The sequence below is a fragment of the Plecotus auritus genome (genome assembly GCF_963455305.1).
Source record: "Plecotus auritus genome assembly, chromosome: 5".
Classification (NCBI taxonomy): Eukaryota; Metazoa; Chordata; class Mammalia; order Chiroptera; family Vespertilionidae; genus Plecotus; species Plecotus auritus.
Genome location: NC_137776.1, coordinates 49,400,245 through 49,458,000, shown reverse-complemented (window position 1 = coordinate 49,458,000; position 57,756 = coordinate 49,400,245). Strand labels below are relative to the sequence as shown.

Here is a 57,756-nt window from a genome sequence, read left to right as displayed (position 1 = left end):
TCAACTCCTTGAGAGCAGGGATAATAGGAGCTGCTGGGACAGTGTAAGCTCTATGAGAACAGTGTCAGGCACACAGTATGGGATAAACACTCGTTTAATTTCTAATACTTAAACATTTTTAAATTAAGGACGAGCCCTTATCGCTCCCCTCTATAAAGAAGAAAGGGGGGACTGTCCTCGCAACTGGATGGACTCAGCTTTAATTTGTGATACCCACTCTTGTAGATTTCTTTTTCAGCGAGATAATTTTCTTGGCTAAAACGTTAGGGGTGAGTGGTTTGGACACCGGGGTCAGAAGAGGGAGTGGTTGGAAATTTCTCAGTCTGATGCCACAGGTGAAGGTAAACGAATCTTCCTTTAGGAGAATCTCGGGAAATGGGAGAAGGTTGAGGAGACAGAGGGCGAGCGGGCATCTTCCAATGACTGCTGCCCCCAGGGGCGCTGGGATTTGTGGTCTCTTCCCTCCTGTCTCCTGGCCCCGCGTGCGTCGTGCATAATAGCACTGCACCGGGCTCCATGATTGGTACAACCATCTCTTAGAAAGGCTCGAGGAGGGGACATGGGTGGAATTCCCAGCCTCACCCGAGAGTACACTGCGCATTTCAAGCGTGACAGAGGAGCTGCACGGTGCGTGGTTCCCAGAAACGTTTCCTGCGCGGAGTGGGCACGCCCACCGTTCCCAGCCCCAAGCTCTCTGCCCTGGAGCTGTGGTTACCCCAGGCCCGCCGTTCCGTTCGGGATGCTTTTGTGCCTTTAAAAAGTGCCCAAGCTTTTATTGTAAGGTCGAGAGAGAGGGCAACAGTATTTTTTTTTTTAGTATCAAGGGCAACGCGGTTATTTAAAACCTCACAGCGAGGTCTTTCTTACTGATCGGACTATATTTTCTCAGAGCGAATCTTCCATCTCCCTTATGAAATTTACAGTGATTTGTAAGATTTTCTGCATTTCCACTGTGTCGTGGTGAAAAGTGATAAGCCATTAAGAGAGGAGGGGCAGCCTGGGGTGGGGGGAGGTGAGTAGGAGCACCAGCAAGGCCGCAACGGTGTCCATAAATAACCTTTGCCTGCTGCGCAGCAACAGGGAAAAAAAATTACTGTGAAAACGAGTAAAGGTTACCCGGTGTCATCTGGACACACGCGAAGATAACTCTGTTTTGCCCTAAATAAAAAGAAGCTGAAGTGGAGGAAGGAGGAGAGCATTTATTTAGCGACGAGGGTAGCGGAGGGATGGCTCGAAGGCACAGGAGAGCACAGCCAGCCTCTCCAGGTGTGGGCTCTGGCGCATCCGGAAAGACCCGGCTAACACAGAGCCTTTCGGTTTCTGGGCGCCTGGCGCCCTCTGGTGGAAGTTTTTCCGTGAATGCCTTTTTGTGGTAAGGGGCTTGCTGAACGGGGCAATTCATTAAATATGCTTAAATATTGCAAAAGGAGCACCTAAAAAGCAAGGGCTTTTACTTACACACACACACACACACACACACACACACACACACACACACACACACACACCATAACCACTCTGTGCTCGGTTCCCCGAGTGAGTAGAGTGGCGCTTCTACATATTATTAACCTTCAGATGTGATCAATCAGAATTACTTCTTTCCCCATCACCAAGAGGATCAAAGCTAGTGAGGAACAGAATAAAGAAATGAAGTCACTACAGTCAAGCTTCTGAATTACTAAAATGAAGTAGGTTGAGGCATGAGGAAACAATTCTATTCTTATTTCAACTAACCTGGGAATTGCAACTTTTTAATCACCCTGACATCAAGAGGATTACCATCTCGAACCAATCCAAAGAGTAAGAATGTAGGACTGAATTTTCTTAAGGACTTTTACTCTATGAGCCCTCAGCCTACCTTTCTTCTTGGGAACACTCTGGGTATTGCCTACTTGTGTTTCTGGTTTGCACACACTAAGACCCTTGAACCAATCTTTATCACTTATTTCTAGCCAAAGCCTCTGATTCCTTTACATTAGGTGGGAGCCCCAAGCGGGTGGGAAACGGGACCCTTTCTCTGCCGTGGCACTGGGTAGCTGTGCTCGAGTGAGATACTTTGGGGAGACCTTGAGCTGGATAAGAAAACAAACGAAAGGGAGATGTAGATTCCTTCAAGCGTCTGAGTGTTTCCCCCATCTCTGTCTCCTTTGCTTTTACAACGATGCTGGCTGAGTGGAGGGCCGGCGAGGACACTGGTAGGTCTGGGGACTGCTGGAAAAGAAACTGAGGCAAAGCCGCTGCTCTTGTCTTCTCGAACATATGGGGGTGGGGGAGGAAGAAGTGCCCAGCCAAGCAGAATTCTTCACAGGAATTATCTTTTCCCTCGTCTCACCCGACACTATTTTAAAAAATAGCGTGTTGAGTACATACTGGATTACTCATAGGGTCATTTTTTTTTCCGGGCGCAAAACCGTGATCTGGGTTTATAATCGCCGTGTAAAGCTCCAGAGGCAGTCACGCACCTGCAGAGGAGCCCCGCCGCTCTGCCGACGAGCTGCCCCCGCGAGCAGCGGCCGCGTGATTCCCCCGCCTCGCGGGTCCCGCCTCCCTACTCCGCCCCCGCCTCCCCCAAGCTTTGCTGCCACCTCTCCCCATCGCTCTCTTCTCCTCCGGGCGCTAGTGTGCGGGACGGTGCTAGCGGGAGCGAGGCGGCAGCTGGAGGTGACGCCGGGCCGATTAAGCCTGTGGCAGAGCCAGCCGAGCCGAGCGGATCGCTGGGCGCCGCGCGGAGGAGCAGCGGAAGCGCTCGGCTTGCTGTCGCCGAGCCAAGGTGGGTAAGCGCGCGGCCGCCGGACTTCCAGTGCCCAGCCTAGGCTCTTCACCTGCGTTCACCCGCGGTTTCTCGGTCAATACGGGGCGCCCGCCATCTACCCTCAGCAGCCGAGCGCGTGCCCCCCGCCCAGTCCTGGCTCTCCGCTGGTGCGTCGCAGAGACCCCCGCCCTCGCACTCAGCCTATCCCCACCAGCGAGATTCACGCCCCGCGGATGCACAGAGGCTGAGGCTCGCGCAGAAGTGGATGGCGAGTGACTTCCCGCTGCGCGTCCCGGCTGCGAGTGCCCGTCTCACCTGAGGGCTTGGGGCAGCAGCAGCCGAAGGCGCGACTCGAAGCGATAACCTGTTACTTCTCCAGGAGCCGCGGTCTGCCGGTATGCCCGCGTTTTCGTGCGAGTGCGAGCGCGGAGTTCGGTAGGAGGTCCTAGGAAGGGTGAGAAGGTAGTGGCCGGTGGGCTTTACTCTGCGGGCTCTGAGACCTACCCAGATTCACTCTCTCTGTCCCCGAGTCTTCGGACGCCATCGCGCCAGCGCGGGGCGCGGAGCAAGGGTGCCGCGTATCAATCCCTGTCTGCCGCCTCCCGCGCGCTGGGCGCAAATTCGTTTTCCGAGTGACGTTCCCCTTTCTTGCCTCCCTCACCCTTTCTGTGCGGCAAGGAATCCGGGGACCTCAGAGGGTTGGGTAGAGGGGAAACATAGAATCCTGGACCAAGCCTCGTCCTAGGCTTCGAGATGGCTCAGAGCGGGGTGGGACCAGAGGGAGACCAGCGAGGTTGCGACCCGCCGCTCTCTGGCTGTTTGGAGTACAGGGTGACTGTAGTGCTTCCCCGGCCACGTCCGAGGAAGAACCTAAAGGTCCGGACCCTGTTTTCCTCACCGTGTCTCACCAAAGTCATCGGTTTCCCAGAGCAGTTCGCCTCCTTCTTTCCAGGGAATTAGCCAGACACAACAACGGGAATCAGACATTGAACCAGACGTGCCCGCCCCGTGCGCCGCTCCCTCCCACCCCCACTCCCGCCCTCCCGCCCTCCGGCAGATGAGAACCCAATGGGGCTTGTCGCGGCTAGGCTGGGAAATCGCTCCCCGAGCCAGCCTTGCCCTCTAGCCCAGTCCCCGCACCCTGCGTCCTGCCCTGGCCTTGGGCTCCTCTGGTCTCAGCACTGCGCTCCAGGGCGCCCCGCTGCTTTTCCAGACTGGAGAGCCGCCCGGAGCGACGTTGCCGGCCCCGGAGTCGGAGTTCCCGCGCCTGTTCCCCTTCACCCCCTACACACCCGTACCCAGCTGACTAGCAGCCCTTCCCCCCGCTTCTCTCCCCTCAGCGGGGACTGAAGTCCGCGCCCCCCGTCGCTCAGCCGCCTCCTACGCGCCGGACCCCGCAAGCCCTCCCCGCACAGCTATCGCTTCTCTTTACAGCCTATTCCTGCGCCTGACGGGCCGAGGACCCGGGCAGCAGAGGCCCCGGGACGACCGAGGCGATGGCGTCTTCGACCCCTTCTTCATCGGCTACCTCCTCCAACGCTGGAGCGGACCCCAATACTACCAACCTGCGTCCCACAAGTAGGTCCTGCCCCCAGGTTCCTATCAAATCAGTGCAGGGAAGATGAGGTGCTGGGACGTGAGGAGGCTATGCTGGCTGAAAGGAAGGGGGAGAGCGATGAAGGAGGCTGGAAAGAAATGGGGCCCTGATCCGGTCCTGGCCGGCCAGAGGTCACCAACGGACTGGGCTGCTAGGCGATTTGGAGGCGCTGGAGAAGGGGGACCACGCAGTGTCCGAGTGGCAGCGATTGTTGAGGGCTTCGCTGCGAGAGAGGGATGGGCCGCGAGAGTGTTGTTTTTGTTGTGTTGTGTTGTGTTGTGTTGTGTTGTGTGTGGTTTCTTTGCTTGGTGGGACGTCGGGGGTCAGTGTAGGGGGCGGTGTGAGGAGTCGAGAGTCTCGGCTGGAATAGAGATTTCTGTCTCCAGTTTTCGTTAAGCCAAGATCTGACCCCTCCTCCCTTCCCCGTGCGCTGTGCTCAAAGTCTACAATCAGCGGAAACGTCGACGTTAATTGCAGCTTTTAGAAAACTCGGGATCCCTAATTGCTCCAAATTTGCCTCTAGCTATTGACAAGTGAGGGAGAAGTCAAAGGCAAGAAAGGTGCATAAAATGGTTTGAGGTTGAGCCTGAACATTTTAGACAATTAATTACATCTCGGGGGTTGGGGGGGGGCGGGGAAGGATTGGGCAGCATCCTGAGAGCTGTCGAACCAGAAGGCCAGAAGGTTTGCCAGGGCGGGAGGAGAGAGCACCGCTCTCTTTTCTTAGCAATTGGCTGTCCTGAAGAGAGAGGAAGAAAGGGGGAACCAGTTCAAGGGCAGAGGCGCAGGCGGGGGAGGGGGGGCAGGGGGGAGGGGTGGTGGTGGTGGCGGTGGCGGTAATTTATGCTTCCCCACTCCTAGTTCAGTTCTTCAACCCATTCCAGAATGCCTTTAATTCAGATTGATACCCCAGTTTTCTGTAGAGGCACGGGGATGAGAGAACTGTTTTTCTTTTTCCAATTTGGATTGAAATGTGTCATCCCCAAATCCATCAGCTCCAGATAGTAACAGCCCCAACATTTCTATAAAAGAGAGCCTTAGGGATGGCAGGGTCCTTAAGAGGGCTTATTGCTGCGCTTTTATGACACTTTCTGTAAGCTTAAGGAAACGTTGATGGTTTCCACCAATGAAGATGGGGGATGTTGTGGGGTAAAGCCCCCTCTCCATCCCCTTAGTGTTGCCACTGGCTCCAGGGCTGGAGGCCTTGTCTTTTAGGCTGCGTTCTGGTTCCCTTTGCAGCTCCTCTCCCCACCCCCTAGGCGAGCTACCATCACCCACACAACAAAGAGGGCCTCGGGAGGGCCGCCAGCCCTGGTGGCACGTGAGTCTGGCACTGGCCGCGAGGAAAGCGAGGCCATGCGCCTTTGTCTGCTGCTCTGGCCTTGATGGCTTTCTTTTCCAGTCCTCTCCACATTTCCTGCTCCCGCCCCTTTTCTGCTGGGGGGCCCTTGTGTTCTTCCACCCTTGAGTCCTGCACCCCCACCTCCGATGATGAGCTCCTACTTCCCTTCCCGGCTGTAGCCAGCAGTTGAGTTGCCTGTGCCCAGCCCTGGGTCCGAACCCCAGTAGAAGCTCTGGCGCGACTGAAATCCGCCGAGGTAGAGGGAAAATAGAAGATTCCGCCAGGGAAGCGCATGCACCTGTCGGGAGAACACCGTAGAGGGCCCCCAACAATCCAACTGTGGCGTGGGCATCCCAGACTGCACGCCGGGCTCTCTACACACTCTCAACCTCCTTGCAGACACGTCCTCGCCCGCCCAGCTGGCTCGCTGCTCAGCCCCTGCAAGAGCTCCTGAGAGGAGCTTGCTGAATCTGCACCCCAGTACTCGCCTCTCGCTCCAGCCACTTGCTGCATCAAAGAGGCTCTCTCATTTCCTCTATCTTTCCCTTTCTCTTACTGTTATTCCCAATTCCGAAAGACAGAATAATAGGTCTGAACTCCAATGCCCCAGCTGCCTGACCTTGGTAAACGCTTAGCCTCTCTTGAGCCTCAGTGCTTTTACTGGTAAAATGGGGCTTAGATGAACACTCCCCATGTCTCATAGGGTTGCTATGAAAATCAGCGCGGCGGTGTTTAAAGTGAAAGCACTTTGCCGGCTTTTTACCTGCCAGGTGTTATTAGGCTTTGACTTTGGCACCGAGTTCATGTCTGTTGCAGGAACTCCGTCTGTGACAGGCTGTCTCACGGACGTGGGGCTGTTTCTTCCCCTCGCTGGGGCTCCGCTGTGCCTCGGTTTAATGGGTGTCACTGTCCTGATCGCGGTCTACACTCGCGCGGGGCTGCAGGCACGGGCCAGGGCGGGGCGCGGTGGGAGTGGTTGGAGGAGTCTTGCTTTGAAGGATCCGAAGGGAATTCGCGGGGGCTTCGTAGGCACCCCGGTGCTGCGGGCTGGAAGCTGAAACCCGAGAGCAGGAGAGGCCCTGAGGAGCCTGATAATACGGCGCCTCGTGCGTCCGCCGATGTGACCGGAGGACAGGTGCCAGTTCCCTTCGCTATCTCCAGACCCCAGCTGTCGAGGGAAGGGTTAATGAGGGGCAGGTTGGGAAGAACGGGCCGGGGATGAGGACCGGATGCACACTATTGTCTCCCCGACTCCCCGGTCACACAGAAGAGCAGTCAAGCGAGTCCGATCATCTAGTCAAATACTATTTTTCACCCAATTAATTCCTGAACTCTTTCGCGACCCCATTTCATGCCAGTTTATTTTAAGCTGCCACTCGGCTGGAGACCCGCCAAGAAATTATGAGATGTGTTGGTCCCAGATGCTCTGTGTTCCCTTTCCGGGCTGCTGTGGTCGCCTTTCGCGTCTTTGGGGCGGAGACCAAGAGCCGGGGCCAGGCGGGTGGGCGTTGGGCAATTCCAGCTGCAGGGCTGGCCCTTTGCTCTTGGGATCAGCCTGCCCCGCTCCCACCCACCTCCGCGGCTCCCCGCGAGGGTCGCTTGGAGGCCAGGCGGGGCGCTGGTGCACGGCCTCTCAGAGACACAGCTCTGTACCTGAAAGTGGGAGCAGGACACAGCTGTGCCCGTCCGCCCACATCCGGCTCCTTGGTCCTTTCAGGAACGAGCTTTGAATGAGGAGCGCTGGCAAAGCCCTGCCCCACCTTCCCCAGAAAAACCTTTGCTCTCGACCCGGTCTCCCGTGTCCAAGCCTCACTGATCGCCCCTCTCTTGCTTTCTAGCGTATGACACCTGGTGTGGCGTGGCCCATGGATGCACCAAAAAACTGGGGCTCAAGATTTGCGGTAAGTGGAGAGGCCCGCTGGGGCCGGGCAAGGCGGCGCTGCGAGCGGCTTCGCGGGTTTATGAGGGGGGTGCGCCTGGAAGGGGCTCCTGGCTGTTGGGTCTGGTACTTACAGCCCTGAGGCCGCGGGGACGCGCCTCCACAGGCCTTAACTCTCCTCTGCCTTCCCCTGACCTGGCCTGGAGGGACCTTTCCGGACGCCTGTGACCGCGGGCTACCCTCCGCGTGTCTAGGTGCGAGCGCGTGAGCACAGCGCCCCCGCGCGGCAGCCCGGCGCCCAGGCCTTTCCGGCCCTAGCGCTCCGCCCGCGCGTCGAGAAGGTCGTGCAGAAAGGTGAACTGTGCGGGCTTCACCCGGGAGCAGGCCTGTGGCGCGGCATCTGCCTAAGGCGGCGGCAGACACTTCCCCTTCCCCTCTTTCCATCATGCATGGAAAGTGGCCTCTCCGGCTAGAGATTTTTGCCCCGAGATGCCATAACATCTAGATTTCGTTCTTTGGGGCCTCGGAGGGCAGGAGAAAGGATTGCCTGCAGCCCCCGGGGCCCTGCCTGGGGAAGGAGGGGGTGCGGGCGGCGCAGACCTGAGGGTTTGCCCTTGAAGTGGAGGAGGGAAGGGAAAGGAGCAGGCGAGGGCGGGGGGCCTCGAGAGGGGAAGGGGGAGTCGGGCGCAGTTTGCCAGAGAGAAAGGAAAATAGACTGGGAACTGGAGAGGAGAAAGAACAGCTCTCTGGAGACGTGAAGGTCTGAAATGAAAACGCCCAAGGGATGTAATTTTTTTTAAAGGGATTGTTCGAAGGGACACAGCCGAGTGGCTCCGGCTGAACAATGAGGCTTTGCTTTCCTTGCGACAACTCACCGTCTAAAATCGTTAGCCTTATCGGGCCAGAAAATACGGACTTCCCCGGGCAGGGGGCGGAGAGGCGGGGAAGATTAACGAGGGGCTTATTAAAGAACCATCCATCAGCTGCTGCTCGCGGGAGATAGCGGCGGGCCTCGCCGGGCACGCCCGCCGGTGGGCGAGCGGCTGCTGCTGGGCCGGGTCTCCCGAGCTTCGCTGAGCCCCAGGCCCCGGGCGGCGACTGCGGGTTATTTATAACAGCGTCTCCGAACCACCCTCCCTTCCCCGCGGCGCCCTCCCTGCGTTTCCGGGGCTCTGCCCTCTGGACCCCGAGAGCAGCACAACGGTGAGGAAGGGTTGCTCAAGCCCAGACCTAGCCGTTTTCCAGGGGAAGCCCAGCCCCAGGGTTTGGCCCTCTCCCCGGCACGCTAGGCGGTGGGGCGAGGCGGGGGGCAGGTCCCCGGCGGGCAGCTGGCGGCAGCGAGCTTTGTTCTATAAATAGCCCTCCCCTCCCCCCGCCGCCATTCCCGGCTTAATGGCCCGTTCCGCGCCGTGTCCCCTCGGCGAGGCGCTGGGCTCCAGCCGCCGTCATTGTCAGCGGTCGAGCAAGCAGAACTGAGGGCAGCGTGGGAGAGGCTTGGGGAAAGGCCGCTTTCCCCGCGGTCCGGGCCGGCCTGGTGGGCAGCCTTATCCACCCCAGTCCCCGCCTCCTGGCCTCGGCCCCGGTCTGCCGGCCCTTGGAGTCTGCAGGAAAAGGTCTAAACGGCCCTTTGGGGAAAGGAGCTTCTCTGGGTTCAGGAATAGGGGCCCCTGAGTTTGCATCAACTTCCCCTGAGGGAGAGCTCTTGGGCATTTGGGGGGCCACCATCCTTAAAGAGCTCCTCTCTGTTTCTACCCCCACCTCCAACAGTAATTTCAGGAAAGTTGAAACCCACCTGAGGCGGACAGGGCTGGTGGTCGTTAAGGGAAAATTGCCTTCTGCTAAAATGCATGCTTTTGGGGCCACCGGTTAGGAGGCTTCACATGAGGTTTGATTCTGAAAGGAAAGAAAACACCAGGAGGATTTCTTTTCCATACTTTAGGCCAACTCGGGCTTTCCATTTTCATCTAGTGGAGGCATAGTGCAGTCTTTAGTTTTGACCTGAATCCACAGCCCCTTCCCCTCCCCCCACATAGACACCTCCACTCCCTTCATTCCAGATTTTCTTGGCCTGAAGGTTGCCATCTTAACCTGTCATCATTTGGGGTTGGTTTGATCTTTCACCTTAAAATAGCAGAGGGACTAATGGTCCCCTTCTCACCTCCTAATTCATTGCCCTTCCTCCCCCCCCCCAACTTCTTCAGTGCCTTGCCAAGTTTCCACCCCCACCCACTCTCCTACCCCCCTTCCTTGGAACCCCCAGGAATGAGGCTGCAAAGAAGACCTGGGTCTCACCAGAGGTACCCTTAGCGCTGGAGGCAGAATCCCCTGGGGGAGTAATCAGAAGAAATCCAGGTCTTGTCAAGAGGTAGAGATCGGGGTGGCTACAGGCATGGTGACGTGAGGGAAAGAGGAGATGCAGCGAGCCGAAGTTCTGACTCTGGGCTCTGCTGAGCCAGTATCTTTGTGCCTCCATCGCTTATCTTTGCAGAGACCCCGGCCGGGTTGCCTGCAGTTACAGCCTCTGTGCTCTTATTTAGCCTATGCAGTGTGTGTCTCTGTGTGTGTATGTTTAATTTTGTGTAAGTTGCCAACTTTTAAACATACAGAGACTTCAAATATTCTGTATTTTTTTGGCTTCTCTTGAAATGAAATGAAAGGTGTGAGTGGGGGGGAGATCTGGCAGGGTACTTTTAGCCCATAGAAATCAGAACAAGAGGCCCTACCTCTAGTTAAATGCAGTTTCATGCTACAGCTGGGGAGGCGAACAGAGCTGCTGGGCTTCAGGCCCCAGTGGCCAGCGTGGCCCTGTGCTTTTATGCCCTGTGTACTCGCAGCCCCACTTGGAAACAACTGGCTCGTGTCCAGTACCCCCTAGTTCCCACACTTCCCCCACTCACTGGGCCACCTAGACCCTTGAGTTTGGTGTCAGCATGTGGAACCAGCAGCAGGATCTCCCCAGAGCCCAAAGGCGGAGTCGTGACGGGGCTCACCTCGCATCCTCAGCTTGAAGCTAGCCAGGGTGCTGCAACCTGTCCAAAGCCACCTACAGCTTTGTCTTTCACTCTGTTTTGCCACTTTGCCTCTTCATGTTGAGCTGGGTTACTTTACACTAAGTCCTCACAGCCGGGTATAGAGCAAGAGGGAATACAGTCTGCATCGAATACAGTCTGCATCCGTCTCCGGGACTCCTTGCTAGGCAGGGAAGTTGTCAACACACTGACCTCAATGTGACCCACCACCTGGTCATCCTTGCAGAAGCTCACAGCTCCTTCCAGAGCCTCTCAGAGCCCAGCAAGGCTCCCAGTATTTTAGAAAAACAAATGCCTTCCAAGAAATTGTTATTCTAATAACAATATACATTAAATGTTTATATTATCAGATTAATGGTTTTTGCCACAAGTTATAATGCAGTGTAAGTGTGCTAGTCAGAAGACCACTTACAGGACTTATAGAAAATACAGAGTCCCAGGGCACTCCAGGGAGTGTGGTCCAGGAATGGGATGCAGGTTTGAAGTTGTGTCACAGTTGTCACCTCTCAACCCTGTCAGGACACCTTTGAGATTTAGAGATAATATTCAAAGCCCAAGTGGAGGTCTTCGGTCCTGCAGCTGCCCAGAGAAGAGAAAAGGGGTTTCTAAGAGTTTCAGGTACAGAGACTGAAGGCTTTTTCCAGGAGTGGGTCAGAGCCAACCAAAGGTTAAGGACCAAAGAGTAGGATTTCAGCAGGCAGGGCCTCACCTCCATTCTGCCCCAGGGATTTGGTCTTTTCAGCCTGGCAAATTCCACAGCTCCCTGTTCTGGGAGCAGGGCAGCAGTCGCTGAATTCAGGCGACCCTGCATCTCTCTGGCAAATGAGTGCTGGCTCCTGGTTTTGAACTTTGGGGATTTGGAGGAGGAATTCAGAATGTAGGAGAAGAGGTGAGGGAAAGGATAAGACCCCCACCTTTATATCCAAGTATAGAGCTCTGTTATAGAGTACAGTGATTTTCAACCTAATTACTAAAATTCTGTGGCACACCAGAAAATATATTTTTTGCTAATCTGCAAAAAAAAAAAAAAAAAAAAAAGGTATAATTTTGATTCATTCACACTGGGCGGCTATTACTGTGTTGGCTGTTGTCATTTTTTAATTTGACAATCTAAGGATAAATAGGTCAATGCCCCTGACTAAATCACCGGGTATGGCATGTTTTAAAGATCCTGTGGCACACCAGTTGAAAGTCACTGCAGTGGTGTGTTTCTCCTCTTCTGGTGTCCTCTCGGGCTTTCTCGGTAAGTTTACAAGATGCTAGGAACAATGAAGGGCCTGGTGCCTCTGCCTTCCTGTTCTTCCCTCCAAAAATAGGCCCTACTCCTGTGTGTGGGAGGACTCTAATCAGCCAGCCTTCCCCCTGCATCCCTCCTTCCTCCACCCAACACCACTGAATTGCAATCCTGGGGAAGTAAAGTGGAATTCCTCAGATTAACTTGCCTCTTCGTGAACCTCCTGGGACTTTGCTCCAAGCCTCCCTTGTGATGTAAGCGACTCCTCAAGGATCCTGGTATCTACAAAGACAGCTTTGGGGTCACCAAGAAGCTTAGAACTCTCTTCCTCTTTTCAGTATGGTGCATTTCAGGCCAAGGACTAAGCCTGAGGCTAAATTGGAGGAGATGCTGAGGGGAGGAGGGGGCTTGCAGGCCTGAGCCCAGCGGGGATGTGTGGAGAGTCTCCAGCCCTTTTGGCTCAGCTTGCTTCTCTGGGGAGATCCATTCCTGCTGAGGGGCAGAGGTGAGGCGCTTTGAATCCCACCCTGGGCTCAGAGTCTATCTCCGTGGAGTTCTTGGATGCCTTTCTAGCTTTATTACAACATTGGCTACCATCTGCCAAACGGTAAGCTCCTGGAGGGTAGGGGGGTCTGTCTCATTTATCTTCAGAACAATTACACTTACATTCAACCTGTGAGCTGTACTTGGTGGCTGAGGAAAGCATCTTCCCTAATCCCCACTGCTGGTCCTTACCCCCTCCCTCGGCTGCACAGCCCATAGACCCTGGGTTGGCAGTATCCTCTAGGATTGCGTCCTTCCCTTAAAACCCCATCCTGGGGCTGGTTACTGGAGTGGAAGCTGTCCAATTGACTTAATTCTGAGTTCACTGTCTCATTCGGAGATGAGAATGGGCTTTGCTCACTGTTTTTCTCTCTTGCATGACTGGGTCTGTGCCACTGATGACACTTGGCACTGCCCCTTCCCCGCCTGAAGGCAAGCAGTGCCAGAGCCCTTCTATAGAAAATGCAGACAGCTTCTCTGGAGCAGTGAGAACCCTGCTTGCACAGTCAGCCCGGTTCAGCAGCTGACCCTCTGAGGCTGCAGCTCAGTGCACCATCTCTGACCCAGCTTCTTGCGCTACAGGCTTCTTGCAAAGGACCAACAGCCTGGAAGAGAAGAGCCGGCTTGTGAGCGCCTTCAAGGACAGGCAGGCCTCCAAGAACCTGATTTCCTGCGAGAACAGCGACAGGGATGGCCACTTCAGGCGCACGGAGACGGATTTCTCCAACCTGTTTGCTCGAGGTAGGCCCTCCCCACCCCTCCCTTATCCCCATTTCCCCAGCCCTGGAGCTATCCAGTAGGTTCTATTGCATTTCTTAACTTTTTCCTAAACTTTTACTTCTTTTACCAAAAATGTCATTACTTTTTCAACATTTGAATCCCTTTCCTTAGAGCCCAGTCTTTATTGCTTTGGGAGCTGGATGAGGATAGTCAATAAAACAGTCCACTCTAACACTTCCAAGGATTAATATGGATTCCTAGAATATAGAATCCAAAGAACTGTCGCATATAAGGAAATCTGATAATTCCCTTAATAGCATTTATCCTCCAAGGTTGGCAACAACAGTAAGAACCAAATCACCCTGTGGGAAGCTGTGTGTCTGGACCTCATGCCAAAGTGCTGTCCCAAAACTCATTTTCCTTTGGAGACCTTTCATTATTTACTGTTGCACCCACATCACTGGTCTCAGGAGGTGCTTTCCCAGTCTCTCTCTCCCAAACAACTCCAAGGTAAACCCACCACCGCCCCATCCATTAACTCCCCACAAGCAGGAGAGGCCAGACCAGAACAGAAACGAGACTTGATTAAACTTCAGGGATAATCCAGGGAGTAGACACAGAGCATCATACCCCTCACCTTTCTGAGTTCTATCTTCTAGTTCTAGTTTTCTGTCTAAGGACATCACAAAGGACCACACTCTTCAGGGGAGACCTTAGCCTTTACCCACAGAGGCCTGACCCTCCGCCATCAACAGATCAAGCACATCATGACACTAAATCAAAAGCCCAATGTCTGAATCAGATGTATAGGGACACGCCTGTTACCAGGGGGGCAAGACAGAAGCCCCCTCCATCACAAACCTGACAGATGTCTGTTCAGCCTGCAAATGGCAGGCTACTCACAGCTTCTCAAACTGCAGTGGCATGCTGCTCAAAGCTCTCCATTTCACTTATGAGCAGCCTATCAGAAAATCTGTGGACCCCCAGAAAGTGTGTGCAGAACTTCTGAGTATATGCTTATGTGCGATTTTCTGGGAAGATGGTACATCAGATTCTCAACGTGTATACATATCCTGGAGTGAAATTGGGCCAATAAGAGCTATCATGGCTGATGTTAGCAATTTCTGGGCCTAGGAAAGGCAGATATGAGTCAAGTGATAACCACTCGTTGGCTTTCCCCTCCCCTCCCCAGATCTGCTTCCAGCTAAGAACGGAGAGGAGCAAACTGTGCAGTTCCTACTGGAGGTGGTGGACATACTCCTCAACTATGTCCGTAAGACATTTGATCGCTCCACCAAGGTGCTGGACTTCCATCACCCACACCAGCTACTGGAAGGCATGGAGGGCTTCAACTTGGAGCTCTCTGACCAACCTGAGTCCCTGGAGCAGATTCTGGTTGACTGCAGAGACACCCTGAAGTATGGGGTCCGCACAGGTAAGGATGAGAGCCTGGTGGACATGCAGCAGCAAGCTTGCCCTACACCACACCCTCTCTAGTTGTGAGGATGTCAAACTCATGTGGAAGGAGAAACACAAACCTAGCGAGGGAAGGCAGCAAAGTGCTCAGTGACCACACATCCACCTTAGGCAGTGACAGTTAATGGGAGGCCCCAACCCTGGCAAAAGCCCATCATCATTTATTATTGTAAAAGTAGACTTAAAAGATATACAGTACCTGGTACTCTGTCAACTTCAATATAAAGTTTACATTCTTGGTTTTAAGCTATTCACAACCTAAAGAGAGCAGAAGGACCCATTTTCATGGCTATTTCATTCTGATAAATCCTGCTCTTGCCTGTCCCTGATATTGGGGAGAATTGGGCCCATTTCTCTTCCTTTTTATATTAATTTCCTAAGGCTGCCACAACAAATTACCTCAAACTGGGTGAATAAAACAGCAGAAACTTATTCTCTGTCAGTTCTGGAGGCTAGAAGTTTGAAATCAAGGTGTCTGCAGGGCCATGCTCTCTCTGAAGCATCTTGAGAAGGATCCATCCTTGCCTCTTCCAACTTCTGGTGGTTGTGGGTATTCCTTGGCATGTAGATGCATCACTCCAGTCTTTGCTTTACCTTCGCATGGCATTCTCCCTGTGTATGTGTCAAAATTTCTTCTTATAAGGACACCAATCTTTGGTCTAGGGCCCACCGTAATCCATTATGACCTCATCTTAACTTGATTACATTGGCAAATAACCTATTTCCAAATAGTCACTCACCAGGAGTTAACACTTGAACATATCTTTTTAAGGCACACAATTTAACCCACAACCCCTTCTATTGGCTAGACCAAAAAGTCTCTCTCTCTCTCTCTCTCTCTCTCTCTCTCTCTCTCTCTCTCTCACACACACACACACACACACACACACACACACACACACACACTTCAAATTCTCTTCCTACCTCTGGAGTTTAAAACTATTTTTTTTAAAGAATTTCTAGAGATTTATTTATTTAATTATTTAACCCTTACCTGAGGATATTTTTTCATTGATTCTTAGAGTGTAAGCAAGGGGGAGAGACAGAGAGAGAGAGAGAAACATCAATATGAGAGAGACACATCAATTGGTTGCCTCCCACATGAGCCTGCAACCAAGGTCCATGCCCTTGACCAGAATTGAACCTGGACCCTTCAATCCACAGGCCAATGCTCTATCTGCTGAGCCAAATCGGCTAGGGCTACCTCTGGAGTTTAGACACCCTAAATCGCCAACTTCCATCTCAATAGGAAGCCCTGGAGGATCCCCTCTTGCCTCCTTTTCATGTTACATGAGCCCTCAATCCTGGCCAAAGTGGTTACTTTTTGGTTGCCTCAAGTTCAAGGACTTTTTGGATTTCTGCCTGTCTATGCCAAAGCCTGAGAGTTAAGCAGTGATTTCTTCTCTCTGCTATCTTTCCCCACTGCAGCCTGAGGTCTTGGGCAGATAGATCTACAAGAATTGGCAATTCATGGTATGGTTGCCAACATATGGGGAGCTCCTGAGACCACAACTGGTAGCCTCTTGTTTTTTCTTCTTTTTCTCGTCTTCTCTTTCATTATCCCTCTTACTCTTCGTAGTCGTGTGAAAGTATGACTGGAAAGGTTGGTGGAGATAGAGCTGAGTAAGGCTATTAGATGTCAAAAACAAAGTGTTAAAATGAAATAATGAGGCTGGCCAAAGAAGCATTTTTAAATAAAGAATCCCAAACAGCTTTTGAGGTCTGCCAACACCACTGGAATAAGTGTAGCTTCCTTGAATAACTAGGGTGGACACGACTGAATTATATTACTAAGTCTGTGTTTCATTTTTAAAGAAAAGCACACTCATCAATTTAGTTACATCTCACCTTGGTATCTAATGGCTAACCCATTTCTGATGGAAATTAAGTAGTGTTATTTGACTGCATTAAAAGAGTCAGAATTCTCTCTCCGTGTATATTTTAGCTTGACTTGCTTTGAGCCAACATTTTTTATTTTGTCAGCTCATTCTAAATACACTTTCTCAGAGATGAGACCACATACTTTTATCAGTAAAGCTCAATTAGTGTTGTCCCTTAAAGAAAAATACATGGATTTGTCATAATGGCAACCCCTATTGATGATAAAACTAAAGCATCATAGATTCCTTTTTAAAATTTTATTTTTCAATTATAGTTTTTATTTAATATTATTTTGAATTAATTTAAGTATAGCATAAATGGCCAGACAATTATATATTTTGCACCAAGCATGTCAAACTCAAAGGCTAACATGGGCCAAATAAATGAGGCATGTGGCCCTCAGGCCACGAGTTTGACATGCTTGCTTTACACAATAGTCCCCCTGATTTTTCCAGTACCCACCTGGCAATGTGCATAGTTATTACAATGTTATTGACTATATTCCTATGCTGTACTTTATATCCCCGTGACTATTCCGTAATTACCAATATGTACTTCTCAATTCCCCCACCTTTTTCACCCAGCCCTCCCGGCTTATCCTCTGGCAATCATTCTCTGTATGTATGAGTCTGTTTTTATTGTGTTTGTTCATTTACTTTGTTCTTTAGATTTCACTTACCATAATATCCTCTCAGGCGTCCTCAAACTACGGCCCGCGGGCCACATGCGGCCCACCAAGGACATTTATCCGGCCCGCCGGGTGCCATTGCCTGTCCTGCTTAGCAGCCGACTCGTCCTGGGCCTGCAGTGCGCATAGGAATTTGTTCATAGTTTTTTTTTTAAACTATAGTCCGGCCCTCCAATGGTCTGAAGGACAGTGAACTGGCCCCCTGTTTAAAAAGTTTGAGGACCCCTGCTCTAGGTCCATCCATGCTGTAGCAAATGGTAAGATTTCATTGTTTTTTTATGGCCGAGTAATATTCCATTATCTGTACGTACCACACTCCTTTATCCACTTGTCTATTGATGGGCACTTGGGTTGCTTCCATGTCTTGGCTATTGTAAATAATGCTGCAATGAACATAGGGGTGCATATAGTTTTTAGAATTAGTGTTTTAAGTTTCTTTGGATATATACCCAGAAGTGGAATCGCTAGATCATGGGGCAGTTCCATTTTTAATTTTTTCAGGACCCTCCATATTGTTTTCCACAATGGCTGCATCAGTCTGCATTCCCACCAGCAGTGCATGAGGGTTGCCTTTTCTTCACATCCTCACCAACACTTGTTGTTTGTGGATTTATTGATGATAGCCATTCTAGCAGATGTGACATGATACCTAATTGTGGTTTTAATTTGCATTTCTCTGCTGATTAGTGATGTTGAGCATCTTTTCCTATGTCTGTTGGCCATCTGTATATCCTCTTGGAGACTTCTCTATTCAGGTCCTCTGCCCACTGTTTAATTGGATTGTTTGGGGTGTTTTGGTGTTGAGTTGTATGAGTTCTGTATAAATTATGGATATTAACCCCTTATTGAATGTATCTTCTGTAGGTTGTCTTTTCATTTTGTTGATGGTTTTCCTTTGCTGTGCAAAAACTTTTTAGTTCGATGTAGTCCCATTTGTTTCTTTTTCTTTTGTTTCCCTTGCCCAAGGAGATATGTCAGAAAAAATACTGCTAAGAGAAATGTCAGAGGTTTTTCTGCCTATGTTTTCTTCTAGAAGATTTATGGTTTCGAGTCTTATATTTAAGTTTTTAATCCATTTGAAGTTTATCCTTGTATATGATATAAGAAGGTGGCCTAGTTTCATTATTTTGCATGTATCTGCCCAGTTTTCCCAACACCATATATTGAATAGGCTGTCTTTACCCCATTGTATGTTCTTGCCTCCTTTGTCATATATTATTGGACCGTATAGATGTGGGTTTATTTCTGGGCTCTGAAGCATGGACTCTTATTAGTTCAGGGTATGAATTCACTTAGATATCCACCCTGCAGCCATTCATCCCTGTTCTTCAGAGCAGCTTCTGGAAATAGGTATTTGCATCTATAGAGTTTACTATCTTCCAGGCAGTGTGAAGCCTTCTGCTGAATCTCAGGGTATTGACCCTGGCAAAGTGTACTGTGGCTGCCATGTGAAAACAGCTTTGGATGCTGGTCTCTAACACAGAGGTGGATATCAAAGCAACAGAGCAAACCCCACAGGTAGCTACACCCAGTAGAAGATATTTTATTCTTTTAAAAAGGATATTAATGCTCAGCCAAAATAATGAATTGGGGTTCTGGGTGGTTTTTTTTTAATTTTTAATTTATTTTTAGAGAGAGAGAAAGGGAGAGAGAGAAACATTGATGTGAGAGCAAAACATGGATCGCTGCCTCCTGCACGCCCCTCACCAGGAATCGAACTGGCAACCCTTCAGGGCATGGGATAATGCTCAACCCACTGACCCACATCAGCCAGGGTATGAATTCAGTTTTAATAGTGAAAACATGCTGATCTTGGTACACTCTGTGAAGGGTGATGGTGGCATTTGGAGATTTCTCTACAAATTAACAAAAGACTTCTGAAAAAGAGGACCAGTATATGTAGATTGTCCATGAACTGAGACAGATGCTAACCAGCCCTCAGTCACAGTAAATATGTTGACTTCCTTAATTTTTCTTTTTAACGTTTTATTATGGAAAATTTTAAACTTATACAAAAGTAGAATAGTATAATGAGCCCTTTATACCCAACACCCAGCTTCAACTATTATCAGCTCCTGCCAATTTTGTTAATCTGTCCCCCTGCCCATTGTCACCTCTTCTATATTATATGAAAGCACATCCCTGACATATTATTATTTTATCCATAACCTAGGGGCCCAGTGCACAAATTCGTGCAGGGGGGTGTCCCTCAGCCCAGCCTGCAGCCTCTCCAATCTGGGACCCCTCAGGGGATGTTCGACATCCCTCTTGCAATCCAGGACTGCTGGCTCCTAACTGCTCACCTGCCTGCCTGCCTGATCACCCCTAACCACTCTGCCTGCCGGCCTGATTGCCCACAACTACCCTCCCCTGCTGGCCTGATCACCTCCAACTGCCCTCCCCTGTTGGCCTGATCACCCCCAACTGCCCTCCCCTGCCAGCCTGATTGCCCCTAACCGCCTCTGCCTCAGCCTTGCCATCATGGATTTGTCCGGAAGGACATCCGGAAGGTCTCCTGGTCTAATTAACATTTTACCCTTTTATTAGTATAAATAGAGGCCTGGTGCACAGGGGGGGGGTGATGGTCTGCCCTGAAGGGGGTCCTGGATCAGGGTGGGGGTCCCTGCTGGGGAGCATGGCCGGCCTGGGTTAGGGGCTGATGGCCGTTTGCAGGCTGGCCATGCCCCCATCAGGGTGAGGGTCCCCGCTGGGAGGCATGGCCGGCCTGGGTGAGGGGCTGAGGGCCATTTGGGGGTGGTTTGCAGGCCTGCCAAGCCCCCATCTTTGTCCAGAAGGATGTCTGGGAGGTCTCCCAGTCTAATTAGCATATTACTCTTTTATTAGTATAGATATTTTTCACCATCAAGGGCTCTTTAAACAAAAATAATCACATATCATTATTATATCCAAAACCCCACAAAATTTATAGTTCCTTAATATTAAATATTCAGTCAGTGTTCAAATTTTTAGTGTCTCATGAAAGTCAGAAATGTTTTGTTATCATTCATTTGAGTCAGAACCCAAATAAGTGTCTCACATTGCAATTGTTTGATATGTCTCATAATCAAAGTACATTTTCCCTTCCAGCTCTTTTTCTTTCTTCACGTTTATTTGTTCAAAAATAAAACTTGAACTTTAAGAAATTACTTTTTTCTCCCACTCTCTGACTCCAGGCCGTGTGTAGCTCATCACCATTACCTATCATCTGTTATTTTCTTTGACTACAGAGAGTTGAAATTGAAATTTAAACTGGGTCATTTTGTTACTTGATTTAAATTCTCATAAGATTTTGGGGGCATATGGCTGTAGCCATAAGAGAAAAGTAATGTTTTACTTACTTTTGTGTCCTTTATATTTTAATGGAGAATGAGATACTGTTTCACTTTTATTTGAGGTCATTTCTGTCAGTCTGTCTGTTTATCTTTGACCATCTTTTGTCTCTGCCAGGCCATGAGGTTTTGAGACATTGTCAAATAGTGTGATTGAATTTATTTATGATTCAGTCCTATTTAAAATGAAAGGTTTGTTGTTAAAAGTTTTCAAATGGGTATCGCATGTGTATTTATTTATTTATTTATTATTTTTTTAATCCTCACCCAAGGATATGTTTTTCATTTATGAGAGAGAGAGCGGGGGGTGGGGGGGGAGGGGAAGGGGGGGGAGAGAGAGACAGAGAGAAACATTGATGTGAGAGAGTAATCAATCTGTTGCTCCCACCCCCCTATGTGCCCTTACTGGGGATGGAACCCACAACTGGGTATATGCCCTGACTGGGAATCAAACCCGAGACTCTTCTGTGCACTGGAGGACTCTCTAACCAACTGCACCACACTGGCCAGGGCTATCACATGTATTTTTAAATGAATTTCATCAAAACTATGTTGCAGGAGATCTCGTAGATTCTGTTGATACTGAGCAAAGCAGAGTAAAATGGGCTAGTTTAAACTATTTAGGGTAGTCTACACTAATGTCTAGAATCTGGCCCCATACTTACACTAAGCTTAATGTTTATGCTTCTTTTATTTTTTCTAAAGATCAGTATTATTTTCTGAGTACTGTTCAAATGCAGGGATTGGACGATTCTGATAAGAAGTAATAGTTGAATGTTCATGTTAACCAATGTCACGCCAATAAATTTAATAAATATATATTAAATAAAAGAAGTAATAGTCCAGATGTTCTGAATGAGTCCCCATCACATGTGAGAAAGAACAGACATTCTCAGAGAGGGGGCCTTAGAGTAGGAACCGCCAAGCTCTAGCTTTCTGACAGTTATTTCAGAGGCAAAAGCAATTTCCACTGGAAACACAGCAGTCAGCATATCTTTCTAGCACCAGTTCCCTGTCACGCACCTCTAGATAATCTATCGCGTTGACTCCTTTGGGACAGCCAAGCCTAGCCTGCTGATGTGCGGTTGAGTTTTTGCGTGAATGCCAAGTTGCCCAAAACTTGGCAGCAATCCTGAAATTGCTGAGAACAAAGCCTGTGAAAGCATACTCTGGGTTGCAAAGGACTTTAAAGTTTTATAATAATAACAATTATTTTACCAACAACTCAATGAGTGAATGAGGCTGTGTCCACCCCTGTTTCACATAGGAGATGCCAGGTCATCTCAGCAGTAAATTTAGTTTAACATTCACGTGACTATATATAGGCAAACATACCAATGCTTGATGCCATATTTGACTGACACAGAGACCCAGAGAGTGATGGCATGCCCTCGGCATCAGCATCATAGCTGGCACCTGCCTGGACTTGGTTTGGTCCACAGAGTCACAAACTCTCTCTGAGGCTTGCAGCCTCTCCTCCATTAGTAAACCTTGATTGGGGGATTAAATCCTTGAGATGTTAAATTAAAGTTTGAGCCCTGGCCAGTGTTGTTCAGTGGTTAGTGTGTTGGCCCGTGCACCAAAGGGTCGTGGGTTTGATTCCTGGTAAAGGGCACATACCTGGGTTGCAGGTTCCATCCCAGCCCGTTCGGGGTGTGTTCACCAATCAATGGGTCTCTCTTACATCAATGTTTTCTCTCTCTTTCTCTCTCTGCCTTCCTTTCTTCCTCCCTCCTTCCCTCCCTCCCCTCTCCTCCACTCTCTCTAAAAATAAATGGAAAAAATATCCTTGGATGAGGATTAACAACAAAAAAAATTTAAAGGTTGAAACATTTATGTGGAAAATCAGGACCACTACATCCTGATTTGTAATTTAAAAAATAAATACAAGCCTTAGCCGGTTTGGCTCAGTGGATAGAGCATCGGCCTGCAGACTGAAAGGTCCTGGGTTCAATTCCAGTCAAGGACACATGCACAGGTTGTGGGCTCAATCCCCAGTGTGGGACATGCAGGAGGCAGCCGATCAATGATTCTCTCTCATCATTGATGTTTCTATCTCTCTCTCCCTCTCCCTTCCTCTCTGAAATCAATAAAAAATATTTTAAAAAATAAATACAATAAGAATTTCATCTGGAAATTAAGATATTAGAAAGATTATTAGTTTCATGACATTGGATTTTTTAAAAATAAATCTTTATTGTTCAGATTATTACAGATGTTCCTTTTTTTCCTCCCATAGCTCCCCTCCACCTGATTCCCACCCCCCATGCCCTTACCCCCCCCCACTGTCTTCATCCATAGGTATAAGATTTTTTTCCAATCTCTTCCCGCACCCCCCACACCCCCTTCCCCCCGAGAATTGTCAGTCCACTCCCTTTCTATGCCCCTGATTCTATTATATTCACCAGTTTATTCTGTTCATCAGATTTTTTATTCACTTGATTTTTAGATTCACTTGTTGATAGGTATGTATTTGTTGTTCATAATTTTTATCTTTACCTTTTTCTTCTTCTTCCTCTTCTTAAAGAATACCCTTCAGCATTTCATATAATCCTGGTTTGGTGGTGATGAACTCCTTTAGCTTTTTCTTGTCTGTGAAGCTCTTTATCTGACCTTCAATTCTAAATGATAGCTTTGCTGGGTAGAGTAATCTTGGTTGTAGGTTCTTGCTGTTCATCACTTTGAATATTTCTTGCCACTCCCTTCTGGCCTGCATAGTTTCTGTTGAGAAATCAGCTGACAGTCGTATGGGTAATCCCTTGTAGGTAACTAACTGTTTTTCTCTTGCTGCTTTCAAGATTTTCTCTTTGTCTTTTGCCCTTGGCATTTTAATTATGTGTCTTGGTGTGGTCCTCTTTGGATTCCTCTTGTTTGGGGTTCTCTGCACTTCCTGGACTTGTAAGTCTATTTCTTTCACCAGTAGGGAAAGTTTTCTGTCATTATTTCTTCTAATAGGTTTTCAATATTTTGCTCTCTCTCTTCTTCTGGCACCCCCATAATTTGGATGTTGGTATGCTTGAAGTTGTCCCAGAGGTTCCTTACACTATCTTCATATTTTTGGATTCTTTTTTTGTTTTTGTTTTTCTGGTTAGGTGTTTTTTGTTTCCTCATATTTCAAATCTTTGGTTTGATTCTTGGGGTCCTTTGGTCTACTGTTGAATTTCTGTATATTCTTTATTTCAGACAGTGTATGCTTAATTTCTGACTGGTCCTTTTCCATTTTTTTGGCATTCTCATTAAGATCCTTAAAGGTCTCACTAAGTTCCTCAGAGGTTTCTAGAAGATTCTTGAGTAACCTTATAAATGTGGTCTGAATTCTATGTCATCCAGTAGTTTGCTTTCCTCCACTTCTTTCATTCGTGACATGTTTCTTTGTCTCCGCATTTTGTTTGCTTCCCTGTGTTGATGGAGTGGCTTTGTGTGGTAGGTGACATATAGGACCCAGTGGTTCAGCCTCCCTAATCACCTGAGGTGGACACTCTTGGTGCACCCCTTTGTGGGCTGAGTGCACAGTCTTGTTGTAGTTAAGCCTTGATTGCTGATGGTATACTGGGAGGAATTGATCTCCAGGCCAATTGGCTGTGAGGACTCGCTGTGTCTATAATGGAAGAACTGCTGTGCTGGAGACACCCTTATGGGGCAGGACTTGTTTCAGTGGGGCTTTGGTGCTCACTGAGTCTGCCTCTTGAGTGTGTCACTTATGGATGTGAGGACTTGAAATCTGGTGTCGTCTCACACTGACCACTAGGTACACTGGTTCCTGGATCTCCAAGGAGAGGCAGGTCAGCTACTGTCTGAGGCCATCCAGCAGGAGCTACAGTGAGATCTGTAGATTTCTCCTCTTTGCTTGGGTTTTTGGAAGTTTTGGAGCTATCTGACCGGAGCTGCAGTTTGTTAGGTTAAGCTGCGATAGGGCAGGCCATTCATATGCAAAAGCCGCTGCGCATAGTTTGGGTGGGTTTATAAATTGTGCGGGGCGGGGTCTCAGGGAATCACTAGGGCATGGCAAACAGCGATGGCTGCCAGTCAGCCGTCTCTGTGTCTCTGCGTTTCCTCTTCCCCGCGTCCCGCGCCTCAGCACAGTAAACAATGATTCCTGCGTGCACCTCTGCAAGAAAGCCACCCTCACTTTCTGACCCGATGGCAGACAGTCCAGCTTCTCCCCATAGGAGTCTGGGTCCCCAGAGTCTCGCCAGAAACTGGAGTTCAGACCAGTTGGGAGCTTGTGTCTCCCTTTCAATTGAAAAAAAAAACAACACACCCAGTCGCCAGCCACCAGCCCGATTCGCACACCTCCGTACCTCTGCTTTTCCCCACTTGTGCACGTCCTACCCGGTCTCAATGCTCTTTTCTCTTTCCTTCTAGTTGTAGAACTTCTCAGCCAGCTTTCCCGTGGTTCTGGGTGATAGACGTTTTGTCTTTTAGTTGTCGTTTTGGTGTGGTTGTGTGAGGCAGCACGTACAGGTGTATACCTTATGCCGCCATCTTGGTTTCTCTCATGACATTGGATTTTTTAAAATTTAAAAGCATTATACAAATTTGGGGGACATCATTCATGTTAAAAGTTGGTATAGGGTGAGTCAACCTGATCTTCCTTCTCCATATCCTTGGGCAGCCCTATTAGACCATTGGAATGGAGGCCCCATCCAAGAGGCCTGGGAGAGCAGGCTTTGGCTTTGAAGGTAGCTTGAAAAATCTGGGTTTGCTTTGATGCTTGCCTGTTCCTTACCTCTCTAGGTCATCCTCGATTTTTCAATCAGCTCTCCACTGGACTGGATATCATTGGATTAGCTGGTGAATGGCTGACATCAACTGCCAATACTAATATGTAAGTCCTTCTTATTATTTTCATATAAACAACCATGATGTATGATTATGGCTTCTTACTTTAAAATTTCAATTCCAATGACTCTGTAAAAATCGATGACAGTTACCCTCGTCATCTTTTCTCTTTAAATATTTTAGGTTTATCCCCTTTTAAATCTAGTAGGTTTATACTGATTTAATAGTGGATAATAGATTAACTATTTTTTAATTGAATGATTCAATTTAATAAAAGCATAGTTATAAGAAAGAATAACTCTAGCTTTCAAAATTTACTGCGAATTTCATGTTTAAAAACTCCATATATCTTAATGATGTACCTCATTAGAGTATGATCTTAGTCCATTTTCCCATCTTGGTCCTTATATTTCATTTTTTTTTTAAATATATTTTATTGATTTTTTACAGAGAGGAAGGGAGAGGGATAGATAGCTAGAAACATCGATGAGAGAGAAACATTGACCAGCTGCCTCCTGCACACCCCCTACTGGGGATGTGCCTGCAACCAAGGTACATGCCCTTGACCGGAATCGAACCCGGGACCTCTCAGTCCGCAGGCCGACGCTCTATCCACTGAGCCAAACCAGTCAGGGCGGTCCTTATATTTCAGTTGTATTTCCTTTATAGTTAAAGCTGCCATAAATTCACAAACTAATTTGATCAACCTATTGTTAACTAAAAGTTCCAAAACAAAATTCAGTTGGTAGTGATACATTCCTTTCAAAATCATTGTTTGTTTTTCTGAATTTGCTTTTTCACCATACTTGTTTGAATAGGCAAACCCTTTGTTTGTTTCTAAGTTCTTGTAAATTTATATGAAACTGACTCTAAGGACCTGGGTAGGGGGGAGGGTGCATGTGCCTCCTGGGTCAACTTCTGGTAATCACCTCACAGTTTCTCTACATACACATTACCTTGTCAGAGACAAGGACAGGTGATCAGTTGATGTAGTGTCAGCATAGCCTCCTGAGTACTGTCTTTCCTCTCAACACTATGGTTATGCTTTACCACCATCTATACACCCAGACAATGGCACCACATTCTGTTACAGTATCCAGGAGAAATAATGAAACAAATTTTTCACAATAATCCTATATAATAAAAGGCTAATATGCAAATTAACCATCACTCTGCTATGCCAACAGCCAATCAGAGTGAGTATGCAAATTAACCCAACAAAGATGGAGGTTGATTTGCATATGTAGGCGTGGAGCGGCTGGCAGGGGCATGACGCCTGCTATGAGGGGGAGGGGGATGGCGGAGGGAACTACTGGAGCCACGCTCTAGACAGAAGCGAGGACTTGCTGGCTCCCGTGGACTTGCTGGCTACGGGCGGGCCAGGAGCTGGGATGTGCCTGCTCCCAGGTGGGCCGGGAGCGGGGACTTGCCGGCTCCTGGGTGGCTGGGAGTGAAGCCAGGGGAAGGAAGGCCTATTCTTGCACGAATATCATGCAACGGGCCTCTAGTCCTATATAATAAAAGGCTAATATGCAAATTGACCAAACGGCAGAACGACCGGTTGCTATGATGCGCACTGACCACCAGGGGCAGACGCTCAACACAGGAGCTGCCCCCTGGTGGTCAGTGTGTTCCCACAGGGGTAGCACCGCTCAGCCAGAAGCTGGGCTCACAGCTGGCGAGCACAGCGGTGGTGGCAGGAGCCTCTCTCACCTCTGTGGCAGTGCTAAGGATGTCCGACTGCCAGCTTAGGCCCGCTCCCCGGGGAGCAGGCCTAAGCTGGCAGAGTGGGCCTAAACTGGCAGTCAGACATCCCCCGAGGGCTCCCGGACTGCAAGAGGGTGCAGGCTGGGCTGAGGGGACCCCCCCCCGCCAAGTGCACGAATTTTGTGCACTGGGCCTCTAGCTTTAAAATAACTACATAAGAATTATATAGGTTTTAGTAACTATGGAACTATTTAGAAAATAATCATCTACTTTTTAAGTTCATGGTAAAGTAGATTTGAAAAATAAATTGAGGTAAAAGGGTGGTATTATTTAAAATGAGAAATTTCATCAGACATCAAGATAGAATGTAAGTTGTTAAAGTCCAAGGTACTCTATTTTTCTCCCAGCCATGAAACCTGAAAGGACACTTTAAAATTACTTACTGAGTCGTGTGTGTTCCAAAGCTGTTTAATGCTGTTACTCAAAATACTTAACTGCATTCAGAAGTTTCTATTAATTAAAGATTCTTGCTTTGTTGGCTAATTTAAAACAACAATTACAAATTTTTGAAAGCAACTGTGACAGGTGAAGCCTTTCATGCTAAAAGGCTTAAAAGATTAAATTGATTGAAATCAAAAATGGTTTTTACGCTCCCTGCTCGCAAGTCATGGTTAACTTCACAGAGTGTCCATGTTGGATCGCTGAGGCTGCAAAGGGCAGAGAGGAATTTGGGTCAAAGAAACAATTGCTGGTGTCTTGCCTTTGTATTGTGATTTGTGAGGTAAAAATGTATCAGCAAGCACAGATATCGTGATATACTCATTATAACTTGAAAAGATTCTACTGCTTAATTGGAGCATTTCACACTAATGGACAATTTTAATTAGAAAATATAGCTTTAAAAAAACTTTGGTGTGGCTCAGTGGTTTAGCATCAACCTATGAACCAGAAGGTCACGGTTTGATTCTGGTCAGGGCACATTGCTGGATTGCTGTCTCGATCCCCAGTGGGGGGGCGTGCAGGAGGCAGCCGATCAATGATTCTCTCTCATCATTGATGTTTCTATCTCTCCCTCTCCTTTCTTCTCTGAAATCAATAAAAAATAATTTTTAAAACTTTTTGGAAAATAAGTAAGAAAAATAGAGTAAGAGTTACATATCTATTAAGGCCTAAATAACCTTATTAGTATAGGTCCTGTATTCACCCAGCATCTTTAAGTGTGTATTCTATACTCAGCTGCAATTTCCTAATATATATAGCCCAATCTCCAGGTAAATAAAAGGAACTCACCCCTTTGAGCTATTTATGACCAGATAGTCTCCTGAAAGGCTTTTCTTCAACCAGAGAGTTCTCACAAACTCTCCTTGTTGGTATGGCTTCGTAAAAATCAAAGCCCCTTATTCTTCCCTTACCTCAGCTCAGCCATGAAACACTAAAATATGTCCCAGCCATCTGAGGTCAAGGCCAGTCCAACTTCATGGCACATAGTAATTGCAGCTGTACTGAACAAAGGATATTTATAAAATATGATCCGATTCCAACAGATCGATAGAGAAGGTTATTTAAAAGAGTGAAATAGCTTCTGTCAGTTGGAGACAAGGCATTGTCTGAAGAAGGCATAACTATTATCTAGAAATTATTCTAAGCCAGTTACCCTGGAAGATCCTGAAATGTAGCAGCGCTGTCTGGAGCTTATGCAGAAATGTGCTCCCTGGGACAGTTTCTCCTCCAACTGGGAACAGTGTTCAAATCAGTCTGAGAAAGAAGAGCAAAAGGCTCTTTCTTTGGCAGAGTAGGAATTAGTGATACACTCATTTTTTTTTTTTGACCATGCTATCATTAAGTGTGGGTAGCACTGGTAACAGGAAATAGTAACTGTATTCCTCAGCATAGTCTTTTTAAAAGAAATGTCCAATATCCAAATGCAGGTGACAAAGTGTTAGGTATCAGGCTGCTGGAATAAAAAGAACATTTAAGTTCATGCATTTATACTTGCCTGTGCATATATCTTGGAGTTGTATTCTTCCAAGCAAGGACCCAGTGAAGAGCCAAAGAAAACTTCACAAATGTACACATACAACTCCTTCCTTCCAAAACAGAGCCACCGACCACAACAGTGCAGGTTGAGTTGTGCCCAAGTGTAAACAGCAGCTTGCCCACAAGTAACTGAGCACAATACATGATCTTTATGGGAAGATCTGTCCCAGCCCTTGGTTATGAGGTTAGGATTTCAACTATCTAGTACTTTGTTTTCATAGAAATCATGCAGGAGAAATTTTCTAGGGGAGTTATCAGTCACTTTAACTCTGGGCAGAGTGTTAGAGCCTACAGAAAGCAGTTCTCGCTTATCATACAAAAGCAGATGTGATACAAAGGACTTGGAATTCTGACTCTGAAACTAACTGTGAGAGCTTAAAACAAATCACTGAATTTCTCTGAACCTCATTTTCTTCTTCGGGAAAATGGGGGATAATAGTATCCATCCTACAGGGTGGTTCTGAAGACTGAAAATGGCACCGGTCTTAAGTGCCCAGTGTATCCAAGGTGCAGGGCCCAGGCACGCACTGAGGAAAGGAAGTCCACCCTACAGGCGCAGTTGTCATTCAAGACCCTCCCTTCTGCCTTTTGGCTCTTTTGTTTCTGTCTCTCATCCTTTCTGGACACCAGAGGGCTCACTAAGCTCCTCCCAGATGTGTTAGCTTTTAAGGTGAAGATAGGCCACCTGCCACATCTGTAAGGAGGGGAGATCTAAGATGGTCAATGTAGAAAGTTATTTCTTTCTCTCACTAAAGAAGTGTCCAATTTGGCAGTCACCAGGGATCCAGATTCCTTGTGCCTTTTTCATCCCTATTGTAGCACGTGACTCATGTCCTCAGAGTCAGTCACACTATGGCGCAGGCTGGCTGCTGGAGCTCTAGTATCGCACCCCTGCTTCAAACCTCAGGAAGGATGGAGGGGGAGGGAGAGAGGGAGGAAGGGTCAAAGGGGAACACACTCTTTCCTTCCAAGAAACTTCAGAAGTGCCACACATTTCCCACAGCTTCTCTTTAGCCAGAACTTAGCCCCATAGCCATACCTAGGGAGGCTAGGAAGTGTAGTCTCTGATCTGGGTGAATTGCCATCCCAAATGAAATGGAATGAAGCAAGAGAAGATTGATACTGGATAGCAACCAGCAGATTCTGCCACAGAGAAATTTATCTTCTTAATCAATTTGCCTGGGTTCTGAGTGAGTCCCTCTGGAAAGGTGAGTTGAGCCACACACAAAAAAAAGGCTGACTGACTACTCTACTCAGAATATAGAAAGGCCTAGAAGTCTCCTTCAGTGTCGCTCCATGACTGTTTTACATCCTTACTTCCAATCTCATGTTCTTATGCTTCAACTCAGAGCTTTTTGCAGGTTTAGTTTCTTGTTCTCTGATTCTGAAATATGATCTTGTACTCTAACTCTAGCACTGGGGTGGGCAAACTTTTTGACTTGAGGGCCACAATGGGTTCTTAAACTGGACCAGAGGGCTGGAACAAAAGCATGGATGGAGTGTTTGTGTGAACTAATATAAATTCAAAGTAAAGGAGCAGAGGGGAGAGCAAGAGAACCAGATAGAACAGCCGGATCCGGCCCGTGGGCCGTAGTTTGCCCACGGCTGCTAGCATCTAACCAGCTTCTTCTGAATCCATATTTGACCTCTTATCTCTTGACTTTCTCTTCTTTCGTCTGTCATTTAGGGAAGGGGTACCTAACCTGGAGTCCAGTTTGCAAGAGGGGTATCTCCTACAATTGTATATCAAATGATGTGTTTCCTCATTTTCTTCCTGGGAAGAGGGGCTATAGCTTTCCGAGGAGTCCTAAAGGGGTCTATGGCCCCAATTAAGTTAAGAATCACTGCTGTAGGGTGAACTTCAAGGCCTTCTATAAGGTTTTGGATGCAGGCAGACTACCAGTTATAAAGATGGCTCAGATGGGAAGGCAGGGTCACAGAAATGTCAGAAACAGGGAGCACCATGTCAGCCCATTTGACAGGCCTGGCTGAGGATCAACAGCCATGGGCCAACCTATCTACTTCCAAGAGAAGATGTCAGGACTAATAATCAAGATAAGCATGATAGTAGCTATGAAATAACTGGTCCTTAAGGAACTGTCAAAGAGGATGCAGCTAAGGCCAAGAGCCTATGCTGGATTCATCCTCGTAAGCTTCTTCCTCATAGTTGGGAGTGGTGTCTTATAGCATCTTTGTCTCCTCAGTACGGAAGGTGCTACCTTGCAGAGAATAGTCATTAAGTAAGCATTTGTTGAACAGAACTGAAAGAAAGGTTTATGAATTGAGAACCTGGCACAAATAAAGAACCTGAAAAGCATAAGATCATACAGTCTCATGATCAAACTCTCTAAGACTCTTTCTTCCAGTCCTGAGAGTAGTAGTCTTGCTCCTTCCTGGTCCTTGAGTAGGAAGACGAATTCTAAGACTAAACCTGGGGCCTAAATTGATTCAAATCATGAAGTGGACCAAACCCTGGCTTTCAACCCCATCCCTTTTCCCTTCCCCATATGGTTCCTGCCTGACCATCTAACACTGACTTGACTCCAACTCAGCTTCCATCCAATCCTAGGTAAGGTTCTGATACTATTGTATATGATTCCATGTTCCTTGCCTATTGTGACATTCCAGCACACACAATGCCACCAGTACCTACTAGTATTCACCATGTAAACATGTTTGCTATTCCAACATTTCCAAAAGTCAATGGCACTATTAGCATATTTGTTCAAGAATGGTTAGAAGCACATCATGAGTTTGACTCTTGGTACACTCAGCAGCACAGGCTAAACCAGGAATCCTTCTCTTCTTCTTCCTTTATCAGGCCATCAGACATGAGGGAGTGTTGGTTGCTACGGTGATGGGGCTCAGAGAGAACCAAAGCATCCAGAGGTGATGGTAACTGAACACATGATTTCCAAGGGTCTTCCTCCTAAACTTCAAGTTCCTACTAAGGAAAATAGACATACTCTTTTTATTTCGGAAACAAAATTCTTCTACCAACAGATACAGCCTGAGGATCCTCCAGGATCTTTTGTCCTCTTTTACAGCTGTGTGATGAATGTGATGGCTTTTTTTCCCATGATTAAAACTTAGTAGCTTCACCTGTGTCTTATATACAACCATTGTTATCTCATCCTTGCAAATAGCTTTTCTAAATCATTAAGCCAGCAAGAATTTCCATTAGTTTTCAGCATTGACATTCAGCTCAAACACCCTGCCCAATGATTAAGTCTCCCCATATCACTCAGCTGAGTCAATCTAGGCATCTCTCTTCAGTGAGCCTGGTCACAGACTCCAATGCTTGAGAGGGTCAAGCAAAAAGAAGAAAGAGAGCCTCAGAGCTAATAAATGTCTTTTTGTTTTCTGGCTCAATTTTCTGTGGCTGCACCTTCTTTGATGTCTCCTAAGTCCTATACTTGGCACCATGATCTTGTTTCAATGACTTGTCTGCCAGACTGTGCCCTGTTTTGAATTGCTTTGAGAAGAGCATGGCCTGCTGCTTTTAAATCAGTTTGTTAGAAGACAAAGCTAACCTACCAGGATATCTAATGCCCATAGTTAGCTGTTTATGCCAATTGACAATCTTCTTGTTATTTATAATTGGCAATTAGAAAATCATCGCTTATAATTATTCTTGATGGATATTAACTTCAGAGAACTATGGAAACATAGCTGTCCTTGGGAATTCTCAGTAGAAAAACCATGTAGATAATTAAATTGAGATCTTTATTTTTATTTTTTTTTTTTTCAAATTTTTATTAAGGTATTACATGTGTACATATCTTATCATTGCCCCCGACCCCCACCCCACTCCCATATATGCCCTCACCCCCCAATGTTTTGCATCCGTTGGTTACTCTTATATACATGCATATAAGTCTTTCAGTTGATCTCTTATTTCCCCCACCTCTCCCTAACCTTACCACTGTAATTTGACAGTCTGTTTGATGCTTTACTGCCTCTGTAACTATCTTTTTGTTCATCAGTTTATAATGTTTTTCATTATCCCCAAATGAGTGGGATCATGTGGTATTTTTCTTTCATTGACTGGCTTATTTCACTTAGCATAATGTTCTCTAATTCCATCCAAGTGCCTACAAATGGTAGTAATTCCTTCTTTTTTACGGCAGCATAGTATTCCATTGTGTAGATGTACCATAGTTTTCTGATCCAGTCATCTGCTGATGGGCATTTAGGCTGTTTCCAAATCTTAGCTATTGTAAATTGTGCTGCTATGAACATAGGGGTGCATATATCCTTTCTGATTGGTGTTTCTGGTTTCTTAGGATATATTCCTAGGAGTGGGATTACTGGGTCAAATGGGAGTTCCATTTTCAGTTTTTTGAGGAAACTCCATACTGTTCTCCACAGTGGCTGCACCAGTCTGCATTCCCACCAGCAGTGCACGAGGGTTCCTTTTTCTCCACATCCTCGCCAACACTTGTCGTTTGTTGATTTGTTGATGATAGCCATTCTGACAGGTGTGAGATGGTATCGCATTGTTGTTTTGATTTGCATCTCTCGGATAATTAGTGACTTTGAGCATGTTTTCATGTGTCTCTTGGCCTTCCTTCTGTCTTCTTTCGAAAAGCTTCTATTTAGGTCCGTTGCCCATTTTTTTATTGGATCATTTATCTTCCTTTTATTAAGTTGTATAAGCTGCCTGTAGATGTTGGAAATTAAACCTTTATCAGTGATACCATTTGCAAATATGTTCTCCCATACAGTGGGGTTTCTTGTTGTTTTGTTGATGGTTTCTTTTGCTGTGCAAAAGCTTTTTATTTTGATGTAGTCCCATTTGTTTATTTTCTGTTTGGCTTCCATTACCCTAGGGGCAGTATCACTGAAAAAGTTCTTTTGGCATATGTCTGAGATTTTGCTGCCTGTGGATTCCTCTAGTATTTTTATGGTTTCCCGTCTTATATTTAAGTCCTGTACCCATTTTGAGTTTATTTTTGTGTATGGTGTAAGTTGGTGATCTAGTTTCATTTTTTTGCATGTATCTGTCCAATTTTCCCAACACCATTTATTAAAGAGACTGTCTTGACTCCATTGTATGCTCATGCCTCCTTTGTCAAATATTAAATGCGCATATTGGTTTGGGTCGATATCTGGATTCTCTATTCTGTTCCATTGATCTATATGTCTGTTCTTGTGCCAGTACCAGGCTGTTTTGAGGACAGTGGCTTTGTAATACAGCTTGAAATCTGGTATTGAGATCCCTCCTACTTTATTCTTCTTTCTCAGGATTGCTGTGGCTATTCGGGGTCTTTTTTTATTCCAGATGAATTTTTGGAGAGTTCTTTCTAGGTCTGTGAAATACACCGTTGGTATTTTAATGGGGAGTGCATTGAATCTATAGATTGCTTTGGGTAGTATGGACATTTTAATGATGTTGATTCTACCAATCCATGAACATGGTATGTTCTTCCATCTGTTTACATCTTCCTCTATCTCTTTTTTCAGTGTCCTGTAGTTTTCCGCATATAGGTCTTTTACCTCCTTGGTTAGGTTTATTCCTAAGTATCTTAATTTTTTTGGTGCGATGGAAAATGGGATTGCTTTTTTAGTCTCTCTTTCTGTAAGTTCATTGTTGGTGTATAGAAATGCCATAGATTTCTTGGTGTTAATTTTGTATCCTGCTACATTGCCGAATTCATTTATTAAGTCTGTTAGTTTTTTGATGGAGTCTTTCGGGTTTTTTATGTACAATATCATGTCATCTGCAAATAAGGACAGCTTTACTTCTTCTTTTCCAATTTGGATGCCTTTTATTTCTTCTTCTTGTCTAATTGCAGTGGCTAATACTTCCAGTACTATGTCAAACAGGAGTGGTGAGAGTGGGCATCCCTGTCTTGTTCCTGTTCTTAGGGGAAATGGTTTTAGTTTTTGCCCATTGAGTATGATGTTAGCTGTGGGTTTATCATATATAGCTTTTATGATGTTGAGGTATGATCCTTCTATTCCCACCTTGTTGAGAGTTTTTATCAAGAAAGGGTGTTGGATTTTGTCAAATGCTTTTTCTGCATCAATTGATATGACTATGTGATTTTTATCTCTCAATTTGTTTATGTGATGTATCACATTTATTGATTTGCGGATATTGAACCATCCTTGCATTCCTGGGATAAATCCTACTTGGTCATGGTGTATGATCTTTCTGATGTACTGCTGGATCCTATTTGCTAGAATTTTATTGAGGATTTTGGCATCTACATTCATGAGAGATATTGGCCTGTAATTCTCCTTCATTGTGTTGTCTTTATCTGGTTTTTGTATTAGGGTGATGCTGGCTTCATAGAAGGAGCTGGGAAGTGTTCCTTCCTCTTGAATTTTTTGGAATAGTCTGAGGAGGATAGGTTTTAGTTCTTCCTTGAATGTTTGGTAGAACTCTCCTGTGAAGCCGTCTGGCCCCGGGCTTTTGTTTGCCGGAAGCTCTTTGATGACTGCTTCAATTTCTTCCATAGTTACTGGCATGTTGAGCTGTTTAGATTCTTCCTGATTGAGTTTTGGAAGGTTATATTTTTCTAGGAATATGTCCATTTCCTCCAGGTTGTCCAGTTTGTTGGAATAGAGTTGTTCGTAGTAATTTTTAACAATCCTTTGTATTTCGGCGGGATCTGTTGTTATTTCACCTCTTTCATTTCTGATCTTGTTTATTTGGGTCCTCTCCCTTTGCTTCTTGGTGAGCCTGGCTAGAGGTTCATCAATCTTGTTTATCCTTTCAAAGAACCAGCTCTTGGTTTTGTTGATCTTTTGTATTGTTTCTTTGGTCTCTATGTCGTTTATCTGTGCTCTGATCTTTATTATTTCCTTCCTTCTGCTTACACTGGGCTTTTCTTGTTGCTCTTTTTCTAACTCTTTGAGTTGTTGGGTTAGGTAATTTATTACCCCTGTTTCTTGTTTTTTGCAGTAGGCTTGTAGAGCTATGAACTTCCCTCTCAAGACTGCTTTCGCTGTGTCCCATAAATTTTGGATTGTAGTGTTTTCATTGTCATTTGTTGTCATGATGTTTTTTATTTCTTCTTTGATCTCTCTGGTAACCCAGTCATGGTTTAATAGCATGCTGTTTAGTCTCCATGTGTTTGATTTCTTTGGGTTGTTTTTATTGTAGTTGATTTCCAGTTTTATGCCACTGTGGTCTGAGAAGATGCTTGATATGATTTCTATCTTCTTGAATTTGAAGAGACTTTGCCTATGTCCCAACATATGGTCTATCTTTGAAAATGACCCATGTGCACTTGAGAAGAATGTATATTCTGTGGCTTTGGGGTGAAATGTTCTGAAGATGTCAATTAATTCCATCTGGTCTAGTGAGTCATTTAGGATTGATGTTTCTTTGCTGATGTTTTGTTTAGAGGATTTGTCCAATGGTGATAGTGGGGTATTAAAGTCTCCTACTATGATTGTATTGCTGTCAATGTCTCCCTTAATATCCTCCAGGAGTTTTTTTATGTATTTGGGTGCTCCTGTATTGGGTGCATATATGTTTACCAGAGTTATTTCTTCTTGTTGGATTGCTCCCTTTAGTATTATGAAATGGCCTTCCTTATCTCTTGTTATGTCCTTCAGTTTGAGATCTAATTTGTCAGAAATAAGTATTGCTACCCCAGCTTTTTTTTCAGTTCCATTTGCCTGGAAAACCTTTTTCCATCCCTTCACCCTCAGTCTGTGTGCGTCTTTTTTTCTGAGGTGGGTTTCTTGTAGACAGCAGATATATGGGTCGTGTTTTCTTATCCAATCTGTTACCCTATGTCTTTTGATTGGGGCATTTAATCCATTTACATTTAAAGTTATTATTGATAGGTACTTATTTGTCGCCATTCCTATTCTTTACCCCTGTGTTACTTCTTCGCTTCCTGTTTCTTTCTTTCTTTCTTTCTTTTTTACAGTAGACCCTTTAGCATTTCTTGCATTGCTGGTTTGGTGGTAATAAATTCCCTTAGTCCTTTTTTGTCTGTGAAGCTCCTGATTTCACCTTCAATTTTGATTGACAGCCTTGCTGGGTACAGTATTCTTGGATTCAGCCCCTTCCTTTGCATGACTTTGTATATTTCATTCCATTCCCTTCTGGCCTGATGAGTTTCTGTTGAGAAATCAGTTGCTAGTCTGATGGGGGTTCCTTTGTATGTAACTTTCTGTCTCTCTCTTGCTGCTTTTAAGATTCTTACTTTGTCGTTGGTGTTTGCCAATTTAATTATAATGTGCCTTGGCGTCGGTCTTTTGGGGTTCATTTTGCTTGGGACTCTGTGAGCTTCTTGGATTTGTGTGGGTTTTTTCTTCCCTATATCTGGGAAATTTTCTGTCATTATTTCTTCAAAGAGGTTTTCTATTCCTTGCTCAGCTTCCTTTCCTTCTGGAACCCCTATTATGCGGATGTTGTTTTGTTTCGTGTTGTCCCAAAGTTCCCTTAGACTCTCCTCCTGCCTTTTAATTTTTTTTTCTAGAAGTTGCTTTTCTTGGGTATTTTTTTCCATCTTGTCTTCTAGCTCACTGATGCGGTCCTCTGCTTCTTCTAGTCTACTCTTGATGCTTTCTATTGAGTTCTTTACAGCAGCGATGTCATTTTTCATTTCTTCTTGGTTCTTCTTCATTTCCTCTTGGTTCTTGCTCATATTGTCGAATTTGTCTTCCATTCTTTTCAGCCACCTTATGACCATTTCTCTGAATTCTTTTTCTGGAAGGTTGCTTGCCTCCATTTCGTTTACTTCCTTTTCTGGTGATGCCTGCTTTTCTTTCATATGCGGGCTGCTTCTTTGTCTCCCCATGGTCTCTCTTCTCTGGGTGTCTGGTTATGTAGTTCTCTCTCTCCTGGGTTGATTTAAAGGCACAAAATACAGCACTACCAGGTACAACTCACAAGGCACTGAACAGAAATGTATTCACGATATTAATAACCTCCAATAAAGGTGACCACCAGAGAAAGGCAAATTAGGTGATAGGAGAGAAAGAAGAAGAGGAAAAAAGAAAGAAAGAAAGAAAAAAAGAAAAAAGGAGTGTGAAAATGAAATTGGGAAAAGGGAAAGTAAAGAGAAAAAAAAAAGTAAGAGAGACAAGAAAGTGACTAAGAGAGAAAGGGGAACAGACTATATATATTGGGGATAAAACTCCAATAGAACAATCACTAATCCCGGCAAATGCCAGCAACAAGTGCCTGGGGATTAATACAAACTACAACACCAACTAATATGGATTGAGGCAAGGGAAAGCTGAAGCACAAAACAAACAAAAAAATAAACAAAAGAAGAATAAGCAAAACAATCTCACAAAAACAGCATAAAAATTGGATATAATCTACATTCAAGCAAACAACAACAAAAGGACAGAGAGAAGGACAAGTTTATGGATAGCTCAGACAGCGAAGGGAGAGGTGTATGTGGACTTGGAGCAGGGGATTAGAGATTAGATATGTAAGTAGGGTGAAATTTTAACAAGGGGTAAACAGAAAGAATAGGGAAAATCTAAAGCAGTAAAAGGGTAAGACAAACAGGACACTGAAAAGGGGGAGGTTAGGAAGAGAGTGATGGCCTAAAGGTAGAGTTGAGATAGAGTAAAACGATGCTAAAGGAAAGATAAAAAATAGAATGTAGAACCCTAATCCCAAAATAAAATGAAGAGAAAATAAAATGACACTTTAAAAAAAAAAGATAAAATAGCAGTAGTAATAATACGGATTGAAAATAAAAATGTAATCATTAAAAAGGTAAAATCAAGTGATGAAAAAAGAAAAAAAAGTTTCTTGATTAAAGGATGCAAAAAATGAAAATAAAAAAAAATAAAAAAATAAAAGGTAAAAATAAAATGTGAAGTAGTGAAGGTCATTCACTTCCTCTGTTTTTCTGTTTGGCACGCCTGTTTCTCAGTCCAGACAGTATTGCAGTTCCCTGCGATCCACTGCTCTTCGGTGTTGTAAGCCAGTCCTGATTTTAAGCAGGCGGTGTGTCTTAATTTCTCGTATTCCTTTATTTTTGATTACGCAAGAGTCAATTTGTGATTCAGCCCCTGGGTGGCAGTGTTTCTGGATTGACTTCCGGGTCTATCTATGGCCTCTCTAGGCAGTGTTAGAGCCTTTTTTCTCTGTGGCACTGCCACCGGCCTGTGGGCGTGGTCTGCCTCAGAGCTGACTCTCTGATGGTCACTCCCCGCTCCGATCCCCAGGTTCCAGAAAAACAACTTTCCCCTGCAGTCTCCCAGGGTGTCCCCAACTGGGTGATCCTATGTATTGGGCTTAGTAATCAGAAGCAAGGATTTGAAGAGGAAAAAGCCCAAGTGTGCGAACTCCAGGACTGCGAGTAAACCCAGGCACAAAGGGAGCGCACGGGCTGCGCGTAAGTCTGGACAGCCTGAAATTCTTAGGGTGTCCCTGCACTTCAGATCAAAATGGGTTGCTTTTTAGAGTGCCCTTCTCTTAGCAGCTCTGAGGACCCCTTTCCACAATCACAGATCACGCCAGCCCCTACAGCCACGGATTTTTCTAGGCACAGACTTCCCTGGTCCTCCAGCTCCCGCAAAACGCGCGTTCCTCTCTCCCGCCGGGACCAGAGACCTCACCTTATCCCAGGCGAAATCTGACCTTTCCGTGGTGGAGTGTAGAGCTCCTCTGAACCCGTGTGCTTGCGCCAGTTGGGGAGCGTTGTTCTGGGGCTCGCAGCTGTTCCTGGGGTGCCGCAGTTGTGGATTCTCAGGCTTCAGATAAGCTCCACTTCCCGGATCAAGATGGCGCAGACTCCGCGTCCAAGCCCGCAGCTCCGGGAGGGGACCCAGCCGCAGTTGGTGCTGCCAGGTCAGGGGAACCCCGTTCAGCAGTCCCCCACCTCCTTCTGGAATTCAGCTGTCTCCCAACCAGCCAACAAACACTCCTTGTGCGTCCCTCAGCTGTTCTTTCTTTCTGCTCCGGGACAAGGCTCGGAACACGTCTGTCTATTCCGCCGCCATTATTCCCTCTATCTAAATTGAGATCTTTAAAACCTGGGTCAATATTTCCAATTATCTTCACAGTTAGCTTCCAGATGTTTACATTGTTTTTTAAAAGATAGAGTTTGGCTCTGGGTTTTATAGATTCTACAAGTGGGAAATTGGCAGTCAAGGTGTGTGTTTTTTTAATGTTGCAAATCAATTTTATATGAATGTTAGGATACATTTTTTTCCCATTAACATTTGCGTCATACTACAATCTCAGAGGTGAAAGGGACCCAGAAAAGTAATTTTCTTTCATTATTTTTCTCTGGGTGAACTTAAGGCATTCCATTTAAATGAGAATATATTTTGTTGGTGAAAAATCATAGGGCAGGCACTTCAACCACCTCTTTTGGTAACACAGGCTGGTTTCTGACATTTTATGATTGGTGACTTAATGCATTTCCAGGAAATGAATTGTTTTAGTGGTTTTGAACCTTTTTTTTTTCTTAGATCCCAAGTACAAATATTAAACCAGTCATCTGTGTTCTCCAAATAAGTAGTTGGCTTCTTTATTTTCATTCATTTTTTACCACTTTTCCAGGTTTACTTATGAAATTGCTCCAGTGTTTGTCCTCATGGAGCAAATAACGCTTAAGAAGATGAGAGAGATAGTTGGATGGTCAAATAAAGATGGTGATGGAATATTTTCTCCTGGTAAGTTTCTGTTCTGTTTCCCTGACTCCCCTACAGGTTTGTAGTATGGATCCTTAGGACCCTTTTGAGAGTAGTAACCACAGAGTGAGTTCATGGAAGAATAATGACTTTTAAAGATTTTTTGGATACTCTGCCTTCCTATCTTTGTCAGGGTGAAAGCTAGCAACAATGCTACCTTCTGTGTGTACTAACCAACAAAGGCTGTGCCTAAACCTGTCCAAACGGAGAAAGACTGTGTCTAAATTATGCTAAATAATTCCAGTTTGTCAACAATGGTTTGATTAAGCTGAGGATAAGTGAATCAAGGCTGTCAATTGACTAATCAATTTCTGCCAAAATAGTTTATCTACTTTGATCTCTAGTTCAAAGGATACAATAAGAATTTTAAAAACAAGAACAGGAAGGAAAGTAGGAAGGAGTTTGGGATGGTGTCAGAGACAGTGTGATTGTATTCAAGTGGAAATAAATAAGAATTACACTTGTCCAGACAATTCAAGCCAACCACCAATTTGCCTGTTTAATTTGTCAGGTAATTGATGCAAAAGCAATTAGTTTGTGCTGGCCAGATGTACCTAGCTACCTGACTTCTCCTTGTGTCTTTATTTAAGTAAACACAAGTTTGGTTTTATTTTAATCAACTTAGAGCTCTCCCAAATGACTCAGTTGGGCTGTTCTTGGAAGGGTATCCAGGCAATGTCACCATTTCCTTCAGTAGGCTCCATAATTCTCTCTTTCTCTGTCTTTCTGACTCAGAGAACAAATTAATCTTCATTCAGTAAATAGATTGAGCAGAGAGCAGAAGCAGAGAAGTTGTAACTCACCTCTCTCTTTCCAGCCACTGCCACCTCTTATATTTCTATCTAGGCTTCAGGTGGGGCAGGCACTGGAGTACGTGATGCACCTCTAACCAAATTGCCTAGATGGCTTTGGTAAGGAGTGTGACGACTATATTCCCTGGGCAAAGGGTCCAGAGGGAAGTCCTGGCAATAGGGAAGCCATCAAATCCTATCAGAATATTGTCTTCCCCATTTCTGACCTCCCTTGTCTCTTGAGACACCAGCTTAGCCTTTGCTGTTAGAAACAATAACGAAGGAGCTGCAACAACCACCCAATGTGTCTGCTTGCCGACAGGGGGAGCCATATCCAACATGTACAGCATCATGGCAGCGCGATACAAATACTTCCCAGAAGTTAAGACAAAGGGCATGGCAGCCATGCCCAACCTGGTCCTCTTCACCTCAGAACATGTGAGTCGGGTGCTCTTGCTCATGGATTATGTATGGTGTTTTCCACGGGACTGTCGAACATCTAACCTCCAGCCTCTGTTCGTTGCAGAGTCACTACTCCATAAAAAAGGCTGGGGCTGCGCTTGGCTTTGGAACCGACAATGTGATTTTGATAAAGTGCAATGAAAGGTAGGCAGGGGATAGTGACTATTAGGTTCTTGATGTATGCAATGTGTTCATCTGTTAAATTTGTTTTATTGTGCTTAAGGACTGACTCAGTACAGTGTGCCAAGCTGCTAATGGTCTGTTGAAAATATCCGATTAAATTACTTTTTGCTGCTGCTGAAGTTTTTTTCGTGTGCAGTCTCATTGATTTTTCATTTTCATTTCTCTCCTTTTATAATAATTACAGGGGGAAGATAATTCCTGCTGATTTAGAGGCAAAAATTCTTGAAGCCAAGCAAAAGGTATATACTCTATGGTACATCTAAACTCTGGTGAATACAAATTTTTTAAAATACCTTCTCTCTGCTGTAGACAGTAAAAATCTTTGATAGTATAAGAAATTATTTTATTGTGTTTCTAAAATTCTATTCTTAGATATTTATTTATTTCCAACTTGTGAGATGATTTGGCTTTAAAGCTGTGTCTATACCATATCGGGTTTTTTGAAAAATTAAAATTTCAGACATTAAACCTCTTGTCCTATCTTAATTGTGCCAAATGATTAGTTTTATGTACTTCAATAAATCCACTACTCAAGCACCATGAAGATACAACCTATTGTGGTTTTCACTCACTTCTTCTTAGTATAATCTCATTTTAACAAGTATCATTTTAGCTTAGGATTTTGTTTAACAAAGTACTTCCATGCCCTGCCAGGTGGACCATGATACTTGGTGAATCAGCCTCAGTCAAGTCTATTAAACAAAAAAATCTCATAGCACAGATGTATCCACAAGGCAGTGCCAGATAGTTGTCAAACCATTTACCAACTCATAATTTTGGTTACATTCTTGTGCCTCCTTCTCTAATTATAGTTGTTTGCTGGGGTTTCAGTAGGGGGATGAATGGAAATGTCACTAGGACTGAGCAAGGAGTAGAGGTGGAGCTGAGCTTCAATAAAATGTAGGACTCACAGATTTCCCCCAGTCTGTCTGACGCCACTTCCTTGTTTATTTCTTGTTCACATCAACACATTTTACCATGTCCACTATTAGTGAAACAGTGTATAGACTGGTTTTAAATAACCAAGCAATGCTCCAGTGCTATTATTAAATCAGTACACTTAGAATAACACAGCTTCTAAACTGTACAGTGTCCAGATGCTATTCAGAACTACCTGCCTAACACGTTAAACTTGTTATTTCTCTTCCCTGCTTTATTGTTCACTAAAGACCTTGTCACTATCAGACTGTGTATTTTGCTTATTTGATTTTGTTTGCTCTCTGTCACTGTCCACTAGAACGTAAACTCCACGAGGACAGAAGTCTTCATCTCTTTTGCTCACTGCGGTGTTCCCTGCATCTACAACAGGGCTTGGCACAAAAACGTCGCTCAAAAACTATTTGTTGAATAAATGAATGAATGAGTAAATGCACCAACGAAGAACTGCCAGATAGAGTGTCTGATACCACAGCTGATCTTTGAATAAATGCTACTGCAATCCATCTACCTCCTGTGGAAAGGAGAGAGGTTAAAGAGACTAATCAGCCTGTCTCTCTTGCCTTATAGGGATATGTTCCTCTTTATGTCAATGCAACTGCTGGCACGACTGTTTATGGAGCCTTTGATCCGATACAGGAGATTGCAGATATATGTGAGAAATATAACCTTTGGCTGCATGTCGATGTAAGTGCTGTAACTCACAGCGTGGCCCAGCCCATGGGGGTGGACGCGGTTCTGCTTTGTGATTTGCCTCAAGCGTCTCCCACTGCCCAGCTGGCTCTCTCTCCACACCACATTAGTTCCCCTCCTCTCTGGCTCCGAGCCGGTGTTCACCACTGGACGCGCCACAGGCCTGTGCATCCTCTGAGACTCATGCACTCCCTTATGGCCAGTTGCTATCTCCTGGGATTCATTTTAGAATATGGTCTCTTATCACCTTCCCAAGTAGCTTTTGTCTGGACACATAGCTGCAGAGGGAACTATAACTGATTTCAGAGGGAAGGAATATAAGATACAATGAAGAAAGTGGCCATGAATCTGGACGCTCGGCTAGCTGCCTTCAGTAAGCCATCTATGACACACTTTTATTGAAAAATATATATATATCTGGTACCTGTAGGGAAAAATAAGACAGTATATGGAAGGTGTTATCAGCTAAGAGATGTAGTCCCAAACTTTCCCAGGAACACAAAAGGTACATTTTTCACATGCATGACTGAGTGCATTTTTTTTTCTTTTTTCCTCGCTCTGTTCTCTTATGGATATAACTTCTCACAACCGGACAATTGGATAATCTGTGGTACTATTGAACAAATGACTGACAAAGGCTGTGTCCCAAGCTGTTCAGTAAACTTACGCACCAGGGTACCCACAAAATGTCTTGATGCTGCAGGAGCTGTGGCGGGACGTCCCAGCCTGGCAGGGCTGTTGCTTTCTGAGTTTACAGAAGCCCTTAGACTCCTACCATGGGGAGAATCTGATAGCAGGCACCAGTCTGTGTCCCTCCCAGAGCCACCCTGGGGCTCACTGAGTGTCTCTGACCTCCCGGCGTGCTCTAGGCCTTTGAGTCCTGGCACCACAGACCAGATTTACCTGTGTCCCTCATAGCTACTCTGACTTTAACCTGGAGGAACTTTTGAAGACCTGACAAGTGATGAATTACAAATGCCACTGGTTGAACAATCAGTGTGGGTTTCTTTTGTCAGAGAAGCTTATGTTTTTCACCATTTACTTTCTCATGTTTTAGTAGAGGTGTGGAGTGACTGGTTTGGATTCTTAAATGTCACGACTCCCCCTCCCTCTCCTTTCTCTGTCCTCACAGGCTGCCTGGGGCGGTGGGCTGCTCATGTCCAGGAAGCACCGTCATAAACTCAGTGGCATAGAAAGGTAAGGGCCAGAGTTTGGGCCTCCTCCCATTTGGGCCATTAAACATGTTATGCCACTGAGTCTGCTGATGTCCCCAACATCTTATTTCATCTGACTGAGCTCAATTTTGCTCAATAGAGATTTATTGAGCAATTATGGTGTGCCAGGCACTGGGAGATCGGTTATGATTGATTTCTCAGTCAAATGAGTCCTCACCTCAATGAGTTTATAAGTTAGAGAGAGAGACAAGTAAACAAATAGTTACAACCCAATGTGATAAGCACAACAATGAATGTGATTGCCAGGTGCTCAGGTAGAAGAGATAAGAAATCAAGCAGTGGGGAGATTTGGAGGCGAAATGAGAGTTTACAATGGTACATTTCACTCTTCTTTCTTTCTTTTTTTTTTAAATAAATCTTTATTCAGATTATTACAATTGTTTCTCCTTTTTCCCCCCATAGCTCCCCTCCACCCGGTTCCCACCCCACCTTCTACCCTTACCTCCCCCCCCCCCGTCCTCATCCATAGGTGTATGATTTTTGTCCAGTCTCTTCATGAACTCCCCATACCCCTTTCCCCCTGAGAATTATCAGTCCACTCCCTTTCTATGCCCCTGATTCTATTATATTCACCAGATTATTCTGTTCCTCCGGTTTTTAATTCACTTGATTTTTAGGTTCACTTGTTGATAGATATGTATTTGTTGTTCATAATTTTTATCTTTACTTTTTTCTTTTTCCTCTTCTTTTAAGAATACCTTTCAGCATTTCATATAATACTGGTTTGGTGGTGATGAACTCCTTTAGCTTTTTCTTATCTGTGAAGCTCTTTATCTGACCTTCCATTCTGAATGATAGCTTTGCTGGGTAGAGTAATCTTGGTTGTAGGTTCTTGCTATTCATCACATTGAAGATTTCTTGCCACTCCCGTCTGGCCTGCATAGTTTCTGTTGAGAAATCAGCTGACAGTCGTATGGGTGCTCCCTTGTAGGTAATTAACTGTTTTTCTCTTGCTGCTTTTAATATTCTCTCTTTGTCTTTTGCTCTTGGCATTTTAATTATGATGTGTCTTGGTGTGGTCCTCTTTGGGTTCCTTTTGTTTGGGGTTCTGTGCGCTTCCTGGACTTGTAAGTCTATTTCTTTCACCAGGTGGGGGAAGTTTTCTGTCATTATTTCTTCCAATAGGTTTTCAGTATCTTGCTCTCTCTCTTCTTCTGGCACCCCCATAATTCTGATGTTGGTACGCTTGAAGTTGTCCCAGAGTCTTCTTACACTATCTTCAACTTTTTGGATTTTTTTTTTTGCTTTTTGCTTTTTCGGTTGAGTGTTTTTTGCTTCTTTGTATTTCAAATCTTTGACTTGATTCTTGTGTTCCTCTAGTCTGTTTTTGGGCCTCTGTATAATATTTTTTATTTCAGTCAGTGTATGTTTACTTTCTAATTGGTCCTTTTTCATATCTTCGAGGGTCTCGTTATATTTATCAGCCTTTTCTAGGATATTCTTAAAAAGCCTTATAACCGTGGTTTTGAATTCTATATCCAGTCGTTTGTTTTTCTCCATTTCTTTCATTTATGATCTGTTTCTTTGATGCCGCATTTTCACTGCTTCCCTGAGTTGGTAGGGTAGATTTGTGTGCTAGGTTTCCTATATGGCCCAGTGGGTCTGCCTCCCCAGTTAACCTGAGGTGGACACTCTTGGTGCACCCCTTTGTGGACTGTGTGTACAGCCTTGTTGTAATTAAGTCTTGATTGTTGTTGGTATCACTGGGAGGAATTGACCTCCAGGCCAGTTGGCTGTAAGGATCAGCTGTGTCTATGCTGGGAGAAGTTTGGTGCTGGAGACAGCCTTATAGGATTAGACTTGCCAAATTGCAATAGCTTCTGTGCTCAGCGTGGATGGGGTGGAGTCTCAGGGCGGAGCAGACAGTCTTGGCTTCCCGTCAGCCTTGCCCTTGCGCGCACACGCGCGCCTTCAGACCTCTGTCTTCCCTGGCTCCCAAGTGTCCAACCGAGAGTCCAGATTCCCCCCACAAGAGCGTGGGTCCCCAGGGGCTTGCCTGGAACTGGGGTTCACTGCAGTCAGAACTGGGGCTCAGTGCAGTCAGGAGCTTCTGACTCCCTTCCACTAGGGAAAGCCTGTGGCAACCTCCGCAGCCTTTGTGCGCACTGGAACGCACGCGCCTTCAGACCTCTGCCTTCCCCGGCTCCCGAGTCTCCGCCCGAGAGTCCAGATTCCCCCCGTAAGAGCGTGGGTCCCCAGGGGCTCGCCTGGAACTGGGGTTCAGTGCAGTCAGAACTGGGGTTCAGTGCGGTCGGGGGCTTCCTTCCCCCTTCTGCCAGAGAAAGTCAGCCAGGCTCTCAGCCGCCCTTCCTCTCTGTGCGCACGAAGACCCTTTGCCGTACCTCCAATTCTCTGTGAGCTTTTCTCTTTCCTTCTAGTTGTAAAATTTTCACTCAGCCAGCTTTCCTGTGGTTCTGGATGGTGTCCGTTCTGTCTTTTAGTTGTAGTTTCGAAATTGTTGTGCGAGTCAGCAGCCTAAGTGCTTACCTATGCCGCCATCTTGGTTTCTCCCCTCACTCTTCTTTCTCATTAAGCTTACTACTGCGAGAAGGGTAGGACAATTCGCTCATCCAACGTACTTATTTTCTTGTTCACCATTCAAGTTTGGTGGGTGTGCTCAGCTGAATGTGATTTTGACCTGATTCCAATGTATTGATCCCATTGATTCAGCAAATACTTACTGAGCACTTATCATGAGCCAGGAAGACATGGATGTGAATATTTGGTTGCCTGTCTCTAGTCTAGCCATGCATGGCACTTTTCTAAAAAATGTGTATCTGCTACATGTAGGAACACATGGCAATATATGGAAGGTGTTATCAACTGAGAGATTTACCCTCCCGAAGCTTACGTTCCAGTGGGCTGGATGTTCACAAACAAAGAGATACTGCATCTATCTCAGAGGGAAAAAATAAAACAGTTAAATAACAGGGAGGGCAAGGCATGCTGCTTGAGGCAGTGTAGTCAGAGGCCTTTCTGAGGAGGTGACATTTCAGCAGATAAAGGGAGACAGGAAGCAAGGGTACAGAGAAGGGCAGATGCAAAGGCCTGAGGCAGGAATGTTCTTGGCAAGTTGGAGGACCATCAAAGAGGCCAGTGTGGCTGGAGCAAAGTGCCAGGGGAGAGCAGACAAGGCTAGAGCGTGGACTGGGAGCGGCATCGGGGAACGCACACGGTGGCTTCTCTCACGGAGGTTTTGTTACCTGTGCTGTGCCTCTTCCCTGCTGGGCCAGTTTTGAAAAGCCAGTGTCAAAGTGCGTGGGACTGACCCTTTGTGCCATAGTTACTTGACTCTGTAACTTGGAGGATAATATATTCAATATAGAAGAACCAGTCCAACTGTACATTAGGTTTATCCGGCAATTTTTATTTTCCATCCTTGAGTGTAGGAACATTTTGCACTAGCCTTTTTCTTATCTAACATTTTAAAGCATGTATGTCTTCTGAAGGAAATTGAATCCATATCATGTCTTGTTAGTTTCCATTTGTGGCAGCAAAGAGTCATTTACTTCAGACATTTAGGACACTCAAAACCACTTAATTTAAGGCATTTTATGAGGTCTAAATATAATTTTTAATGACTCAGGGATGAGAGCTATGAGAAAATTGATTAAATCGACTACCTTTTAAATATGGCTCGACTCATGATGCATTTTAATGAGATAAGCACTTAGTCAACTTCTCATAGGTCTCTTTCTCAAAGGTTTTCTTTCTTACCCACTTAGAGCAACAGGACCTCAGGCCTTTCTCTCTTATCTTTGAAACACAGCACACACGCTGTCGTCACACATGTACACTATTTTCCCTCTAAAGGACCTAGGCGAGATGGAGAGGTTAAAAATTCACAGCAAGAGTTAGCTCTAGGGAGAGAGAGTCAGTGTACTTCAGAGCCGAGTGCTCCATCTGGGGAGAACATCCTTCACGTATGGAAGCACAGAGCCCAGCTGTGGGCCGGGCCATTGGGAAGGAGTCTGTAAACCACCGAAGCGAGTTACCCAATTGTAGTCATCATACAGGATACTTAGTTGTTTCCGTAATGTCCTCGCTAGTGTGCCGCTCACTAACAGAGTGATGCGGTTGCTAGGAGACCACGCTTGTTAAGCTATCATTGCGGCCTAAACTGGCAATGTCATGTTCATTTAGCATTTAAACAAAGCTGCTACATAGTCAAAGTCTAGAGCTGCCTAATTGATCCTTGCTTTTAAGTGTCACTCTACTCACTGCCTCATAAGTAGGTAGATCAGCATGGCCAGCCCATTTTATAAATAAGAACCGAAGGCAGAAGCAGCCAGAGTCTGTGGCGGAGAGGGAGGCAGGCTGCAGAAGGGTTAGGAGCACTGGCTGTGCAATTTGACTTCCTGGACTTGAATCTTGGCTCCAACACTTCCAAGCTCTGTGCCTTTGGGTGATGTATTTAACCCATTTGTGCCTTAGTTTCTCCATCTAAAATAGACAGTAATTCCTACATCATAGGGTTGTTGTGAGAATTAAGTATTCCAGGCACAGTTATTAGCAATATGTATTTATTAACTCATTTTCTCCTTGATTCAATTCTGTGACAAATACCCCCCATTTTACAGATGGGGAAACTGAGGCACAGAGGAGTTATGTAACTTTCCCAAACTAGCAAATGTCAGAGCCAGGATTCAGATTCGGACAGTTTGGCTCCAAAGTCCAGAGTTTTAAACCATGACACCACACTGGCATAACGCCTGCAAAGCTCCCACAGTAATAGGACACACAGCAAGTTCTTCGTAAACGTTCACCGTTAAGAACAGCTGTTGTTTAGAAGAGGGAATCTGTCACTCAGTACCCTGAGACTGCTTGCAAAACAATTGTTCACCTCTAGGCATCGAAAACGTGGGCTGCCTAGGGTGGTGTTTTCCTTAAGAGGACGGTCTCTTGCTGATTCCTGCACCGTCTCAGAGTGTCACATGCTTCTTGCAGGGCCAGCTCGGTGACCTGGAACCCTCACAAGATGATGGGCGTGCTGCTGCAGTGCTCCGCCATTCTCGTCAAGGAGAAGGTCTGTACTCCCTCCAGCGATGAGCTGGTGGCCTGCACACCCTTTATTAAAGTTTAGAAGGCACAAGAAGAGAAAAGCATGGGGTCTTGATACAGTACTCGGTGACAAACTCACACAATGACCGCCCCGTTAGGACCGCCATTGCTGTTCTTCCCTGCCTTTATCTGTTAATCTTCAGCTAATCTCGTGCCTCCTCTAGGCTCTCGCCTTCTGCTGTCCGTCCTTGTTCGGGGCTCAGGCCCTGTCAGTGACAGAAACTCTCAGGGCATTATTTCATTTCACATTCCTTCATGTTTATACAAACAAAGTGAGAGCAATTGGAACCTGAGTGAGGGCAACAAAGGGGTCACTGGAACATTCTTAACATGAATTTGTGGCCCAAGAGCTGAGATAAAGATGACCTTTACATGTTACAAATGTCAACTCAGAGGACCGAGGACTGTTGACCAAAAGCTTCTGTAAATGTGTCAGTAGCGTATTCCCTTCCAGAAGCATCTAATAACAGCACCCTGCCCTCAAAGGGAAACTTTTGCACACTTGAGGCAACCCAAAGAATCTGTCACCAACCTGTAGGAGCCAGAACCTGCACGAGCGCTTTACTCCACTCCTCATCAGAGGACCTCTAACTGCATAGAGGAAAAGATCAGAAGGATGCTTTTGTGGGGGAAAGTTCTTCCCAACATGAGACTTTCCCACCCACTGCAGGAAGTTTCTATCCCCTGCCCACTGAATGCCATAGCACTTCCCAGACTTTGAAACAACCCAAAACACCCACACATATTTCCAAATGTCTCTAAGAGGGACAGTGGGGTCCTTGTGTTGGCATCTGAGACAAAAGATTATTTTCTAATGAGAGTGACACGGGGAAAGGGGCGAAGGTTTTCGCAAGAGTGGTTTTAGAGAAGAACGTGAGAATATGCGCAAGAGCTCGTAAGACATTAGGAAAGTTGCATGTGACCCCAAGTCCAGCCAGCCCTGCTTCAAAGCCACACATCTCTGACCTGTGGATACAGATTCATGCCTGTCTTGAATTGCATGATAGGGGATACTCCAAGGATGCAACCAGATGTGTGCAGGCTACCTCTTCCAACCAGACAAGCAATATGATGTCTCCTATGACACTGGGGACAAGGCAATTCAGTGTGGCCGTCACGTGGACATTTTCAAATTCTGGCTGATGTGGAAAGCAAAGGTAAGAAAAAGGGAATTCAAGAAATAGAGCAGAAATGTAATTTGCACAGACTGGTAAAAGAGAGGCAAAGTTGTATCACAGATAACTCACTATGTGTTCAATCAATATCTAGATAATTGAGTTAACTGTATTTTCTTTGCGAATGAAGTCACTTTCTTCCTCATGTCAAATTCTCCCTTCCTCCATTCAATCTCCTCAGTTTGAATTAGCATGAAGTGTTTTTTTTTATAACTTTCTCTGATAACAACTAAAAATGATGCCAAGATACAGACTTCGACAGCAATCCTCCGGGATGCTGAAGTTATTTAGTGTAGATATAGAAACAGATAAAGATAAAATTACTGCACTGATGTGAACAGAACCCTGAATGCCTTTATGAGGCCTCCAATCATGGGATATATTCAATGAATGTATCAAAACAAATGAACAAAACAGAACAATTTTGGTTTTTTTATTATTGATTTTCAGAGAGGAAGGGAAAGGGAGAGAGATAGAAACATCAATGATTAGAGAGAATCATTGATTAGCTGCCTCCTGCATGCCTCCCACTGGGGATCAAGCCCACAACCTGGGTATGTGCCCTTGACTGGAATCAAACCTGGGAACCTTCAGTCTGTAGGCCAACACTCTATCCACTGAGCCAAACCAGCTAGGGCAAAGGAGAACAGTTTTAAGTTCTGTTTAAATATGGCTTTCCCATTATTTGTACTTGATACACTATTCTGGAAAATACATACTTTATTCCAAGAAATCCTACTGCTAGACTGAATGCAGGATCTGCATTCATCAGCCATTCAGTTTACATTTCTGTGTCTAAAAAAAAAAAAAAAAGAGCTAACTATTGGAATTTCCCCAAAAATATGGGAGAGGGGAGAGGATTACCGTTTTACTATTTGTTCAAAGGTGCTTTTATGCAATCAAGTAAAGGCAATTTTTATTTACATCTGTATACTGTATCTACAATTTTTATTTACCTACTGTAAATTGACTTTACTAATTTCTGTGATTTAAGATTGGGTTTACCTAATACCAAAACAAGGCTTTCCAGTGAAATATCTAGTCACCTATTTCCTCTGTAGGAAGAATTTGACAGATTATTAGTTTTTTCCCCTCATGTAGCCATTGTGTCTTAATATATAAATAGTCTGGATTTGGTATCTACCACAAAGGAATTATAGGTATTTTAAACATACAAATAGCCATAAGCAACAAGAGAAAGAGCCCTATCATTTAGAAACATAATAACCACACTGTCTCAGTCATTTACCTATTTATTTTACCTAAAAATAACCCCTTGAGCCATCTGCTGGAAGTTTGGCTCCTTGTGAATCGGTTGCTGAGGGGGCCCCTGGTGCAGGCTTGCTTCCCAAGTGGAAGGTGGCCTGGCCAGGGTGTACGCGTAGCGGTGACTGCTGCTTTGCCAGTGTTGGACTTCACCCAGGCCCATTAGCAATCCACAAGCCAGCCTGTGCATCTGCTCTTGTTAACACTGACCCACTCAACAGCCTCCACACTGCTGTTATTAATCAGCCATGCTGGCTTTTGAAACTCATGCTCAACCATTTCGTCAATAGTTGGAGCTATTGCCATCTCAGGGCATGTACTGAGACCAGTGGCTTCCCCATCTGCCTGCCTGCCTGTCAGCACAAAGGATGATTCTGTGCTGTGGAAGGTAGCCTGCCTGGGAGTGTGGGGACATGTTTGACCAGGACTCACTGCTGGAGAGGGTGGATCTAAAGCAATGCTTCTCAAACTGTGGTGAAGAGCCAGTTACAATAGAAATGAATTGCTAGAAAAAAAAAACAACATGAAAAGCATCCAAGGTACAAACACCAATTTTTAAAATTAAATTCAGTAGACGTTAAAGTTATTCTGTCACGTTGCTATAAGTTTCTTATTGCAAAATCTCACCTTCTGTACTCATTTTATGATGGGCCAGTTACAGTTTATAAACTGAGTAGCAGTATCCTAAAGCAAACCAGAAAAGAGACTTCAGGTCCAGGCTGTGACTAACTAGCAGGAACTAAGAGCCCTGTTGAGAATAACTGCCCAGAGACTAGAGAGCCTTCAAAAGAGAGCAGGCACACTTCGCTTGAGCTGCGCAGAAGCTGCGCACAGTCAGATGCTGCTTCCTGTCCATCTCCGAGAATATTCTTATGTCCATTTCCAGTAGACAAGGACAGCCTGGCCTTCTCAAATGCCCGTCACCAATGGAAATACAACCTCTCACCAATAAACTCGATTTTTCTTTTTTTTTTAAACAGGGAACAGTGGGATTTGAAAATCAGATCAACAAATGCTTGGAACTGGCCGAATACCTCTATGCCAAAATTAAAAACAGAGATGAATTTGAGATGGTTTTCAGTGGTGAGGTAAGCTGTCATGGACTAGATATAGAGCATTTCCAGAAAATCTGTCAAGGGAAGCTCCTAAAATCATATTTTCTAACATTGCTAAAAGCTGTTTCAGAATTTTCATTCTCATGCACTATTCATTTAATTCTCTCTGTGTCCATGAACTTTTCACCCAGTAGCACTGGGATGACTTTTCCCCATCACCTCTTTGCAGACAAGAGATCTTTCCTTGGCAGGTCTGAATCCTTCTCAGTTCCAAGAAGCTTATAGGATGGGTATATGCTTGATTCCCAAGGCAGGTTCTAAAGCGAAGTTCTACTTTACATAGATTCATTATGAGGAGAGCAAGGTGCAATCGTGTCTGCCCTGAGTTCATACCTACATGGTATATAATGAAGTGCTTATACCAGTATTGACTGAGTGCCGCTGTGTGGAAGTTTGGCTCCTCATGAATTGGTCGCCCCATGCCAGGAGCTGAGTTATATCGCAGTGACCAAAAGATAATACGGTTGCTGCCCTAATGGAGCTTGCAATTGACCAAAGGATGTTTCCATTGCTGAATAGGAGCCAGTGTTGAATAAAAGAAAATCCACTCATACTCCAATATAATATAACACCACCTACATTCAGCTTAGCCAATTTATTAGGCAGTCTAGACTAGTAGGAGCATACTGGAGAATCACCAAATGAGGAAGAAAGAGGCCTGACAGCATGGGGGAGGGGGATCTGAGCAGTTCACATCAACGATACAGTACTCATGCCCTTCACCCATGGGACCTCACTCTGATCATTGACATTATTATTTTTTTTTTTTTTTGAGACATGATTCACAGTCAAATGCACAAATGGACAGCGTGGTACATTTTTTTATTTTTTAAATATATTTTATTGATGTTTTACAGAGAGGAAGGGAGATGGATAGAGAATTAGAAACATCAATGAGAGAGAAACATCGATCAGCTGCCTTCTGCACACCCCCTACTGGGGATGTGCCCGCAACCAAGGTACATGCCCTTGACCGAAATCAAACCTGGGACCCTTGAGTCTGCAGGCCGACACTCTATCCACTGAGCCAAACCGGTTAGGGCGATCATTGACATTATTTTAAATATTCTGTTAGCAGCTTAAAGACAAATGGGATGTTTCAAGCCAGTCAGAGACAGGCACAATGATGGCAAACAGCAACTAGGAAGGAAACTGAAAAACTGTCGCAAGAATACGGAAGAACTGAGAAGCATAGGAATCTTTAAGGGAGGGACACTAACTGTCACTTCATCACAGTTACCCGTCTTTCAGGTTAGAACCAGTATTAATGTTCTTTATGACAACCAAGAGTTATCAAGAAAAGATTCAGTATCAGTGTAGTAAGCTCCAAAAAACATTCACTTATCAATAAAATAAATTGTGTTTTGAGAATCTCCTAGGCACTACAAAATGGCAAATGGATAGTACCCTTTTTTCAAACTACCCAAATGTAATTATTTTTAACATGTCACTGTTTTTTCTTGTTTTTTGGTGGGTTTTTCTGGTCGGGGAGAATTCCACCAAGGGTCCATAGGGGTTTGGCAGAAGCCTTCTCTCAAGTTCTCACAATTTTCTGTTTTGTTTGTACGTTTGCTTGTTTGTGAAAATCTCTGCAGCCTGAGCACACAAATGTCTGTTTCTGGTACATTCCACAAAGCCTCCGGAGCATGCCGGACAGCCCTGAGCGACGGGAAAAACTCCACAAGGTATGGCTCTCTCCTTTGCCTCATCTCACCCTTTGCATTTCTCTGGTGGGTCGGAATAGCTTTCCTATAATTTGTCTTCTAATGGGGGAGAAATAAAAATTGAAGACGTGGGCTGGTGGGGAGCCATCCTGTTACATTCTACTTGGGTCTGGGTTGTCCCCTTGCTGTGGTTCAGGTACAACAGGAACCTCCATATTCCTGTCTGAGGATGGTGTTCTTCATCAAGAAGGGGCCGTATGCAGGGCAATTGAATTCTATGCATATTCCTAGGAACTTCCATAATCAACTATGTCTGTTACAATATCTTCTGCTAAACTCAAGGCTACTCTAATGCTGATTCATTCTGATTGTTGATTCTATATCTAGTTTGTATATTATTGATACTTGTTGGTATATTTCATTTAGATACCAACCATCCAGCCGTTCAACAAATATTTGTCTGTGTGCCAGGCAGGATCTGGGGCTCTGATTATACAGAAGCCTTAATTTGTGTAGTTGCCCATAAGAGGTTTTTTTGTTTGTTTGTTTTTCATTTTGATTTTATTAACATTGCTCTATGACTGACTTTCAAAATTTCTGAGGGAATGTATGACTGGGTAGACTCAAATGGTCATTAGATCTTAGCCACTGAAGAAACTGAGATATAAAATATTTCTTTGTCTTTACGTCAGTGTAAACACAAAAGGTGAAAAGCAAACTGCTCCTTTATTCCCAACCAAGAAACTGGCTGCACTGGTAAAAAGAGCGGTGTTAATATCAGCCTTGAGTTTTGTTTTGTTTTCATCACAAGGTGGCTCCCAAAATCAAAGCCCTGATGATGGAGTCTGGCACGACCATGGTTGGCTACCAGCCTCAGGGGGACAAGGCCAACTTCTTCCGGATGGTCATCTCGAACCCGGCCGCCACCCAGTCTGACATCGACTTCCTCATTGAGGAGATAGAAAGACTGGGCCAGGATCTGTAACCGCCCGTAGAACATGAGGCCATGGGGGTTCACATTCCCCCTGGCACGCTAGAGCCACCTCGGCAAGTTGCTAAAACAATAGGCCATTTCACTGAGGGAAAATATAATATCTTGAATACTGTTCAACCCTTACTTAAGCTCGTGATAGTTAGCAGGAAATAATGTTCTTTTTAAAAAGTTGCACATTAGGAACACAGTATATATGTACAGTTATATATACCTCTCTCTATATATATGTATGTATGTATGTACAGCGAGTGGATGTTAGTAATAGATCACAGCATGTTCCCACTCCAAGACAATTAACTTTACCTGACGGGCCAGACATGCTGCAAACCAGCTCGCCCAACAACCCCGGGAAAGATGTTCCTCCAGATGTCGTGTTGTAGGGACCAAGGGAAATCCTGTTAGCAGGAGTTGACCTTGTTGTCATTGTTTTTCCCACCTAAAGTGATGACGGATGAGAAAAAGTACCACTCAGTGACAAGAGTCACACCCTCCCCATTAGTATCTGGTTAAGGAAAACTAGTAGCAGAGTCATTGTTACGGGTGTACTGTTGCTGTATTTTTAGGAATTCATTTGTGTAGATTGTGCATATCTCTGTTGTCTGACCTTGGGGCGGGGGAAAAACACATGTAATGATCTAAATGACTGTTTAATTGTAGGTATATGAAATATTTGCTTATTTATATTCAGAGATTTACCATGTTAAAGAGGTGTCTTGTATTTTCTTCCCATTCGTAATGTATCTTATTTATATATGAATGCAGTAAGTTCTGAAAACTGTTTATGGTATTTTCGTGCATTTGTGAGCCAAAGAGAAAAGATTAAAATTAGTGAGACTTGTACTTATATAAGAGTGCCCTTAAAATGATGTAAGCCTAAGTTTACTATCTGTAAGAGAATTCTGATACTGTACATAGAGCCGTATATATGGAAATCCCATCACTTAAACAGCATCTGCTCTTCTGTTACCCTCTCTGTCTGGCTGTATGTCCGTGTGCCCAATGCTTTTCTAGTAACTGTTGGATAATAACTAGATCGCCTGTAATTTTGTAGTCGTTCATGACCAATCCCTGTGACTTGCTTAGCTCAAACCTAAGGCAGCATTTCGGAAGACCTTCTGAAGAGCTCAGATAACTGGACCAGCCTTGCCACTGTTCTGAGGAAAGGAAATTCACACTGTACGTTTTAGAGTATGCAAGAAGAATATAAACAAATAAAAATGCTCTCCATGGAGAACTGAAACAAAATTTTCTTCCAGTTTGTTTTCATGTAAAAGAGAGATTTTCAATTATAGTTACTTGAGTCACCGCGGCCCATTCACTGTCCACCAGCTGACTTTAGGTGGTACTTGGTACCCTTATTAAGCTGGGACTCAACCCACTGTCATAGGTTCCCGAGCTCTATTTTTATAAAATCATTATGATAGTAAATTTTTTTTTAATTTGCAGGTTAAGCCTGGAGGGGAAAAAAAGCCATCTCTTTCTCATTTTCCTATTTGTGTGTTGGAATTCCAATCATTCAGTCACTCAACAGATGTTTCCTCCTCTGTACCAGGC

The 57,756-nt window shown here is 45.2% G+C and overlaps 1 protein-coding gene across 2 annotated transcripts; it reads left to right on the top strand.

The window, feature by feature from the left end:
- Positions 1-2,452: 2,452 nt before the first annotated feature.
- On the top strand, positions 2,453-57,447 carry GAD1 (glutamate decarboxylase 1). Of its 2 annotated transcripts, none has more exons than XM_080668805.1 (17): positions 2,453-2,770; positions 4,187-4,330; positions 7,530-7,592; positions 12,959-13,117; positions 14,289-14,531; positions 25,208-25,298; positions 40,497-40,609; positions 41,741-41,856; positions 41,945-42,024; positions 42,248-42,302; positions 43,570-43,686; positions 44,825-44,889; positions 49,875-49,953; positions 50,996-51,145; positions 53,410-53,517; positions 55,140-55,229; positions 56,020-57,447. In XM_080668805.1, the coding sequence occupies exons 2-17, from the start codon at positions 4,249-4,251 to the stop codon at positions 56,191-56,193; spliced, it is 1,785 nt and encodes a 594-aa protein (XP_080524931.1). In that variant the 5' UTR covers positions 2,453-2,770; positions 4,187-4,248; the 3' UTR covers positions 56,194-57,447. The 2 variants fall into 2 exon arrangements, with proteins under 2 accessions (XP_080524931.1, XP_080524932.1); XM_080668806.1 differs by having other exon boundaries at positions 2,604-3,147.
- The last annotated feature ends 309 nt before the right edge of the window (positions 57,448-57,756 follow it).

Excerpts from the sequence above, each read along its gene's own strand:
- GAD1 (XM_080668805.1), top strand. The coding sequence starts at position 4,249 with ATGGCGTCTTCGACCCCTTCTTCATCGGCTACCTCCTCCAACGCTGGA. Across the intron at positions 14,532-25,207 it reads GAAGTATGGGGTCCGCACAG|GTCATCCTCGATTTTTCAAT; the intron begins GTAAGGATGAGA and ends TTACCTCTCTAG. Across the intron at positions 40,610-41,740 it reads TGATGGAATATTTTCTCCTG|GGGGAGCCATATCCAACATG; the intron begins GTAAGTTTCTGT and ends GCTTGCCGACAG.